We start from the raw sequence: 72,089 nt of genomic DNA on the forward strand, positions 1-72,089 counted from the left end.
TTAAAATTTTAAATAAAGGGTGCTATTCCCAATGCTTGATTATGTACACCATTTTTCCTCTAATTTTAAAATGATTTTTAATTTAAACATTTCTAGCTGGATTTATATCATATAAAAGTCCATGCCCATAGGTGTATCTTGTGTGTTTATATATGCCAAAACGTAGGATCTTCTACCTATTTTTCTTTTTTTCAAATATTAAAAATTGTCCGTAGGTCCCTGTACAAGCAAATTTGTCCCTTAAAAAAAGAGCAAGTAGTCCTTGCACTTTTTTATTGTGAGTAAATGACAACCGTTCATGGTTTGCATCAAATGACTCTAATTTTACACACAAATTTCGAGTCTTGAAAAATTTGAAATCAAATTTTATATGTAAACTTTGAAAAAGTATATTTTCTGAATAAATTTTTTACAATGAATATATACTTTCTGATTTGGTTTCGGTCCAATGGTTGTTTAGACTTAATGTTGGTTGTTTCAAGTGTCGTGGTGATTTACTCTTAAAATGAGTTTGGACCTCTTTTCTTCTGTTGAACCAGATCAAAAGGAGACTTTCTTCAGAAATATCTTTTGGCTTCCTCTCCTAAATAGAACTAGATTGGAAAACGACTTTTCTTCAGAACTGAAATTTCTTCAAGTTCTTTAGAAAATTTCTAGATTTCTTGAACTTATGAATGTGTAAAATGATTTGGAGATGACCCATTTTATAATATCAGTCACTTGAGTAAAGAGAGTTTTTGTAGAATTTAACTTATTCATTTATGTACTCTACAAGAATTAAACTCTTTTATTTATTATTTATCTATTATTAATTTAATTAACTAGAATTAAAATAATTTAATATGACCACTTAATTATTTTATTTTTAATTAGTGATATATAATTTTAAATTAATTAGAGAAAAATAAATATAACATTATGATGTTTTAAATTAATTAAGAGATAAATAATTTATAATTGATCCGAAAAATTCTTTATTTATATTGGTATCCAATTACTTATGTTTGAGGAGATAGATTAGAAAACTTCCACATGTTACTCGTACGTACGTTCAAGAGGCCCGGACTTGGGGATGTGAAGCAGGGTGGTGAGTCCCGGCCCTCGTATGTTCAGTTTTTCGGATACTTCAGTTGGGTCTTTGCATTCTCGATAGGTTTTAGGAATGTGATGAGTGAAGTGGTTTTTTTGAATTTTAGAATTTTAATTAAGCAAATTTTACTAAATTTTAATTTAGGTATTGGAATCCATTGGATGAACGAAACCAAAGTCTACTTATTTAATCATTAAAAATCAGATGAAACCTATTGATTAAAGTGATGTTTTAGAGAAGAAAAAAAGCTTAAGTGATAGGATTTAATATTTGACAAGTGGCACATGAATATTTAATGTATGAACTTTTTACGATTCTCATTAAATGCAATTTTGCTTTTTCAATATATATTATATTACTTTTACTTTTCAATCTCAAAGGTTATAAATCTAAAATTTTGTTTCTAACTCATATTAGGCAACAATATATGATCAATTGATAAATGATTAGTCATGAAATGCGTTTGAGAATCATATTCCTAATATCATAATTATGAGATGAGGTGAGCAATTAACACACCACACCACATCTCATGATTAATTTGACTATATATTTTTATTAGATAAGAAAATGCATATACAAATAGTAATGAAACAAGTATTAAAAAAGTTGGATTTAAAAGAATAACCTAATGTAATGTTATGATTGCTTTGTTGAATTAGGTTTTTTTTATCATTTATATTTATTAGGTATGATGATTTTTTTTTCTTTCAATTTTATAAAACGAGTTATTTTAGTTTTTTATTTAAATTTTCGTTTCTTTTAATCTTTAATCTTTAAACTTTATATTTGTTGTCAAATTATCCCAAAATGTATGGAAAAGTTAACAAACGTTTACTTTACCGATGTGGCATACACGTGGATTACTACGTAGATGACATGTCAGCTCTATCAATAACTGTTATTGCTGCTATCGACGATTTTTGCGTATTAGTCTTTTTGGATCAGTGGTTGACTCTATAGGTGTGCCCCTACTTTGAGTCATACACTGAAATCCACAAAGAAAAAGAAAGAAGTTAGCAAATTAAATGAATAAAAATAAAAGTACAAATAGTATCTATAATTTAAAATTTTCCAAATATCATATTAAATGCAAAAAATTAAAATCAACTCAGTGGCGTTGCCTCCCCAGCAATGGCACCAACAACTTGACCGTCTCCTAACATACTAACGTCAAAAGTGTGAATATTGCTACTAAGAATAGGAATTAAGGTGGTGTCCACAGGTATACGAGTCAGGTTGTAATATAGTTTACAATGAAGTATGGAAGTATTCTAAGGATCGTACCCTAGGGAGGTGAGACTAAACTAATATTAATTTTTAAGCTAATGGGTCTAATTAGTAATTTAATTAAACTATATTACGATTAATCATAGGATGATGAGAAAAACTATTATATATAAAAATAATAAAAACTATGGTGGAAACAGATTGCAAATTCTATCAGATTTAATGATGGAAGACTAACTTGTTTCAATGTTCATAATTAACTCCTATTTCGGGTTCTATCCAATCAACTAGCCATTAACCTAGTAGGGCCTCTCGGCCTTCCACTAGCCTAATGAGTTGACAAAAACTACTTATCTTTCGATGTCACAGTTTAGACCGGATTGGGGTAAGGTTTTCACAGATAGGTAATATTGATTTCGGGTTCATTCCCACCTATATAACTTCCTAGGATCGTCAAACCTAGGGTTTTAAGTTATTCCTATCCCAACCAGCTGATCCGCTAAGAATCCCTACATCGAAGTTAATCAATCCCACATCCACTCGTTAATCTCTCTTACCAGATTAGTTCCGTATAGATTTAATACATACAAAGTAATAGATAATAATGATAAACATTATAAAAGAAATCAAGAGCAGAGGTGAGAAAAAACTTGATAATATAATAATAGATGCGCGAACAATAATCCGTTGAAGAGTATTGCGATCTACAATCTAATCCCTATGAAGAACGAAATAAAAGGAAAACTAAACTAAAGAAAAATCTAAATTACAACTGAACTAAAAACAAACTTAATAAAAACTAAACCGAAAAACAATTATTCATAAAATGTTTAGATCCTTATATTTATAGGCCTAGGTTGGCTGTCGATCATTGACCTAATTCAGTTGACGTTTTTGCATTAAAGTTAATTGTACAGACAAAAACACCCTTGGCTCATTAATTCCTCACGACACCCTTTGGCTTGTGTCGCAAAACTGATGGCAATTTACGAGCTAGGGCTTGATTTTAAGGCTGTGTCACAACACCCTCTAGCAATGTCGCAACATCGAAGGCAGGCTGCTCCTTTTGAATACTCTGTCCTGTGTTGCAACATCAAAACCCCATGTTGCGACATTGCAAGCAGTCTCGTGTTCTTATGCCTCCTAATAGCGTCCTGCACACTCACCCAATATATTAGTCTACCTTTAGGCATACTTTAGCCCCCAAGGTCATATAAATATCTCAAATTGCTCTTTTTATTAACTCTGAACTAAAATCAAAAACTAAATGAAAACATAACTAAATTGCTTTCCTACAATGAATTGCAGCAGACCAGTGTCAAACGAAACCATTTTAATTTTTTCTTTTTTTTTATTCTTACAATATTTGTTCAGTATTTAATTAAAACCTGTATTTTTTTCGTGTTGCCTGACAATGTGATAGCACCACTTATAAATTAGTTTTTTATTTCACATGAAATGGTTTGGTGATGATGGGTTGCCTTTAGGGTTCGTGCTGCTTGACATATTGGTGACACTTAAATTTATTGTAGAAAACATACCATTTACATAAATAATCTACAACATGTCCCATTTTCGTAATTAATTTTTTTTTGTATTATCTATGTAAAAAAACCCAAAATAAAAAGTCATTTTTAAATTCGGATCAAGAACTTTAACAATAAATTTAAATTTTTGTTTTAATTTAATCTTATAAATGGTTTTAATATGTTACCATTTTAAGTAGAAAATAAGTATTTTGAATCTAAGTTGAATGAGTTCGGAGAAAATATTTAAAAATTCTCAAATCATGATTCATAAACACCTAAAGATTTTTATGGGCGAGACATTGAGACGCAATCTAATTCTTATAGATTATTTATATCGTTTTAACAATTAGAAATTAAATATACATATACATATGCATATGCATATAATCATTGAAATAAAAAAATTAAAAATTAACAAAAAAAGTAGACAACAACAAGAAAATTAAATTTGCTTGTAAAAACGTATAAAAGTAATCATCCTATATATGCTTCATTTGACCCAACATTGGACTACCCCACGAAGAGGCTCCTTCACTTTTGTCCTAATACACCCAATAAATTTTGGGGCTTTCTGCCCTTCAAAATTAAAACATTAGCCTTTTTATTTTCTTCTTTTCGTTTTTTCATAATATATCATGCAAATATTTTATTTATTTCTTTATTATTGTTATAACATGAAGAAAAATTAATATAAATATCATTAACCCACCTCATACCTAGATTAAGTGAGATTCGTAAATATATATATAATATATATTGTTGTCAATACTAGGTACCAACAATAAGGAGAAGGTGAAGGGGATAAGGTCTGGTCATATAAGGTAAAGAGCTAGGAATGGGAAAGAAAAAAGAAGGTGAGGAAGAATGAGAGAATGGCTTGGAGAGGATCCCCATTCTCTCATGTTTTGGGGATTATATAAGGAGTTTGTTTTTTGTCTTATAGTGCCACATGGCGAGCCCTATGGTTGTGTAGGCAAGTCAAAGGTCAATGGTTAGACCTCAAATGTCAAACGGGCACTACTATTATAGGTCAGTTATCTTTATGGTAGGTTTTGTGTGGTCTTTCTTGTGTCGGAGGTTGTCGTGTTTTCACATACATATCCCTTGGAGCATTAGATGACACGTAAGCCTTCTCGTCATTGGGCGAGAGGTCACAAGTAAGTTGGCTTAAGCGAGGGGTCATTTCGAGAGGTTTTATGTAAAGTGCTTGCGAGTCCTTCCACCACATATCTCTCTCTATTAGGGCATAACATTTGTCATCTTAATTGAGGTGAAGGTTATAAAGTGACATACCCCAAGATCTTCCAAAGGGTAAAAGGATGTGCAATTTGCCGGAGCTAAAATTACACTCGTGAGGGCTCGCGGAGGGGTTTCAAGGAGGTTTAGTGCTCCAATTATTTGTGGCATGTTTTGAAGTTGAAGAGGTAGTTTCTTGCATGTGAGAGTAATGCTAAGAAGAAAAGGTATCACGTTTTGAACATTTTGGACGAGCGCATTAATTGCCATGTGTTACAAGGCATCTTTGGGAAACAAATCTAGTAATTAACTATACGGTTAGGTCTTTTTATGTGCCATGTGTTGAAGGTTGAGTGGTTCATGAAGCATTGTGTTTACAACTATTTTAAATACCTCATTTGGTCAAGGGAGCTTTAGATGCCCCCAAATTTGAGCCTTAATTTTCACATGTTGTTTTCGAAAATTTAAAATTTTTTACACTTTTTTTTTATAAAAATTATTTTTGCCATCCTTTGTTGCTCTTTTTCATTCATTTTCTTTATTCATTCACCGGTCAAAGGGTTGCATGGGTGTTGGTGGTGTGATAATAGAGGATAAGTGAAAGTTGTTGTATTTTATTTATGTTTCTTTTTTTGTATTTTTAATGGATGGTGGCAATTGGAGAGGAGAGGTCAGTAGTAGCACTGGTGGCGAGGGTGGTCAAAAGGAAAAGAAAGCATCATACTTAGATATAAAGATAGTTGACGACTAATCTGTCATAATTTGATATGTCAAATTGGGCTCCTCAATATACTTAATGAGCTTATTCTTGAGTAATTTTCATGTCTTTTTAGTAGTTTTCATGTAATTTTTATTCTTTAACTTTAATAAGCTCTTCATGCATTTTATGCTTATTTTGTGTTATTTTAAGACCCAAATTGGTCAAGTGTGTCATTTGGACCTTAATGAGTGATTTAGTGTTGTAGAATCATGTTGGTAGCCCAAAATTGAGTAGAAACCATGCTATATGTAAAGGTATCGCGACATCAGAGCTTGGATATCGCAACACCTTCTTCAAATCTGAAATGAAGAAAAAGAAAAAAAAGCCATCTATAGTGGTATCGCGATACCCACCCTTGGGTATCGCGATATCCACCCCCAATGGCACCCCTTGAGTAGACTGATAAGGATATCACGATACCCTCCCATGGGTATTGCAGTACCCTCCCCTGAGTATCACGATACCCTTGTTGTATAGGCACAAAAAATGACATCAAGGGTAGTTTTTATCTATCAGAAGCACCAATCAACAATTAAACGCCCATAGGTATTTTGGTCTTAAAAATAGGGTTGTAATCAGTATTTAAAAGTCGTTTTTGGCTGAATAAAGAGAGAAACTCATTTTGCTTTGTTTTATATCATCTTTTCTTTAGTTTAGGTTAGGGTTTTTCTTTTTTTTTTTCTTTTCATTTTTAGTTTAGGTTTTCTCTTTCCTTTTTAGATTAGATTTTATTATTGTAGTTTTCTTTCTTCTTTCTTGTAAAAGACTTAGTAAATGAATATTGATGAAGCTTTTGGGTTCCATTGTTTCCACATTTAAATGAACATTTTTTATCATTATCTCTATATTGTGCTTATTAACTGTTTGATGAAATGTTTATTTGGATGTTAAGCTTTATTATGTGCTAAATTATTCGATGGTTGGTTGATTGGTTGTTTGTTAGCTTAAGTTAATGTATATTCTTGATTGATTGGTTGTTTGATTATATCGAAATGCTAAATACATTAGAATTGATACCTCTAGCTAAAAACCTATATAAACGAGACCGAGAGGAGAGTTTATCCTTAGATAGTTTAATATAATCGTACTGAGTAGTGAGATCGAGAGGTAATCTATATGCCTAGATGAGACAGAGAGATAATCTTAGGTGGTATCTTTTAGTCTAGGATGAGACTAGGATAAGATTCTTAACTAAGAGTGGCAACCAATATAATTGGTATAGGTTCATTAGTTTAATCAGCACTCAACTAATCAATTGACCATCATTTAATCATTTAAGTTATCTAAAACATTAGAAAGAAAGTTTAGCTTAGTTAGTTTAATTAATAGTTTAACTTTAGTTTATAAAAAAAATTTATTTGGACTTGCATTAATAATTTTTGACTCGATAAGGTTAGTAATTGCTTAACTTGTAATTAATTTGATAAACACATTTACCTATATGAAAATCCTTTGGGTTCAATCCTTGGGATACTCGAGTGCCTCATTAACACTACAAATATTACAATTGACACTATACGCTTACAGTTAAAACCGCACTTTTAAATTGTTTCAAAAATTTATTTGTTTTTCCACGCACAACCGCGTGCGGGTCAATGACACAGTGCTTGAGTGTAGAATAAGTGGGAATGAAATGCAAAAGTTGCTATTGTGTTGAGGGTTATAGCCAAAAAAACTACCAATGTGAGTTTAGCATCCCTTGCAACAAGTATCCACTGAGTTCAGTGAGCAAGCCTAACCAAGATGGAGAAAAGCTTGATTTCTACCTATTGTTGTATATTCTGGAGGTCCAGTTTCATCTACCTCCTTACCGCTTTATTTGCGAGGAATTAAACTTCTATAGGTAGCCATTTTTATACTTACGAGGTCTTCATGGTAGATAATAGCAGGGTTCTTAATCTTGTGTAGCGAACGTGCTAAGGTGCCACTGCTAAGGGTTTTTTGAGTATTTACATAACTTGACAAAACTAAACTAGACACAAAACCTCGAGTTGTTATGCTTCTCAAAACATCAAGAGGAGTCGTGGATAATCAGTTGTATAGAAAAGTTAGCAACTTGAGTTCTGATCAACACAAGTACATCATTGTGGAACTCAAGTTTAGAACTAATTTTGGCTTTCCCATTGTATAGAACATTCCTCCAAACAAGATTTATAATTTTAAACCATATTTGGACAGTGATGAGTTATTGGTACAGTTTAATGCTGTTTGTAAGAGGAATCTATTGGTTGTTTTTTGTATGATTCCCCTCTAGAAGGTGTGCTAACATTACTTGTTGGGGTGAGTCTAGATGGGTACCAAAAAAGTGACTTCATGAGGGATTTCATCAATAACAATGAGAAGGTTTACTATATTCAAGTGTGGCCTCGCAGTTATAATGACGAATTAGCTCAAATTTTGATAGGTTTGGCCTTTAATCCCTGGATATACATAGTTCTTTATAAGCTATTCTCATATCATAAGTAGGAGGTTTGGAGGAAGCTGAGCCGATACAACCTAGAGGGGTAGGGGAGAGTCTATGAGGTGCTAAAGGAATGGTGAAGATCAATGAGGATTCCGAAGAGGAAGTCAGGAAAAATTCTAAATCCTTTAAGGATGCTGACTACAAGAATACTAACACGGTTGTTAATCTTGATATAGAGCTTATATAATTGTCCACAGAGATTATCTCCTCCATTCCCATAGGTGAAAATGGCAAGCAGTCAATTAGTTTCTATCATCAAACTATCTTTAGAAAGGAAATGTCCTTCCTTTGGATGTAGCTATGGATGCACAAGCCCTTCGGAAACATTTTTTCTTGCAAAGGGAGTGGCTTGAGAATCTTAGGAAGGCTTATCTAATGAATACCTCACTCCGTAGTTATTGATTCAATATCTCTCCATGAATATTTGTCAGTACTTATTTATTTTAAGGTATCATGTGGAATCTAAACATTTCTTTCACATGTATAAGGACTTCAAGTAACATGCCAAGAGCCATGAATGTTAGTTTCATACACTTAATGTTGGGTAGCTCCAAAAAAAGGGTGAAACAAAAATATGTTGGCACTTCTACAAGTTCAAGGCAAAAGGAAGCTTGGGTTAAGGTTGCATCTGCCTATGTCCAAGACGTAACTACCATTGAAAGTGTTCCCCTTCATCCCTCGATAACTGCACCTTCAAAGAGTGAGCCTATGACCTTAACAAAAGATGTGTCCGGAGGGCATTTAGTGCTCACTTCTCTACTATAACTAGTGAGGTGTCCTTTAGAACTACCCCTCGAACCATCGCTGTGGTTCAATCGTGTCGAGTGGTCCATCGAGGGAAGAGTTTAGTAGATACTTATTATTATCATTGATGAATGTATATTCTTTATTCTTTGTGTTTTTTTATTAATTATGATTTGAAATATGTTAAATATTTGTTTTCATATTCACAAGTGAAGCTGAGCATCAGCCCCTCCCCTCAATAGCACAATTGTGAGAGGATGGGGCCTCTACTACTAGGCATGAGGATGATGATCCTTGTATTCTTGTCTACCAAAATATCAAGAAAGAGTTGGGTAATTTATCATTTTTCACACATCATCAAACTGTTACACGACCTAGCCACACAGTTGTGTAACCTTTCCGCACGGCCACGAGACCCTTACACGGCCATGTGACCCTTGCTTTACAATTTTGCCTAAAAATTTATGATATGTACAGTTTAGTCCTTGTATATTCCTTGAAATGTTTTTAGGGTTTTTTTAGCTCAATTGAGTCTCTGATATTGTGTTTATTCTAGAATCAGTGATTTAATGACTGAAATACTATTGCTATATTGCATAAGATGTGAATGTTACATGCCTACTGTCACTATGATATTGATAAACTGCGAGTGTTAATGCTACTATCGCCCTGCTGAGTACATGTTAAGCATGTCTACTGCTACTGTTGAACTGAATACATGTTGAGCATGTCTACTAGCAGTTTTTCTACAAATTAGTGATGGTTTATCCACAACCCGATGTGTATGGATGGCTGAGTTCTGGGAAACCTTACTGTGATGTGTAATGGAGTTGGGTAGAACCTTTTTTTATAAACTATAATTGCATTGCCATTCATAAGTAAATTCATGCAAAACTGTGAATTTTGAAATATTATACTGATGTGTTGATCTGTAAAATCATTACTCTGAATTGCTACACGATTATGATCATTCTAAGAATTGTTATTTTGTTTGCTTGCCTACTGTTTGCATTGATTTTCTTGTGATTAGACTCACACTAAGCTTCTTAAGCTCACCCCATTTTAATTTCCATCTTTACAGATTACCCACATGGTTAGGATGTAGATTCACCATCTAGAGGGCTCGGCTTGAATAGTTTATTTTATAAAAGTATTTTAGACACATTATTTATAATTTCTCTTATTTGGGAATTGTATTGCTTTATTTTGAACTTTTTCATAAGACTTTGGTTTGGGGTTTATTTTGGCATGCATGACATTGTAGTTGTTTAGATTTTTGAAACTAAGATAATAAATTTATGATACATGAAATATGGTTTTGAATTAAAACTATGTCGAATATCACTTTTCCACTGCGATATCATGCAAATGAGATTTTGAAAAGTAAATAAATTGAAAATCAACTTTTGCTAAGTAAACTTTAAAACCCAACCTTTTTGGAAAATTTTATATTTTAGTGAAAAGAAGATAACACACAAAGTTTTCATTCAAAAATAAGCAAATGTTTAAAACAACTATTTTATAAAATATGATAGTTCTGCTAGGTCATCTCAATGACCAATGTAATCTTCCAAATTCGATCGTAACATCTAGACCGGGTGGGGGGTTACATAAACTGTATCGTTCGATTTGGGGGAGCTCAACTATAAATAGAGGCCTTCCTCCTCATTTGTAATCACTCAGTTGTAATATTTCAAAGTAATAGAAACACTTTGAGAGCATTTACTCAAACACTTTGTATGCTTAGTTTTCTTGCGGCTTTTCTGTTCACTTTGAGTCTGCTTTTGCTTTATTTCGGTGCCTTAAAGAAGTTCGTTTGTGAATTTTAATCTTTCAAGAGTTAAGCTAACTTAGGCGAATTTGAAGCAAAGGAATCACCTAAAGCCACACAATTTGTCAAACTAAAATTCTAGTCTCGTAACACTTGCCCCTAATTAGTCAATAAAACTTTAATCAAAAATTTAAAAAAAAAAACATGTTAAGCTTTCAAATTGATATTGAATAAATTTGGAAAATAACATTTATCATATTTTTTTTCCATTTTCAAGTACAAGCCATGTTCTCATGTTTACATGAATTTTGGGCCTACTCATCTTCTCCCATCTCTTTTCCCTTGTTTAAGGTTTAAATGTGTTAAAGATCCTATATTCTTTTAAAATGTAAAATTTAGTTATTATATTTTAATTTTGAGATATTGAGCCTTTTAAATTTTTTAAAAAATCTTGATCCTTTCGTCTAACTTGACGTTAATGTTATTGACATGACAATTAATTTTTTTATCTCTCAATATTTACAATTTTGTTAATTTAATTTTTCCTTTAAAATTGCATAATTTTTTAAAAAAATCATATTTTAAACCAAAACATAAAAATTTAAAACTTATTATTGTTTTTAAAATTCAAAAATCATGAAAAACTCTTTAAAATTAAAAAATTAAAAAATCATTTAAAATATAAATTATATTTTAATCTTGGGCTGGACCGATTTGGCCCATTTTTAGTTTAAAATAATAAATATATATAAATATATATTGATATTAATTTTATAATTAAATTTAAAAATAAAATAATTTTTTATTATTTTTAAATAGTGAAATGCATTTGGGTAAAATGAACTCGAAGCTATTTTTTTTTTTTTGAAATTGGGCCTCAACCTGACCTTGCCCATGAACACTTCTAATGGTAATAAGGCTTCTCCAAAGTTTAAACAATTCATTTCCTACATATTTAATCATATTTGAAAAAATATTTTTTAAATTTAATTCAAAGCATTTATATATCAAATATCTTTTAGTTAAATTTCATTACAAATTATCAAGTATAAAAATATTAGTGTAAAATAATTTTAAATAATGATACAAACTTTAAATCCATTCAAATTAAATTTAAATATACTATGTAATTTTTTTCCAAAATATACTTTATAAAAATTCAAGACTTAATTTATTACTTTTTTTGTCAAAATGGGTCCTTTTTTATATAAAATTCTTTCAATATAGAGTATTTTGAAAAAAAATTATATTAAATTTAATCTTAACCGGTTAAGAGTCTGTATCATTTTTAAAATTAATTTATGCTAAAATTTTATATATTTTATAATTAAATTTACATAAAATATTTTATATATAATTAATTTGATTTAAAATAGAAATTTTTATACTTTTAGAAAACATTTTATTTTTTTATTTTTCACAATTTTATTGAAAATCTGAAAAAATAATTTGTTAATGTTTATGTACTAAGAGAAACGACCAAATTGAAAAAAAACAATAAATGTTGAGGTTTAAAAAGTTATTTTATTTTTTCCAACTACCATATCAGCAATTCTAACGGTAAAATTGACGAAGGAACCAAGATTTTAAATTAAAAAAAGTTATAAAGACCCAATGTCTCAAATTATAATATAGAGACCAAATTTTAAATTTCATAAAAGTATAGGAGCTTTGGCATAATTAAACCTTGCAATAATGATAAACTCTTTTTGTTTTGGTTAAAATACTCTTCAATCAATTAGAATTTAGTCCTTCATACTTTTATTTCAAGGAATTTAGTCTCTCTACTTTTCAAATTTAAAATACAAATCTAATTGTTAACATCGTTAAGTTTCTTCTATTAAATTCAAATTCATTACAATATCATATTTCTTATTGCATGGCTATCAAAGTAAGTATTTGTTTATTTCAAACTATTATGAGGTTAACCAATGGACCAGAATTTTGAAATCTAAAATGTAAAAGAACTAAATTTTTGAAGGTAAAAATAGGGAGACTAAATTTCAAATAAACGAACTTTGCTTTTGACCCAATATGATAAATATGAATTGAATTTCGTATATCTCAATATGGTGGATCTAAGATGAAGTGTCGTCATCTGTAATAAATGATATTATATATATATATAAGAAAAGATATATTGATGATCGATTACCCAGGGGCAAAGGTGTGACTATAGATAACGAATTTCAAAGACATGGAAACAATAATATATATGGCTATTTTAAAAATAAAATGAATAAAAGAAAATAAAAGGAAAAGAAGGAATAGTTAGCATGAAAGAAAAGTAAAATGATTAAGAGAGTCATTCATAAGTTGGTGGTTGGTCTTATAAGAATAATAGTATAAGTTAAAATTAATATGTATTTATTGGAAAAACTTTAATTTAAGTACTCTTAATTTTTTTTTCCAAATTAAATACTCCTATTAATAAAGATTAATGTCAAGTCTAATGTAATTTGAATCTATCTTGCATTTAAAAAAGGGTAAACTACATTCATGGTCACTTTTGTTTACCTTAGGTTACATTTTACTCACTTATGTTTGAAATGTTACGTTTTTGTCACTTATGTTATCGTGTTGTAACATTTTAGTCACTGAGCTATTAATTGTCGCTAATTGTGTAACGGTAAGTTGACGTGGCACGTTAAATCATCATTTCAAACAAAAATTTTAGGATAAATTATACAATCGATCCCCGTAGTTTTTATTTTGAGCAATTTAATTTTTTTTATGTTCTTTAATTTTTTTTCTTTATTTTCCACTATCTTATGTTTCTCCCTCTATTTTCTTACCTTCTCCATTTCTTTTAACATATCAAGAAGTCGAATTGGCAGTGAAGAAATAAGTAGGAAGTCGAAAACTATCATTGCCTATAACCAAAACCCATAAATCCATACCATGCTTTTTTCTTCACTGCCAATTCGACTTCCTGATATGTTGAAAGAAATGGAGAAGGTAGGAAAATAGAGGGAGAAGCAGAAGAGAATGGAAAATAATGAAAAAAGAAAGAAAGTTAAAAGAACATAAAAGAAAAAATTAAATTGCTCAAAATGGAAAAAATATAGGGACCAATTTTATAATTTAACTTAATTTTTTTGTTTGAAATGATGCTTTAATGCGCCACATTAGCTTACCGTTATACCGTTAACAACAATTAATGGCTCAATGAGTAAAATGTTACAACACGATAACATAAGTGACTAAAACGTAACATTTTAAACATAAGTGACTAAAACGTAACCTGAAGTAAACAAAAGTGACCATGGGTGTAAGATGACTTTGGAAAAGATATAGAAGAAGCCTGGGCCTGGTGTTCACTTGGCGGTAGTAGCCCAAAGCCAAAATCCGACCACCCACCGACTTGAAGCTAGAATGAACCCAAGGGCTAGGGGTAATGAGCCCCTGAAAATTGGGAGCCCACCCCACATTGTGTAAACATGTTGGCGAGAGACCAGCTTTGGTTGGACTGAAATGGATGCCTCATGCCAGCCAGACACCAACAATTGTGCTTGCATTTAGGCCTATTATTAGTGGGACAAATTCCATTTGTCCGTCACTTGGGGACCTACTACTAGGGTTTTACTCTCAAACTGAAGAAAAGGAGCTTCGTTCGTGGTTTGGGACGTGGGGCCAGAAACAGTCATTAGCATAGCGCGTATTCCGTGCCGCTTTTAATGTTTATGAATATCAGAAACTTGCAATGCAGAGTGTGCTATTATTTTTGGTGATTACTTTTTTTGTGTAAATTTTTATTATATTCTTTATTTGCCCCTTACTTTTTAATTATTTGTCTCATTTGGTTTCGGATTTTGGATTGTCATTTTTTTAATTCCTAAATTCAAAACGTTAATATTAATTGTTCTAAATATTGATGTAAATTAAGTTCTATAGTCCAATAACTATATTTTGCTTTTAAAGTAGAGATATAAGGCTCGGTTATTTTATTAGGTCCGTGTTTCTAATTAATTTTAATATTTCTTTTAAATGAAATGAGTATTTTAAGTCATAAAAATGGTGAAAATAAGACTCGAAATAAAAGGAGGTTTTTTTATTTACTTGATGGTATACATCAAAAGGACATAGATCAACAGTTTCAATCAGTTCTCTCGTTGATAACTTCGATTTAATAAAAAATCAAAGCTTGCAACTTAAAATGCCCAAATTTAAGAAATAGTATTTACTACATTTAAAGATATTGTACAAATGGATAAATTTTTAACAAAAGTAATCAATTTGCTCTTTTTTAGTAAATGGGGAAAAATTCAATTCAGATACTTTTGCAAATATATATATTTGGATATTTTTTATATTTTAAATGTTTTGAATTTTTAGAATCATGATCATATTGATAAAACATGTAAATATTAAGGGTTTAATTTGTTGATTTGTTTTTAAAATCAGAACTAAATTAACAAAATAGGTAAACCTTGAGGGATGCTTTTTGTTATACCAATAACAAAGAGCCACATCAACATTTCATTATGTGACCAAACATATTTTAATGGTGAAGTAACTAGAATTTAAAATTTATTTAATGGGAATAATGAAATTAAAAAAAAATTTAAGTACCTAAAAAAGGAGCAAACTAATACTTAAGCGACTATCCGAACAGTTTGCCCAATTATTAATTTGTAAAACTTCAATTTGCCTACAACCTTTGACGAAAAGCTTTAGTAGAGTTTATTGAAGAAATAGTGTTGAATTGGATCCACCTTCCATTCCATTATTCATCTTATTTTGTTTTCTTCAAATTCTAAATTTTCTTGATTATCGTTGAATTTTCAGAATTTGTCTCATAGCCAACATCAACAGCCTTCTTAGACTCCAAGAAACGCAAAATCCATTCGAACTAGGACTCCTCCTATTTGCCAATTGCTTCAATCTCTTTACCCATTCTTCTTCTTTTAATTCCTCTTTATTCATTGCTATACTGATTTTAATTTTGTTTCTTTGAATGATTCTTTCTTTAAGTCAGAATTTTGATTTCTCCCTAAGTTTCTTGCCAACTTGATTTTGTTGTGAGGAGTGTTCTCCATTTATTTAGACCTTGAATTTTCGGATTGTTGGTTCAAAGTCAATTTTGGATTTAAGTGGGCTTTCCAAGCCTACCATGCTAAGCACCTATATTGAAATGGCTAGATTTTGTAACATTTTTGAACTTGAGTGCGATGCTTCAGCTGTTGGAATTGATGCTTAAATGGTGCACAATTGAATTGTTCAACTTACGACAAAAAGTTTTTAGCTTTAGTTCATGCTGTGGAGGTATGACAACACTATTTATTTCCTAAGGAATTTGTGATTTATATTCATCATTAATTGAGTTGATTTATTTGAAACATTCCCATAGAAAGATAGAAAGATAATGTTTTTAGGAGATACACTTCGATTACAATCTTAAATGCTAGAATTTTAGGATTCGGGCATATCAAAGAATTGCATGTTAATTATGCTGATTTTGATTCGATCTATAATACATGTGGGAATGGCGCCATTGACAACTATTATATCGTTGATGAATTTTTGTTTAGCAATAATAGACCATGTTTGCCTAAATGTTCACTTGCGTAATTACTTACTTGTAAGGCACATAGCGGTGGATTGATGGGACACCTCAGTGTCACTAAAACTTTGGATGTTTCTCATGAACCTTTCTTTTGGTCACATGGGAAAAGATGTTGAATGTATTTGTGCTAGGTGTATTGCATGCAATTAGGCTAAACCTAACCTTGGATTGATTTATTATCTATATACTTTATTTTGTACTAAAAAGTATTTTTGTTGTTAATAAGTTTTAAAATCCTATGTTCATACAACCTATGATGCAACATACTAAAAAGGGCGCTCTCCATCACTTTTTGTTGTGTTGATAGGAAATTAATTTTCAAGGAAAAGATTCTAAATTTAACATACAAAATATTGAAATCATATTCTAATTAATTTAATTCTCTGAAAATAAACTTGCAAGACTTAAATCGAGCTGGTCATATTAGTAGATTCTAGTTTAACAATTATTAAATAAAAAATAAAAAATTTATGCAAGATAATCACCAAATTGACATTATGATAAAGTCTATATTAAATTGAAAATGAATAACTAAACTAAACTCACATGGGTGAAAGGAATTTTATATAAAATTATATTTATATATAAAATGTTGATGAAATTTAGGTTTCGAGATTTTCGTAATCTAAATTTATATTTTATCATTTATTGTTTATTTAAATTTATTTATTTTTATTTAAAGAACCCTATTAATTTACTATTTTGTATATTAAAGAGTTAATTGAGTTGATGTCAACTCAATTAGGAAATCTAAAATACTCCATTTTATAAAATAACAAATATTATTTTGAAGGTATTTATATCTTTTATATTTTGATAAGTCTAGAAAAATACATGCATATAAATGAAAATCATAACATTTCAACTCAAGACATAATATATATATATACACACACTGTAGTAATACGAGGCTACCAAAAAAAATAGTCATGTTCACATTACAAATTTTGACACATGAAGCACTTATTTACAATTTGGGTAAATTACTCATGCACTCCTTATCTTTTTTTTTAAAGTTATTCCATGCCTTTTGTGTAAAATGTTTCTTTATAATTTTTATATGTTAAATACAAATTTGATTTTAAATAAATTATCTCTTTGTTTCAAGATTTTACTTAATTGAATTGACTTTTAATGTTATAATATTAAAATTAATTAATATTAATTTGTTAAGTTTAAAATATAGTTTAAAAAAGACACATATTAATAAAATTTACCAAATTAAATTTATATTATTTTTAAAATATGAGTTAATTACATTCATTTATTAAAGTAGAACAAAAATAAATATAAAATAAAAAATTAAATTTTAACAATTTTAACATTAAAATAAATTAATTTAATAAAATATATAAAACAAATAGCCTATAAGAAATAATTAATATTAATATTCAAAATATGATGAATTTGGGTATTATTTAAATATTAAATATTTTAAAATTAAATAACATAATAACTTATTCTAAATTAGTTAAATATCTTTAAAAATATTTTGTAATTACATTATTTTTTTCAATTTATTAACAACATTTTGAAGAAATTCATTAAAATTTTAAACAAAATCTAATATTATAAAAATATTATAAATTTAATATACATAACCAACCCATACATTGCACGGAAATATAAACTAATTTTGAGGATCTCAATTTTACCATTCCAACCAAATCCACATTTGATTTTTATCAATTTTAAATAAATTTGTTACATAATTTTTCACCCACATTGTGGGTATGCTATAAGATATAGTATATATTAAGATGCTTTTTGTAGAAGTGTAAATTACATAATTAGTCACTAACCATCGATTAAAATTACGTTTTGATCATCCAACTTTAAAAAGCTGACTAATAGGCATTAACATTATCAGGTTGTTACATTTTGTTCACTTGTCCATTAACTTTCATTACCTCCTTAATGAAATGATGACATGACATGTTACGTCAATGGGTTAATAACTAATTTGACCCCTGAACTATAACGAAAATATCATTTTGACACTTATAGTTTTTCTTAACAATAAATTAAATATCAAAAAAATCTTAAAATTCATAATTTATTTTCTAAAATATAAAATATTTTTTGAAATTAAAATTATACTAATTTAAAAGAAATCATAAAATTCTAAAGAGAAGAAGTGGTGATGTTGCACTTTACAAGCAAGCTCATGCTGTCACTCAACACTCACCATTGGTCCTCTTTAGATATCAATCTGGCATGTTGTTGGGGACAACACAATAGTTATCATTTGTTTATCTATTATTTAACAATAAATGTATCATACTCTTGAAATTCTAAAAATGTTTAAAAATTTTGAAAGTTTTTCTAAAAATATCATGTTTTATATTATTATTTTCAAAATTATTAAAAACTATATATCCGAATGAATTTAGATAAATTGACGTTCATATTCATTTGAGTTTGGACATCTTTTGTCTAGATTTGTTTTGCAAGTGAAATTAAAAAAATAAGTTTCTTATATTATTACTTTTTGATATTATAAAATATAAAATTACTAAAAATGCATGTCAGATTGAAATTAAATAAACAAATGTCTACATTAATCTAAATTTGGACATCCAGTTGTCCAGATTCATTATGCACAAGCAATAAAATATATTAGTTTTTCTATATTATTATTTTTTGAAATTTTAAAAATAATAAAATTATTAAAATAAATGCACGTCTTAGTCAAATGGATATCTAGATTCATCTAAATTTACACATCTATTTGCCTAAGTTCAATTTGAACATGACATCTTTTCGAAAGAAAAATATCAAGTTATTATCTGTGTATGTATGTATGTATCTGTCTATCTATACGAAATTATAAAATACAAAATTACTAAAATTCACAACTATAATGAACTTAGACAAACAGACGTCAATATTCATATAAATCTAAATATTCATTTGTCTAGATTCATTATACACATGAAATGTTTTTTAAAACTATATTTTATATTATCCTAGGCAAAATAAAATAATATCAAAATACTTATAAGTAAATATTCCTAAACAATTAATAGTTTACAACATGTTTGGACTAGAAAAAAGAATTAGGGAAAGCTAAGTAAAGTGAGAGAAACTGGATTCCCTTTGTTTGGATAAGTTATTTTTATTAAGAAATGAAAAGTACTCCCTCACTTTCCTTAGTTTTACTCTATTTTTTTTCGATAGAAAAGTACAACATAAAGCGAAAACAATAATCAATTAAAGCATAGCCCAACATCGACACAACACGATAAACTATTAATAAGCTTTGAACCGCAGTCGGGGGATCTTCAAATATCTGCAGACTTGAACTTCCTCTTACAACGTATTTAGCCATTTGATCAACAACTCTATTACAAGTCCTCGATATATGGTAGATTCTTACTTTCAGCTTTCTTCTTAGGAGTTGATGCATAAAATGTAATTCGACCAAACCGCTACTATCTCCCCCACCAAATAGAAGTGAATCCACTAGTAAGCAATATCACGTTCAACCTCGACATGTCTAAATCCTTTTCCGCAAGCGATAAGAAGGCCTTCCAGAACCACTTTTTCCTCTACTTTAAAAATAAACTCCTTATCAAACATCATTGAAAATCCACAATGCCAATTAGCATTCGAGTCTCTAAGTACACCTCCAATAGATGCAATAGAACTAGTGGTTGAAACCACACCATTTATCCATCCCCTCTCCGGTCGAGACCAGTGCAACAATGTACGCATGGGACTGGGTTGAACCAATTTCAATGCTGGCTTAGCATAACTCCTCGCCCAAGAATAACTTGTATCCTTAATGGCTTGAACACAACTATGGCTTTTAGAAAAAACAAAGAGATTACGGTCCTTCCAAATCAACCAGCAAATTATTAAGAATAGAGTTTGCCAAACTGTGTCGTTGTTGCCATAGTTTCCTAAATTTTTCATGTTCCATAAGAACCACTCCTTGAAAGAAATATTGAAAAAAATACCCTACACTCGCCTTGTAACTACCGATGATAACCATATTGGTTTAGAGAATGTGCAATCCCAAATCACAAGTAAACTTGTTTCCATAACACAACTACATCTAGGACAACTGCCTTCGTTTGTCATGTGTCTCCTCACTCGTTCCCCATTAGTTAATAGTTTATCATGCCACAAAAGCCATAAAAGAAACTATATCCTCTTAGGTGTCTTCGCTTTCCAAATCATCTTCCACACATCAGAACCACCCCTATTGTCGAAGTGAAACATATTCCTATAAGTTTCAGCTGTGGAAAATACATCTTTCCTCATCCATTTCCATGTCAAACAACCCTAACTTGCATTAGAAGAATGAGGCAAGATAGATGCAATTTGTGTGATAATGTGATTCGGTACAAGACATCTCAGACGACACCAATCCCAACTTCCATTCTCTGTAACCAATTCACATACTCGTAAGGTATCATCCGGTTGTCCAGAACTTTTATAAAACATTCAAAGTGGCCCTACTTGTCGAATCCACACATCATTTCAAAAGTTCGTAAAACAACCATTCCTAATAGACCAGTAAACATTAGCTATAACTTCAGGCCAAACCTTCATCAACGATATCCAAATGAACAAACAATTGCTTTTGGAATTAGAATTTGGCAGTAGTCCTTGTACACTATATTTGTTTCTCAACACTTTAACCCACAAAGCATCAGTTTTAGATAGGAGCTGAAAACCAAACTTCAAAAGGAAAATTTTATTTCTAGTCAGCTAAACTCCTTAATCCAAATCCTCCAACATCAATAGGATGATAACAATTATCCCAAGATGCTAAAGTAGGTTTTCTAGAATCAGAACCAAATCCCCAAAGGAATTTTCTGGCAATCTGCTCGATCTCCCTGCATACAGAAACAGGAATACAAACCGTATACATTAAGTAGTTAGAAATAGCCAAAAGATCTGCTCTTACCAATGTTAAACAGCTTGCCAATGAAAGCCTCTTCGCCTCCCATCCTGACAACTTTTTTCTCACTTTATCTAGTACAAAAACAAAAGTCCTTGTCGTAACTCTATTATGGAACAATGGCATTCCAAGATAGATACCTAGATCATCTACACAGAAAAACCCCACATAATTACAAATAGCCTCAGCAAGATCTCTAAGCATATTAGAAGAGGAAAAAAAACTTGTGATTTACTTTTGTTCACCTTTTGACTCGGGAAGTAACAAAAGGTGTCCAAAATACTATTAACAACACCCACCTGAACTCTACTAGCCTCACAGAACAAAATAAGACCATTTGCAAAAAATAAGTGAGATAATGTCAAGCCTCTCCTTGATAGAAAAAGTAGTTTCCAAACACCCTGTTCAACTGACTCTCCAATTATATGCCCATGTCTTTCCATGCAAATAACGAAAAGATAAGGAGATAACAAATTGCTTTGTCTTAATCCACGAGAAGGCTGAAAAGAATCTATAATAGCACCATTCCAAAGAACATGAAATATCGATGTAAACACATTATTCAAAATCACAGTGACTAGTAATGAAGGAAAATCGACCTCCAATAGGGAAAAAGTCCCACCTGATTCTATCATATGCCTTCTCAAGATCAATTTTCAGCATCATCCCATACTTAGTACCTCGAAAGCCTTTCATTGAGTGCACTGCTTCTTGCGCAACCACTATATTACCAGTTATATATCTGCCCAGAATAAAGCTTGCTTGATTCTGACTAGACAGTTTCACCATTAGAGACCTCAACCTGTTAACTAAAGTCTTCGTAATAATTTTATACATCATCGTGCATAAGCTTATTGGTCTAAACTGAGAAATCCTTTCAGGACTTTGAGACTTGGGTAACAAAATTAGCAAAGTCCTGTTAAGTTTAGGATCCATATCTTGCCATGCCAACACCTACTTAACAAGATAACAAACTGAGGGCCCAACAACATCTCATTGGGACTAAAAAAATTTTGCCTGAAAATCATCCACCTCAAGGGATTTTAACAGAGCCATACCAAAAACCGCCCTTCTTACTTCATCATCAGAAACCGTCAATAATAAATTATCCAACTCAATAGAAGAGATTTGGGGAAATTTACCACGACATGGAAAGACACCAATAACCTAAGAGTCTATAGTGTAAAGATCTTTAAAAAAATCAACAACATGATTCTTCAACACCTCGTAATCGAAACACCAATCATTTTCAATCATAAGACCCTCGATTCTATTTTTTCTCCACCTAGTCAATGTTTGACTATGAAAATAGCTCGTATTTTTGTCACCATTCATAAGCCAGATCGACCGAGATTTCTGAAACCACAATAACTCATTGTGCTTTATAACTTCCTCTATTTTTTAACGAAGTGCCAATTCTCGACAACGGAGTCCAAAAGAACTTCTCCAATCCAAAATTCTTTGTACCCGACTTAACTCAAAAATCAGCTTTCGCTTATGCACAAAAATATTTCCATATACTTGTTTATTCCACTCCTGAACTACGTTCTGAAAATGCTCCAAATTTGTACTAATATCCCCTCATTACTCCAACTATCCCTTACCAGATGTCTAAAATTAGCATGTAACAACCAACTGGCAAGACAACGAAATGGCCTATGACTTTTGTTGAATGACAGTAATAAGGAGACTAGAATTGGCCTGTGATCAAATTTTTGTCTATGGAGGTTTCAAACAAAATAATCAGGTGCAAAGGAAAACCACTCTTCATTACAAATAGCTCTATCCAACCTCTGAGATAAATTTCCTCAACACCAAGTAAATTGATATCCGATGGCACCTAAATTTCGCAACCCATTATCAAACAAAAATTCATGGAACCTTACATCCAACCCTTAATAGAGTAGCACCACTTGTTCTTTCGGAACTATCAATGATCGAATTAAAATCCCTAGCTAAAATCCAAGGACTAAGCAACAAAAATTCCAAAGACTCTAAAAGTTGCCAAAGTTTTCGTCGCTTTGTTGGTTGTAGACTAGCATACACAGCTGAACAAAAGATATTATCTGAACCTTGTTTACTATTGACCTTCAGATGTATAACCTGTGAGTGAATATCCAACATGTCGACAAGAAAATTATCATTCCAACAAATCCAAATACCACCAGCAAACCCATTAGCTTCAACCTGAAACGAATTAGGATACCCAATTTTAGAAATAATACCATCCGCTCTAGCTCTACTAATGCGGGTTTCAAACAATCAAGCTATATCAGGAGAAAAGTCCTTTCTATATTTATTCACTACACTATGGAAACGAGGATGTTCGACTTCTTAATAGTTCCAACAAAAAATCTTTGCATCCATAAAATCAATAAAAATGGTAATAGAACAAACCCTACAAACAAGCAACTAACTCAACTGTTGACCTTGTCATAACAGTCGCTCTCGTCTTCTATAACCTCCTCTCCTGACAGTTTGTCACCCTCTGTTGGCTCTTTGTTCTAAATTACGAACTAAGTCCTCCATTGCCGTTGACAGTTCCACCACATCCTGAAAAAAGCCACCAAATCCATCATCTGGTGGTATCTCGTGACCTACCCCCTACATTATTAACCTCCAGAAACATATTCGAATTAGCCTTGCTTGATACCTCAAAATTAAAAATTCCATTCTCTTCCCTGTCAAGTGAGTCTGAACTTTGATTTTCAACTATTCTAACCATCTTGTGTTTCCTCTTGTCCATTTTAACCGAGACATTTATGGATTGAATAACAAAATTCTCCAAATTGTTGACTGCTAGTTTAAGCCCCATATTGTCCCCATCATCAGAGATTCCATTACTAGACATGGGCCTAAAACCTTTGTCATTGTCTGATGGTCTTAAAGGCCTAAACCTTTTTTTCAGCCCACTTTCCAAAATCACTTTTTTACCCTTAGCCCGTTGATTAGCCTTTCCCATATTAATTAACCCTAATGGCCTTTTAGAATCTAACATACCAGCAGCCCTTATCAACTTAACGTTACCATTTATCTGAACTCCATATTCTCCTCCATTGTTTCCACCAATTTTGGCTGAATCCTTTCTCTCAATCTCCACTAATTTTGAAAATCTAGAACCCCCACCATTTTCGCCTGAAACGTCGTTCTTTCCCGTCCCCGAAAATTGTCCTTTCCCTTTTTGCCTCCTCTCCACAAGCATCTATAGCTCGAACGGCTCGTCTTCAATCTTCCGATAAAGCCCTAATTTTTTTGTACTGGTTTAGGATGGTCTACTTCTTTTTCTGTCACCAGTGCTTCAGTCCCCGTACAAGCATTCAAACTATGTTCGAAACGGCCACACTTGAAGCAAATGTTCTATAGAGATTCATATTCCACAGGTTGTAACCTTCCATTGATTCGCACTTTTGACACCATAGGCTTCCTCAGATCTACACTCACTGCTAGCCACGCGAACCGTCCCCGACGAGCACTGACAATGTGGGCATCCAATTTGACCACTATTCTAATCGACTACCCAATTGCTCAAAGATGACAATCTGAATAATACCCTTTAGGTAAACCCGAAAGCCTAATTCCAAACGACTTGATAATCAGTTTCATTTTGAGCTGTTGAGAAATTCGATGACCATGGACGAACAACTAGGTAATGTCCATAAATTACCCACGGCCCCCCAACTAAAACCCTATTAAAATCTTCCTCATCTTAGAATTTGATCAGAAAGAAGTCATTTTCCAGATCCATCATTTGGATCGGATATTTAGGATTCCAGAATCCACAGTAGAGAAATCTTATTCAATAATGCGTTAAACCCTATTCTTCTGCCCAATAGCTTCACAATGATTTTCCTCACCATTTTATGAACAATATACTCTTGAACCCTATTTGAGAACGTTATCGACGAAACACCATCAACTACCTCCGTAACCACATCCCCGTCCAATTGTGCAAATTCCTCCTCCATGAAAAAATTCTTTGACGGAGTCAATAAGGCCCCTGTTAACATTGATTTATACGATACCTTAGTATTATCCGAATTTTGAACTTTCTGTCTATTCTTGTCCGTTGTTGGATCATACGTATCTGGCGAAAAATCCGATCTTGTACGAACTTTTTTAGTCGCCCGACCTACACCGCTGCTTGAGCCAAAAAGATTTGCACACACCACAAATTATTTAAAATACCATTTTTGTCATTCAAGTATTTTACAATTTAACTCTTTATTGCTTTAAGTTGTTAATTATTTAAATTTTGAAAATAAAAAAATTATCAATCTTTATTTTTTTGCTATATCATTATATTTTAGATTTTTATCACTTTATTTCTTTTGATTTCTAATAATCTTATTTTTAATTTCTATTTTTAGATTACTAGGAGTATTTAATTTTAAATTTGTTTGATAAATTTTTTAAGTATTAGATATTACTATATTATTAGATTGTTATTTGTTTATTTTTTAAATTTGTAGTAACCTTATTTTATTTTTTATTTTGTTACATTACTAGGAGTATAAGAACATTTTTTTAACTCGGTGAAATAAGCTTGTTTTAAACAAAGATATGATATGTTATTGGTTAAGACTTTAATTATGATTTTATGTAGGATATTGGTATTTTTTTATAACTTTTAATTTAATCTTATTTTTATTATAATTTATTTATGTAAAGATTAAAATTAGAAAATACATGTAAAATAATTAATTTCATTTTCTTTCCACATAATTTAATTAAACAAGAGAGGTTAGATTCTCTCCAAACAAGAAATATATCCGTCCTTTCTTTTTACCCTAAACCCTACTTTCTTTTCTTTTTCTTTAATTATATTTATCCAAACATAGATTTAAATTTATACTGCTAAAATTACAAATAAAAATTAGGAAACTAATATATTTTTCTCATACGTATTTAAATATATTAATATATTCTACTGTTAAATATTTTTTACATAAAACAAATTCGAACCCTACAAATAAAGTTCGTAAATCCTGAAAAATGCAAATATTACAAAAAAACATTGCTAGTGAAGTTTTAAAGAATACTACTGCACATGTATAAGGTGTTCAACCCTTGTACTTGTAAAGTCATGAATCAAAAATAATAGAAAACCCCATCTTAGGCCTCTCACAGCATTTCTATGTAACTTACCTACGAATTTTAAATAAGGGAGCCTTCAATATGAGAACCGAATGAAAATGAGAGCAAAGGGGAAATCCAATATTCTTGTCAAGAATTTCATATTCAAAAACATATAGAATTAACTATCACACAAGGATTTTACTAAAGGCAGCAAAATCCATAGACATCAATAAGCAAAAGTCGAAAACACCACCAAAGATCCACCATAACAACAATTATATTCGAAAATTCCTACACTACAAATTCATCCTCTGTCACTCCTCCCTACTTGCTATTTAAATACGAAAATTTTTTTAAAGATGATAGCACAGATCCAAATGGGAGTGAAAATGAAGCAGCAGCAGAAATTGTTGATAGCTCTCTGGCAAGGGAAACCCCTCTATTCAAATGCATCATCGTCATCATCTGGAAGGGGCTGACTGGCTGCCGCTGCAAGCTCAGCCTCATGCCTAACAACAAACCAATCAGTTTTTCAATAGAATGAGGGTGCAATTATAAGATAAATGCAAAATCAGTTTGCTGTGAGGATTATCTTACTGTTGCTGTGCAGCCAAGTCAATGTGTACTTCCGGAGGAGCAAGTGCAGGAGACTCCACGAAGTGGAGATTAGGATCACTAGAATCATCAAAACAACACCAATTTTAGACATTGATCGATGCATCAGAGCATTAAAACATTAATTGCACAACAAATGCAATGTTATATATTACCCTGCAAGCTTCCTGGCAAGGTACAAGAAAGGTTTCTCAAAATTGTAGTTACTCTTGGCCGAAATTTCATAGTATTGCAGATTCTTCTTCCTGTGGAATGTGACTTGCTTTGCCTTAACCTGCCTGTTCTTTACATCAACCTTGTTTCCACATAAAACAATAGGAATATTCTCACACACTCTGCATTACCAAAACAACATTGTTACACAAAGCTGTTACACAAAAACATCAATAATAGGTAAAGACCGTCATTTTTAACACACCTGCAAAGATCCCGATGCCATGTAGGAACATTCTTGTATGTCAACCGGGCAGTTACATCAAACATAATTATGGCACATTGCCCATGGATACTGCAACACATAAATATTAAAAAGTCAGAAAAACAATAAGTAAAGCAAAAACTTAATATGTTGTTTCCGCGATACCTGTCAAAAATAAAACAATAAACAAGAAGGAAAAATATGAATAATATTTGGTACACTGCAGTAGATTTTTTAAACTACAGAAGCAAGATCAAAGGGTTCACAAGCGTCTTACAAGAATATAGTAAAATATTAAAAAAGACACAGCAAATTTTTAAGAATGCTTGTGGAATAAAAAAAATACACTGCAAGTGCACCAAATACTAACACAAACAAGAATACACAGCTACAACATCTTAGGTTCATAAAAGAAAAGGACATGAAAAAGTTGAGGTATAAGCCACTGGGTACAAAGAATCGAAAATGCAACCCAAAGCCTTAGCTAAAATGAATTACTTCACCATGTTTATAGAAAAAGGTGCAAGTAAAAGAATCACTCACTAGTAACCATCTCTGAGACCACCGAACTTCTCCTGTCCAGCAGTATCCCAGCAGTAGAAACGGATTTTGCCACAGTTAGTGAAGAAGTCCAAGGGATGAACCTCCACACCAATGGTTGCTGTACAAAGATAAAAACACTTAAAGTAACCACTCAATCAAGCACCTCATGCATCAAACAGGACTAGCGCCAGAAAACAGTACTTGTTAAAACACTTACGCTCGTATTTCTTTTCAAACTCTCCAGTTAGATGCCTCTTCACGAAGGTAGTTTTGCCTGCAACCGTCACAGAAAGTTCAAGCAAAGTACAAAACAATGTGCTCACTCAAACAAAATAATTTTTTTTATAACTAAAACAAAAGCAAAAGGCCAAAACATATACATCTAAGAGATCACAAACCTCAGAAATGAAAACGTATTAAATACTCCTTTTTTACTTTATTTTTATAAAATTCAAATTATGAAATTATCAGCGTCAAATAATAACGATTTGAAGAGAACATAAAGTTCGAACTTCCGACAATTTCATAAACAATCAAAATCAAACGTATTGAATTAAAATCTTACAAATCGAATCTACGAGAAAAGAAAATGGAAACTACCAGTTCCACCATCGCCGACGATAACGAGCTTGAAGCTCGGATAATCAACTGTTTGCTGGTTCGGCAAAGCCTGCACCACGAATCAAGGGGAAAAAATAAAGATCTATCTTGACACTAAAACCCTAGATTATAGTTAAGATATAGAAAACAACCAAAAAAAAAAGAAGAGAAAGAGCGAGGGGCTCACCATTGATTCGGAGACGGAGATACAATAGAAATGAAACTACAAATCTTGCGTTTGTTTGGCGAAAGTAGAGCGAATCGGAGAAGCGTGATTTGGGAGACGGCGATAGCCAAAGGGTTTATAAGAGCGAGGGCTTTTGGGAGTCTAAGCTCGGCTTTAAAATGACGCAACTCTCTCTGCCGTTGGATTCGATTACTTACCCATCTTTCCTCATCTCGTATCGACCGTCGGATCATGTTTCCCTTGGGGTCCATTTCTAGTATGCCGCGTTAATGCCCTTTTCCGGTTTTTGAGGGAGTGGATGGTAATTTGGTAAATATCATGTAGTTTTCTTTTTTTTGGTTGAGAAGAAAACAAAAACAAATTACGTAGCAGTGCCCTCTAAAGGACACCCAGCTTCATCTCCATGCAGTAGCCGGCGAGGGAAATACTTGTAACCCAATTTCACGTCCTTTAAACATTGCTTCCATACCATCATCAGCGACACAGATACCTTCTCTATACTATATATATGTTGAATCTTCACCTCCCGGCCTCGTTTGAGTAAAGTCGCCAGCAATGGATGAACAGCATTATGATGCAATGCTTTACCATGGCCATTCAACAAATGCCTACAGTAACATTATGACGCTCCAAGATCACCCGTGTAGCACCCAACTCCAATGCAAGCGCTAAGCCATCATACACACGCCATAGTTCTGCCTCCACAACCCAACACATCCCGGTACTGCTCGAGAAGCCTATCACCCATCGGCCAAGACAGTCACGAATTACCCCTCCAGCCGCTGCATGTTATCCTCAATTCGGGACTGCTCTACCAGTATTCACCTTGCACCGTCTCACCGCTGGTCTTTCCCACATAACTGATCTTTGATTGTGTTGACAATAGGGATTTAAATTATGATTACGGTCGCATTTTCAGTCAAATCACGTTTATTGCGATTACGGACACACTACAGACTATCGCAAACATTGCGAGCATAGCGGTAGTTTTTTTTTTTTTCAAATCTCCATACCTTATTGTAAAAAGTAAACAATTTGTTATGAACTAAGAGAATTATAAATTGAACAAGAGAAGAATAAAAAAAATAAAGAAAGAATGTTCAATTTTCACCTTCTTCTTTTGGACATAGTAAGTTTGTACATACCTTTTATTTATAGTGCTTCGAGTGGACCACATTAAGGTACCATATAAATTATTTAGAGGTTACAAAATAATGAATTTAGAGGTTATGAATACTCATTCTTTAGTAGTTACAATATGATAAATTTGGGGGGTATGGACATCCTATTTATAGGGCTTCAAGTACCATAAGTTACAAAGCATTAAGGACCAACATTAAGATATCCTATAAATGATTTAAGGGTTACAAGATAATGAATTTAGGAGTTATGAATATTCATTCTTTAGGAGCTACAATATGATAATTTGGGGGGTATGGACATCCATTTATCAATGGATTTACAATACTCCCCCTTAGATGTCCATAATCTATTATTAAAAGTTATTTCGTTAAAAACCTTATTAGGAAAAACTCTATAGAATAAAAACCTAATGAAGGAAAAAGAGTACATAATCTATTATTACAAGTTATCTCGTTAAAAATCTTTACCAAGAAAATTCAATGGGACAAAACTTTAATTAAAGGAAAAGAGTGTAACGTGTTTTTTGACTCCCCCTACTGGTAACATCACATTACATCTTTGAGTTGATGCATTTCAATCTTGTGTAGTAGTCTTTCAAATATTGAAGTTAGCAATGCTTTGATAAAAGGATATGCTAAATTATCACTAGAACGAATTTGTTGAACTTCTGTATCATCTTTCTTCTCAAGATCATGAGTGAAGAGTAATTTTGGTGAAATATGTTTCGTTCTGTCACCTTTGATATTACCACCCTTTAATTGAGCTATACATGTGGCATTATCTTCGTATAAAATAGTTGACATATTTTTCTACAAAGGCAAATTACATATCTTTTGGATATGTTGGGTTAATAACCTTAGCCAAGCACACTCTCGACTTGCCTCATGCATTGCAGTTATTTTTGCATGATTTGAAGAAATGGCAGCTAATGTCTACTTTGTTGAACGTCATGATATGACAATACTTTCACATGTAAATAAATATCTCATTTGAGGTCAATCTTTATGTGGATCCGATAAATATCAACATAAGTATAGCCGACTAATAGAGATTTTGAACCATTTGAATAAAATAACTTCATATCAATGATCCGTCTAAAATAACTAAATACATGTTTAATTTCATTACAATGTCTACGTGTTAGAGAAGAACTAAATCTTGCTAGCAAGTTTACAACGAAAGCTATATTAGGTCTTGTGTAGTTTGTAAGATATATCAATGCCCCTATGGCAATTAGATATGGTACTTCAGGACTAAGAAACTCTTCATCATTCTCGCGAAGAGGATTATTCACATCTAATGGTCGTACAACAATCGGGGTACTCAATGGATGTGCTTTATCAATGTAAAATTTCTTTAAAATCTTTTCCATATAAGTTGATTGATGGACATGAATTTAATCTTTAATATGTTTGATTTGTAGGATGAGACAAAACTTTGTTTTTCCAAGATCTTTCATCTTAAAATCTTTCTTCAAATAATTTACTATATTTTGAAGCTCTTCAAAGTTCTTATAATATTTAAATCTTTAAGTTTTTCAAGCTTCCAACAATGGAAACTAAATCAAAGCTTCTTAATCAACAATTTTAACACTTGGGCTAGCTAAATTCAACATCCTTATAGCATAGTTTAAACAAAAATCAAAGGAGAAAACTTACAATGGCGATGGGTAAGAGTTCAAATAATTTTCTTTTACTGTTTCTCAATTCCAGTGGTGGAAGGTAGAAGATGAAAAGAATGGATAATGTAATTTTTAGCCCTTGAACTTGGCAAGCAAGTTGACATTGACCCTTTAGCTTATTTTTATCCACTTTGATCATTGAACTTGAAAACCATTAATCATTTAAGCCCAGTTTGTTAATGACCATGAAAAAAAAAGGATAATGTAATTTTTACCTCTAAAATTGACAATTAGGTTTACTTTAGTACTTGTACCTTTTTTTGGATACATTTTGATCCCTTAACTTGAAAATTTTAAAAGTTTGATGATGTGACACTCTAAGTTTGAAAAATAAATTTTTTTTAATAATGATGTGGTACAATCTTAGAGTGTCATATTCGGTGTTTTAATAATCGAACCATGGTTGAATAGGTTAGACCATCAATTTTCAATTCAACTAGTTCGATCGGTTTGACCATCAAACCAGCAATAATTAAAAATTCTTAAAAATCTAAAAAAAAAGTAAATAGAAAGATAAAACCGATTTTACTTGACTTTTTAGATTTTTATGAATATTTAATTATTTATTTAATTTTATTGATTCGATGGTTGAATAGAGAATTGGTTATCTAATATATTCAACCATTGGTTAAGTTATTAAAACACTAAATATGACATTTTGAGATTGTACCACATCAACATCTAAAAGTTCTTTATTTTATTTTTCAAGTGATGATGTAGCATAATCTCAAAACGTCACATCATCAAACTTTTAATTTTTTCAAATTCAGTGATCAAAATGAACCTAATTTTAAGCTCAAAATAGACTAAAAAATACATATACCAAAGTAGTTTAAATTAAGTTAATTTTATTTTGTTAAATTTTCAATTAAAAAATTAATATACTACTAGAAATCTTATCACATGATTTATGAAATTAAAAATAAAAATAATTTAACTTGTCAAGAAAAGAAAATTGGAGTAGGTAAATACATCATATTAATAATATTAAATGTACTCTAATTGTTTATCATGATATTGTCTTTTTCTATAGTACATCAAAAATTATCAAGTTAGTGAAAAAATTCAATATTAAAATTCAATATTTAAAAGAGATCCTATTATACACATATCCGTGTAGAAACCACAAATTTAAAATACAAATGTGTATTTAAAATAACATACAATAAATTACGAATGTTAACTTTGTTGATGTGTCATAACCACAAATTGCCAAGTAGATGACAATAATATTTTATAATATTAAAAATATTTTTATATAATATTTTATAATAATTTTAATGATTTTAATTTTAAAAATAGTTCTTATAATCTAATTAATTAAATGTCGATGTGTCATCCACGTGTATGCAATGTCAGTAAAGTTAAAAAATATTAATTTTTCATTTATTTTAGGGTGAATTGATAATAAAAAGCAAGTTTAATGGCTAGAAAAGACAAAAAAAAGTAAATAGAAGGCTAAAATGAATTCTTTGTAAAGTTAAAGGGCAAAAAATTATTATGTCAAATGAAAAGAATTAGATTAGACTATTTATTATGGTATTGTCATCAATCTTGAGTTAATGTCGAATTAATTTGTGACGCCAACTCAATCAAATACATTATTAATACTAGAAATGTTATTACACGCGTAAGTATATGGAAACCACAAATTTAGAATATAAATATATATTTAAAAAGATATAATAAATAATAAAACGTATGATTTAAAACTAATTAATTATAATAACACATGAAATATATATAATATTTAAAATAAAATAGATTAAATTGTGAGTAAAACGAACAACTAATAGATATAATACCTTGTGCATATTAAAATTAAAAAAATGTACAAAACATTTTAAAATAAAATTGTAAATGGGTAATAATTTAAAATTTTACTAATCCAATTAACATATGCATATTTTAATTAAATTTATTTTAAAATAAATTAAAATACTCTTAAATAATACAAGTGGTCCATTGAGCATCACACCGGATTAGTAAAATACTTAATAAATAGTATAAATGATAACTTATTATTTTAATATCGACATTTAAGTAGCAGAGAAGAAAAATAAAGACGAAAACGCCATACGTGAATTCATGGTAAAGAAGTTCAAGCCTGATACTTCAACAATTTTCGAGAAACTACGGAGAATTGCTTAACTGGATGTTCTAGTCGAAATACAGAGAAGTCGAAGATCGAACCTGCCTCAATCTAATTGATTGCCTATTACCAATCAACATCAAATATTGCTTCAATTAGTAATGAGACAATAGATTATAGGAACGGAAATGGGAAGATGAAGAACCGAATGAAAATGAGAGCAAAGGGGAATTCCAATATTCTCCTCAAGAATTTCATATTCAAAAACATATAGAGTAACTATCACATAAGGATTTCACTTAAGGCAGCAAAATCCATAACAACAAAAAGCAAAAGTCGAAAACACGACCAAAGATCCACCATAACAACAATTATATTCGTAAAATCCTACACTACAAATTCATCCTCCGTCACTCCTCCCTACTTGCAATTTAAATACGAAAATGAGAGAGCACACATTCAGACGGGAGTGAAAATGAAAAAGCAGCAGAAATTGTTGATGGCTCTCTGGCAACTCAAACCCCTCTCTATTCAAATGCATCATCATCGTCATCTGGAAGGGGCTGACTGGCTGCTGCCGCAAGCTCAGCCTCATGCCTAACAACAAACCAATCAGTTTTTCAATAGAATGCGGGTGAGAATAAATGATGGATACAAAATCAGTTTGCAGTGGGTTATCTTACTGTTGCTGTGCAGCCAAGTCAATGTGTACTTCAGGAGGAGCAAGTGCAGGAGACTCCACGAAGTGAAGATTAGGATCACTAGAATCATCAAAACAACACCAATTTTAGACATTGATCAAAGCATCGGCATTAAATCATCAATTGCACAACAAAAGCAATGTTCTATATTACCCCGCAAGCTTCCTGGCAAGGTACAAGAAAGGCTTCTCAAAATTGTAGTTGCTCTTGGCAGAAATTTCATAGTATTGCAGATTCTTCTTCCTGTGGAATGTGACTTGTTTTGCCTTAACCTGCCTGTTCTTTACATCAACCTTGTTCCCACATAGAACAATAGGAATATTCTCACACACTCTGCATTACCAAAACAACATTGTTACACAAAGCTGTTACACAAAATCATCAATGGGTAAAGACTGTCATTTCTAACACACCTGCAAAGATCCCGATGCCAAGTTGGAACATTCTTGTATGTCAACCGGGCAGTAACATCAAACATAATTATGGCGCATTGCCCATGGATGCTGCAACGCATAAACATTAAAAACGTCAGAAAAACACTCAACAAAGCAATAACTTGGTTTCTGGGTTGCCTGACAGATATAAAACGATAAGCAATAATAAATAGGTATAACATCTTAGGTTCATAAAAGAAAAGGTCATGAAAAAGCTGTGGCACAAGTAAAAAGAATTACTTCACCATGTCAATATAACGATAATTTAAAAAAAACATTCATCAGCATTACTCATCAATGACTATAGATAATTCAACAATTTATAGAAAAAAGTACAAGTAATAGCATCACTTACTAGTAACCATCTCTGAGACCACCAAACTTCTCCTGTCCAGCAGTATCCCAGCAGTAGAAACGGATTTTGCCACAGTTAGTGAAGAAGTCCAAGGGATGAACCTCCACACCAATGGTTGCTGTACATTCAAAAAGATAAAATCACTTACGTAACCACTTAATCAAATACCTCTTGCTTCAAACAGGACTAACGCCAGAACAGTGCTTGTTAAAACACTTACGCTCGTATTTCTTTTCAAACTCTCCAGTTAGATGCCTCTTCACGAAGGTAGTTTTTCCTGCAACCATAACAGAAAGTTCAAGCAAAGTCCAAAACAATGCGCTCACTTGAAACAAAATAACCTATTTTTTATAACTAAAACAAAAACAGAAGGTTAAAAAATATACATCTAAGAGATCACATACATATTCAGATCACAAACCTCGGAAATGAAAGCGTATTAAATACTCTTTTTTACTTTATTTTTATAAAATTCAAAATATGAAGTTATCAGCGTCAAATAATAACGATTTGAAGAGAAAATAAAACAAAAATTCGAATTTCCGACAATTTCATAAACAATCAAAATCAAACGTATTGAATTAAAACCTTACAAGTCGAATCTACGAGTAAAGAAAATGGAAATTACCAGTTCCTCCATCACCGACGATAACGAGCTTGAAGCTCGGATAATCAACAGTTTGCTGGTTCGGCAAAGCCTGCACCACGAATCAAGGAAAAAAATAAAGATCCATCTCGATACTAAAACCCTAGAATATAGTTAAGAAATCGAGAACAACAACAAAAAAAAAAGAAGAGAATGAGCAAGGGGCTCACCATTGATTCGGAGGCAGATAGACAAGGGAAATAAATCTACAAATCTCGCGTTTGTTTGGCGAAAGCAGAGCAAATCGGAGTAAAGTGATTTGGGAGACGGCGATAGCCAAAGGGTTTATAAGAGCGAGGGCTTTTGAGAGTCTAAGGTCTTTACTCTTAGACCCCCCGGCTTTAAATTGACGCAACTCTCTTTGCCGTTGGATTGGATTACTTCCCCACCTTTCCTCATCTCGTATCTACCGTCCAATCATGTTTCGCTTGGGGTCCACTTCAATTATGCCGCGCTACTGCCTTTTTCCGGTTTTTGAGGGAGTGGATGGTAATTTGGTAAATACCATAGGAAAGAAAGCAAGGGTTTTCTTTTTTAATTTCTTTTTCCTTTTTATATCTTAATTTCAAAGCAAATTCAAACCTTCTTTTCTTTTTCTTTTTTCAATTTTCCCATTTCAGAGTATTACACTCTCATCAACAAAATGTTTTAGATAATGGCAAGATATATTAAATTTTCAAATCCATATTTAAATTTACGATTTTAAAGTTAAATTACCAATTTTTAAAATGAACAAAATGGACATTAAAATATATAAAAAGGACAAATCTTTTAGTTTTAAAAAACATTTTAGTGAAAAATATAATAAATCACACCATTTTATTTTCATTTTCTAAAATATATATATTTTTAAAACTAAAACCTAAATCTAAAACATCTTTCCAAATAATAATATTCCAACTAAGATTTTAATATCCATGGGGTGTAGTTAGGGAGATTGGTAGGGCTCTTGGTTTCACTAAAATAATTTTTTTCATTTAATCCTTTTAAAGTTTTTAAAATTTTAAATTAGTAGAGGTAAAATTATATTTTAACCCTTTAAAATTGATAAAATTTTGATTCAATCTTTTAAAATTATAAAGATATAGGCTATTAAAATGGTGAAATTATATTTTACTATCATAAAATTATAATTTAATTTCAGTCCTTCTAAATTTATTTTTTAGTTTCTCCGCTACTCCTCTACAATTTTCCTTAAAAAGTAAACGGTTAACTCTGAAATAAACTTCATTCCCATGATATACATACAAAAATCTATTAATTGTTACTATAATATAATTTTTGTAAATAAAATTCAAGTTAAACAAGAGCCTTTCTAAAAATTCACTCATAACCCAATCTAAAATCTTTTTTAAAATAAAACTTGATGAAAACCAAAGAACAAAAAGCCTTACCAATGAGATTGGGGGACATTCATCGGAAGTAGTAGAAGAAACATCAAAATTTAAAATTGCATGAAGAGATAAAAAAGGGGGATAATCCCATTAAAAACAAGTTGCATGAGATAAAGTGGCTCCAACTAGATAATTAACCACAAGACAAATATTAAAATTGTGATTTCAACCACAAGCAATCTTGGATTAAAATATCAAACTCGAAAGTGTTCCACCTAAGCATAATCAATGCATTTATAACCTCATAGTCAACATTCAAAGATCATAGCCATAACTTCCATCAGATGGGGATCCAGAACAGTATGATAGAAACCTAGTGTAACCTTTCACAAAGCTACCAGTATTGTCTCTAATGATTGCTCCATCGACATTGCAGTTTACCCTCTCCGCAGACAGTTTCTCCCAGACCACAAGAGCTGCTATGTGCATTGTACACGAATACTGCACCCGCTGAAAATTCCCGAGTGGCTTTCCAATCTTGCGGAAATTGTTCAGCAAACGATATTATTTTAGAAGATAAAACTTGTATGAATTTCCAGGACAGGAGGTTCCTATGGAACCGTAAGCTCTATGCAATAACCAGTACTCAATCTCTGCAATTAGCGTCTGCACTAGATGTAAACGAAAAATTTATGCCAGCAATATTCCACACTTGGACAGCTTTAGGACACTAGAGAATAACACGATCGAGACTCTCTATTGCACCACATCTCGTATAACTAGGATCGATATTACAACCCTTGTCCATTAATCAACTTTTACATGGAACAAATTGGCATAAACATCGCCACACAAAATCTTTCACTTCCGGAGGTAGCTTTAAATTCTAGATTTGCTACCAAGGACATTCGATAATATGTTTCAAAGTATTAGTAGTCGTTTGCAAAGCTAGAGTAACCCTTTTTTACTGAAATGTCATACCAGAATTTTAAATATTCGTTGACCATCACACGACGCCATTATTCCTTCAATTAAAGATTTATCCTAAGTCGGGCTATCCTCTTGAAAAGAGCTCACTAACTATAATAAATTCCATACCCATTAAAGGAGCCGGTTCCATGAAAAATTTAGCATCATCAGGCAACCATGGATCGTTATATACTTGGATATCAGTACCGTTCTCCAATCTCCATCCGATTCCTTTCACAAGCAAATTCTTGGCAGCAAGAATACTCTTCCATATAAGCGAAGGATTGTTGCCAATTGCTTCTTTATCACTTCCTTAGGCCCTTGTTGCAAGAAGTATCCTCATTTCTCCCTCAAATCTGCTTTTCTTTCAAAACCCCAAAAAATCCAATTTTCTTTTGCCTTGAAAGCCACCAAAAAGAGGTTATTTTCCCATAGTCTTGATGAGCATGAAAGTAGGCATTGGAGTAATGGACACAAAGCTTGGCATGCTGATGAGTTAATTTCAAATTGATGGCGTAGTTGTTTCAGTCATTGTTGTTGGTTCTAGAGAAGGAAAGTCTGGAGTAGTTTATGTGTGGCTTTTTTGAGTCAGGTTACGATTAAATCTATCAAATGATAGAAAGGGCAAAATAATTTGTTTTAATCATTGAAAGTTCAATTGTATACATTTTCTTCGTAAGAGATGAACTGAGATTTTTTTATTGTTTTTTCTTTACTTACATTGATTTTAATCATTTATGCAATTGTGTCTATCTATATAACATAGATGATTAGACAAAGGGTTAGTACATATAGAGATATCTGAACTTGTATCTATTTAGTAATTAAACTTTTTTATCTGATTAATCTTTAAACTTAAAAATTACAAGTTAATTTATATATTTTTAAGTACCTAACTAATATTATTAAAATATGTACTATTGGTCGATAATACTATTTCAGCACTATATAAATATTTTATCAACAAAAAATAACCAAATGAGTTAAGAATTTCTAAGTAAGGTTAGATATGATTTAGGTTAGAAAGAAAAAATAGTTACAAAGTATATGTTAACTCTGTATATATTAATTTACAAGAAAAGATTGTGATTCTACGTTGTTTCTATCCATATACCTTTCCAATAAAAGAATAACAAATTAGATTTTTTCTTAATTTTCAAAAATTAAAAGAAAAAATTTAATTTATCATTTTTCTATTAAAAATAAATAAAAATGACATGGAATTTCAATATCGTACAAGCCCTTCTCTTAAACCACACAAAAGTAAAAAAAACCTAAAACAGCCTCCTAAAACGGTGGGCGACTCCAAACAAGAAAAAGTCATAAGCAAGACTTACGATACGATACGCTACTCTAATTTCTTTCATCCAGATCAGATCATCGCCAAACCCGCCATCTTCAGTTCCCGCAGAACTAAATCTCCTCCCAAACCTCTTAAAATTTACTTTTATTCAAACCCCTCCATGGCCTCCCCTTCCGATCACTCTAATTCGTAAGTCTTTTCGAAAATTCTCCATTTTTCTTAAATTTCCCCCCATATGTTTGTTAACCATCTTTCGTTTTCTTCTTTTCTGATTCTCGCCACTACGTTTTAATATTACTTTTTCAATATCTATTCATAGGGAAGTTGTTTATAGGAGGCAGAACAAAGGACCCCCTTTCAAGTTCCTAGTCCCTTTAGTCTATGCCCCTGTTCTCCCTTTAAGTAAGTCTACAATCTCTCTTGTTCTCCCCTTTTTGGGTGATTTTGATACCTCGCTTTTGTTTTTCAGATATTAGTCTTTTATGGGTTCTTAATTCTTTTTGCCTTTGTCAGTTCGACTTTCTTTGAGGAAGAACCCAGTTTTAAGGGACCGACTGTTTACTATTGTGTTGGCTGGGGCTTTTATTCATGGTTCTTATTTGGTGTATCCTTATTATTTTTACCTTATTTTGCTTTAATTACTGTACCTGATTGTTGGTTCTCTGTTTCTCCCCCTTCCTCTTAATCATTCGTGCTTAAATTGTTGAGTGGCTGCTACTGCATATTCTTTTATGTGCTCCTAGTCTTTATGTAAATTGGAGAATCTTGTTCCATTTTCTATGATCTGAACGCTGTATGCTCTACACTTACATCAGTATTCCCAGTTTTGACTGTTTACAAGTATTGAGTTCAATGATGGCATGTGTGTTGTCTAATAAAATTGGTTCAATGGCATGTGTGTTGTCTAATAAAATTGGTTCAACGTTAATGTATTGATAAATCACGGACCTGGGTATTTGGCTGAATGATAGGTGCATGTATATTCCAGCTTTAAAAAGTTGGCTTTCCACATATCTTGCAATGATGTCTACATGTGACTTATTATCAATAGGAGGTCATTTGTTTTCAACAATACATGTGTCTCTACAATGCATCATGCAGGTGTTGCCTTTGAGAGATTAATTCATTGGATTGTAAAGAATGGGGATGCATATAAGCAAGATTGGGCTTTCTATTTGGATTCTTTATGCCTTTGAAGAATTTGTTTGGTGAGGAAAAATAAGGAAAAGCATTAAATCATCAGTATATTGGTTTCTCAAATGTTTTAAACTGAAAATTTATTCCCGTGAACTCCAATTCGTTTCATTGATTGTTAAGAGTGCCATTGCTTCTGGTTATATAGGGATTTTTTTAAAGAATTTTTTATAAGGGGGTAGATGTGTGGTGCAAGAGCCAAGAAATATTAAAAGATCATATTTTCTCACCAGTAGTAATGAAAATAGCCACAAGTAATCTAAATGTTAAAATTTATACCTTATGCTTATGCTGTCAGCTAAAATAATGCTGTATAACCAAGCAGACGATGATTGATTTCTATCTTATGAATCTAATATGCCTTCATTGATGTTCTGTCCTTGGGAAGCAGTGCATTCTATTTTTAAAAGTCATGCTACAACCTATCTCACGTCACTTTAAGGTGCAAACTTATAATAATCACATTTGTAAAAGCAATGCCTTTGTGTTCCCGATTATTTAGTGGTGAGGCATCTCTCCAAGAGAAGGAAAAGGTTTAATTGTACGGTGTTATCCTCGTCTTACTTATTAAAATGTGTTTCAAGGGAATGTTTCTCTTCCTTTTCACTTGAACAACAAACAAGAAACGTAAAATGCATTTCAATATAGTTGTGTGAGAACTGTGCAAGAGAGAGACATGCATTGAGAATTACAATATTGACTCTCTTAATTGTTCAATTTATTTGACATTTAACTTACAGCCTTGTTTTGCTTAATATTAATTGTATGCTGAACATTTTCTCATATAGAACTTGTTCACTCTGCCTCCTAATAAAATTGCATACTTACATGCTACATGAGATGGAAAATTTACCAGTCATCTTTCTTTTTTTCCTTCTGTTGGGGATTGGGTGGTGGGAGGAGGCAATCGGGAAATCTATGATATGCCTTTTAAAAACATGACACTCATATAATAATTCATGGTTTTACAACAAGCTAGGAAATCTGGAGTCAGTTTATAATTGAGTTCTGTATTGTTCCATTAAATACATCTGCATTAGTTAACTTTGTCATTTAGTTATGCTCCTTGTTCTCTGCTTTTCCTCTTCTGGTTTCTTTTCCTTAATAAATTTGCAGTTCGGATCTATATGATGCTGAGAGCAAGTGAACATTGCAGAGTCTGGCTTGAGGAACTGATTACCCCTCTAATAATTATTCTTCTATTATGCCTTAGAACAAGTTTGAATTGTATTCTTCTCATTCCTTTCATTGTGGGATGATAATTTGTATCTCACAGTTATAATTAAGTTAGGCGTAAGATTTAAAGCTTCATATTACGGAATTAGTTTCAATTTTAAAGAGAAATAAGATTGAGTGAGTTGCTTTTTTGTTAAACTGTAATTTCTTTATCGAATGTGATAGATGTGCAGGTCACGTCTATGCATTAGAAGCCAGAACTACAATGCTGTGAACTCTGCCTGGTATTACAAGGTGAAATCGTTAGGTTTTAACGTTTTTAAAGAGGAAAAAACAAACAAACTACCATCCATACATTATTCATTGCTGATATGCGTCATTATCAAGCAAGTAGTTATGTGGTATCATATACATGAATTGCTTTGCATCTAACTTTTGGGTGTGTAGGTTGGGTTTGAAGAGGAAAGGGAAAACAAGTGGGTGGGTAGTTGTGTGGTGGTGCAGTGTTAAAAGTGGCCTTGGCGTGATTCTTGCTTTCATTGTCACGCAATTTTCATGCTTGGGAAATTTGCAAGTAGTACGTGGATCTTTTAAAGAGAAACCCTTGACGATGCCAAAGGGGTGTTCTTTGACAACCCTTTTTGTTTTTTTTTTACCTCTGGTGCTTAAAGGCAAAGCTTAACCATAAAAACTTCGAATGGACAAAGAAAGAGATGCATTATTTGCCTTTGAATTTAACGTGAAAAACGAAAGCGACTTTATAATTACATGATGAATCATATGTTATTTGACATGTTGGATTTTGAGATGATATTTTTCCGCTCTCCTCTTGTTTTTATCCCATCCCTACGAGGCAGCCAAATATAATGGGAACAATTGAAAGAGAACTTAGCATATTCCTATTTTCTTTTTGGGTACGAAGCATATACCTATTTTTGATACTTGAATGGGTCTTAGTTAGCGTATTTGGAGAATCTTTGACGGCTTATCGACAACTACCGTGGGTCTGGGATCCCGATTCCCGAACAACAATAAAGCAATGCAACATCTTAACACCATTTTGAATCCTTCATTTCTTCGCTGTTTAAGAGCAATTGAAATCTGCAGATTAGGTCGTGACATATATGAATCAAATTCACAATTTACAAACTATTCATATCAGATATTCAGTAATTACACATCATCATCCTGGAATATTCATTATCTAACAAAAAAATTTCCGTCCTTTGATAAGAATAATGAAAAATGGACATACAACCGTAAAGAAGAAAATAAATAATAGGTACAAATTTTAGCGGTGAATGGCGGAAGAGTGTCATAGAGCCTAGCGATCCTTGAAATCGGAAGCGAGTCGAGAAGCGATGGCTGAATGGTACATAATGTCGTGAAATGAGGAGGTGGTGGTAGTCATCATACGGAGCTGCCTGGCCTTATCTTCCGTGAAGCGAGCCGGGGAAAACTTTGTTCTGGCCCATTTTTGTCCCACGTCCGTTAGCGATTCGCCTTGGCGTCTTTGCTTCAGCTCAGTTTTGTTATCGGAATCAATGTAGTCGGGGTCGGACGGTAATCCAAACAGCGGTGCCCACCAGTTGGTCGGGGTAGATAACGTAGTAGTCCTCCGGCGGTCGGAGTCCGGCTTAAGGTGAGCAGGAATAGCAGAGGCGTGGATTCTGGCGGGACGGAAAGTGAAAAGATGGGTAGCCATCAACAAGCGGGGGCTAATGGGAATAGCGAGAAATTGGAAGAGAGTGAAAAGTGAAACATGAGAATGAAGATGTTATATACAAAAAAGATGGCGGAGGTCCTCGGATGTTATATGATTGCGTTGACTATTTTACCCTCTTTGTTTCCCATTTTTTGATATAGGAATAAGATTACCATTTATTTATTTAGCATTTTTTTTCTTTTCTTTATTTAATTAGTTTGCATAAGATTTTTTTTCTAAAAAAAAATATAGAAGACTTCAATAGTGACTTTGGACCACTTTTGACCAGCTTGCACCGCTCATCCGCTGTTTATGGGTTATGGTTTAGCCTATTCTATTCAACATCAAACATGTCTTGTGAGATATCTTAAGTTTAGAATATACACTAGATTACTTCATTTTCCTTTACATTGTCTGCTTTACCTTAGCGAATTTATGAGTGTGAAGGAAGCATTAGATAATTAGGCCAAGGAGAGACCAAATAAATTTAAAATTTTAATTAAAACTTTTATCGTACATTCTTTTGACACGGGTTTAAATTGTGTTATCCCATCTCACCTTTAATAAATATTGTATAAAAATAATTTAAAAATCCAATCGCTTGATTCGTCGAGTGGGGGTTGCGATGAGGGATGAACGGAACTGCAGTTCTCCTAGAGATTGTGATGGGCTTCTGATTTGACAAGTACAGGAAGTCTCGGGTAACGAACTGAGAGGTGAACGGCTTGATTGAAGCTTAGGAACTAACATCATGTTTGGTTGGCTGTAATAGTCATTCCATTACTGATCAATTCAGTGATAAATAGTGATTCCTCCGTTTGGTTCACCAAATCATTCATTCTACGGAATCATCATTTATCTTTTTTTAACAATTTCTCCCATAATAAGCATTCCTCACCATACCCAAAGAATAGCCAAGAAATAAAGAAAAAAACTAATATGCCATTGTTTTTGTTTTTGTTAAGCAAGGTAATAAGTACCGTACTGGTGAGTATATTGTTTTTGTTTTGGTACTAGTGTCACGGGCCGCAGTTCAAAGCCCGTGACCAGCGCACCAAATGCATCCAATGGAGGTCTGTTGCTCAGATGGGGATCATTTGGCCCACAAGAACTGGCCCGATTCAAAGAGATATTGAGAAGCTGTCGATTAAAGCTGGTTGGCCGATAGCGAAGAGATAGCAACTTAGGCTAATATGGTAACTAATCTTAGAAGATAGAGGGAATCATATCTTGTAAAGATTAGATTAGATTTGATAAGGCTTATCTTGTAAATCCCTAAAATTAAGGGATATGGTTAAATCTCAACCGTCGATGTAATTGTATCTTGACCGTCGGTTTTGGGGGAGCTCAACTATAAATAGAGAGCCTCCCCCTCATTTGTACTCACTTTGGGTGTAAAGGCTGACTTAGGCGAGTTTGGAGCAAACGGATCGCTTAAGGCCGCACGGTTTGCGAGACGAAAGGTCTAGCCCCGTGACACTAGTACGTACCAGTATCTGCATGTTTTGGTATACCGTTTTAGATTTATTGATATCTTTAAATATTTTTCGCATATACATATTTATAATATAAATTTTAATTTCTTGATAAATTATATATACATCTAAATTTTAGTTTCTATTTTGATTAAAAATAAATTATATATTAGGATACCCACTGCGATTGCGATGATATCTAGAACATTAGGGAGTTTGGCAGGTGATACAGTGCACGTAGGGAGAATATGTGGGTAATATAATGGGAAGTGTGTTGAGATAGGACACGGTTGGAGGGTACAACACTGTTGGACTGATGGGAAGCTACCTGTTGAATTACGAAGATCCTCTAATAGGTAGGCTTAGGAGTATAGCATCTATTACCACCCTGCCAAGGGATCTTTACATAAGTTCTGATGGCAATGTGCTGAAATCATGTTTTGGCCCAAATGATTATGGCGATTTCTGGGCTTCGGCCCAACACCTATTATTTATATATTAAATTATGATACATTACGACTAGATGAAAATATTTATATAATAAAATTATAAAAAATTAAAGGTGGTTTTTATTTAAATGGTAAAGTTAAATTAACGAAGAATATTATGTTTTGGGTTCAAATACTTTAATTTTTTAAGTTTATCAAAATATAAAAGCCGATTCCCTCAAAATAATATTTTTTGTTTTGTAAAAGAAATAGGCTTTTAGTAATTTCCTGATTGAGTTAGGACCCATTTGATAGATGACACCATATCAATCACCCTTTTAATGTGTAATATAGAAACTAGATTAATAGTATATTCATGGTATGAGTGAATTTTTTTAACAAATATTTTTTTTAAAAACTCACATAAAAATCAATTCATGCTTTAGCTACAACAATAAAGTTAATTATTTATGGCATAATGTCAAATTTAACTCTCAATGTTTACATATTGTCAATTGAGCCCTTCTTATTTTGAGCTAAATTTAGCCCTCCACTTTCCAAAGAGAGTCGAATTAAACCATTTACCTTCCACAAAAGGTTGAATTGTTGTTTTTTAACGGAATTACTGACTAAAGCATTAAATTTTTAAACATGGCAGCCTGCATGGCAATCCACATGTACTTCATGTTATTATTATTATTTTTTAAAAATTATGAACACATTATAATTTTTTTGAATTTTGAATTTTTATATTTTTTTAAATTACTTGTTGACGTGACATATAAAACAAATAGTGTCATGCCAACATGAAGTGCACATGCCATATCAACATTGTTAAAAAATTAATATTTTGTCAACATTTCTTTAAAAATGTGATTTAAAAGATTAATGATCAAATTTATCTCAAAAAAGAATAAGGACCAGACTAAAAAATGCAAACAATGAGGGCTAAAATTATTATTACGCCATTATTTATCGTTCATGGTGTTTGAGTTCAAATTTTGATTAATTTATTATATAAAAATCATAAAATATAACTTAATATATAAAAAATATTTTAATAAATCCATATCTAAAATAATATCCAATTAATCCGTAACACTTAAAATAACTACAAACGCATTATTTGCTTCCACAAAATATACATGCCTCTAAACCCATGTGATAAGCCAATAATAAATGCTTTGTGAAAACTAATAATTCACATCTTAACCCAAATTCAGTGTCTCAGTTACATTGGGGATGAAATTTAAAATACTACAAATAACATTAAATAGGTCATTTATAATAAAATAATAAAGAGAAAATATTTAGTTTATTATCAATGAAGCTTTTAAACTCTACACATAAAATCATGAAATTGACAGTTCATTATAGCATGTGGCATTGCTTTCTCTTTTAATGTGAAAAACATGAATTAAATTAGGTGACTTAAAACATTGTTTATTAATGACTAAACTCACATTTAATGAATTTTATGAGGTCAAGCTCGAAACATATTGTCTAATTCGACACAAAAGACGACACTTTAATTTTAATAATTATTCAGACTTTGTATTTATTTCTAATTTGACCACAAGTCATTACGTATGGGCATATTTGACTTTTGGTATGAATTATATTACACTTGTCAATTTAATTTTTAATGACAATGAATGGTAATAGTAAAATATGAGGTTTCACATTTAAATTTAGGGTTTAAATCGAGTGGGAAGTGTTATATTCATCCTACATTTAATAAAATTTAAACTTTGAGACAAGACGTCATGTAACTTAAAAAACAGAAATTGGTAAGCCAATTTTAACATTCACTGAATCAGACAAATTCATGCAATTGTGGAGCAGGCAATTTCGCACGATTTGGCTTCCCTGTCTTAATATTGGATTGGTGGAGAAGAATCTATCAAGGAAAACACATGTTTTCCAAACGTTTCCAATATGTTGGTTCATGTCGTCTTTGTTTTCTTTTATATAAATTTAATTTACTCTAATCCTTTTCAACTTTTTCTTTTATATAATGTTAGGGCTAAAAATGGGATAATACAGTTTGAATACGTATCAAACAAATGTCTCAAGAGATATTTAATCACCATTTCATTCAAGTTAAAAGACCCAACTTTTAAAATCGAAAGACATATAATCTTTTAAACTTTTAAAATTAAAAGACATTATGTATTTAAATATGTTCGAATTTATAATTTTTTAAGTTTTTTTTTTGTTGAGAAAGGGAACGATAATTAAATTAAACTAAATAAGAGTTTGATACATAGGTACCCTTGAGCATCATCTATAAGTAAATGGGCTAAACAAACGAGTGAGGTAGAACACAAACAAAAATAGTCATTCACAACAAGAATATCCGAGGGAGACACTACAGCAGAACAGGTTTTTAGCGGCGTTTTATTAGGTCTTTAGCGGCGCTTTTTAACGCCACTAACTCCATCTCCGACGCTTCTACGAGCGCCACAAAAAATGCCGCTAACGACAACGTCGCTAACTTTTGCGGCGCTTACATAAAGAAACGCCGTTAAAGATCATGTTCTTTAGCGACGCTTAGAAAAAAAGCCGCTGAAGATCATGTTCTTTAGCGGCGCTTAGAAAAAAACGCCGCTAAAGATCATGTTCTTTAGCGGCGTTTAGAAAAAAAACGCCCCTAAAGATCATGTTCTTTAGCGGCTCTTAGAAGACAAACGCCGCTAAAGATCATGTTCTTCAGCGGCGCTTAAAAAAAACGCCACTAAAGCTCATGTTCTTTTGCGGCGCTTTGGAAGAAAACGCCTTTAAAAGTAATGTTCTATAGCGGCGCTTCTTCAAAAACGCCGCTAAAAGTGGTGTTCTTTAGCGGCGCTTATTTCACAAACGCCACTGTTTTGATATGACTTTTAGCGGCGCTTTTTTAAAAAACGCCACTAAAGATCATGTTCTTTAGCGGCGCTTAAAAAAACGCCACTAAAGCTCATGTTCTTTTGCGGCGCTTTGGAAGAAAACGCCTCTAAAAGTAATGTTCTATAGCGCTTCTTCAAAAATGCCGCTAAAAGTGGTGTTCTTTAGCGGCGCTTATTTCACAAACGCCATTGTTTTGATATGACTTTTAGCGCGCTTTTTAAAAACGCCACTAATTTTGGGATTTTTTAAAATTAAATTTTTATTTTTTCACCCTTTCGCAACAAACAAATCAAAAGCAACCAAATCTAAACTAACCAAAACAATAAATTTATATAATATTTCAAATTAAATGACTAAAATAATATTAATTGATAAATAAAAGTGAATTCATACTTTTCTTTACAAAAGCGTTAAAAGTATTTATGCAACATACACTATGATGGCGGAAGTTATGATCTTTGAAACATCTTCATCATAATCAAGTCTGCTTTGTTGAAGTTCGTCAGTACTTTTTGCTCTCTTCTCGCTTCTCTCGATGCCGCATCTTTTGAAGTCGTAGCTGTAGTTCTTCATATTTCTTTTGAACCTCTGCTTCTCTCGCTGCTTCTCTCGCTGCGACATCTGCTTCTCTCGCTGTAGCCTCTGCTTTAAGTTGCTGCTGAAGTTCTTCATATTTCCTTTGAACCTCAAATGTGGTCGCTTGCATCCGAGCCATCTGGTCTTTTAACCTCGAACTTCACTTGAGATTGACTCCCGAAGCCATGTATTGGTGCGAAATGGATCCAAAATATTGGGTTAATGATAAAGATCCTTGAAATCGAACCCGACCATACTTTTCGGGACCCAAAACTTCAAGAATAATTCGGTTATCGATGTCTTCAAGATGAACAGAACTATCACTAGAAGCAATCGCCAGACTCAATTTTTTTCCTTTAGTTTTCCTAATAAATAAATCACATAGTTAGGAACGCAATATATAGTAAAAAAAACAAATGCAATATAACAATAGTCGCATTACATGCAATGAATTAAACCATTAGATAAAAACACTATAAATAACTAAAACAAGTGAAATCGTATTAAGTAAACGTACCATAATTTCACCAGCTTCAGGAGTCATAGCAGATCCATCTTTCTTCTTATGTGTAATTTCAAAAAGTTGTAGGCGTCCAACTTTTTGACCGGACGACCGTTCCTATAATATAGTAGTAAAAATATTATTTAATAGAAAGTTATACATATTTGAAAATATTAAAAAAGTAAAAATACCTCCGCCTCAGCTACACATGCAAAACTTCTCGACCCGGCTGTGTGAGTGAATTTTTGTTGTCACGTAATGCTTTTTCCAACTCGTTCACGATCCTACATTATAAAATTTTTAGTACGTAAATAGTAAATAGTAAATACTATAAACCAAAATAATTACAATAGTTTGGAAGTACGTCGTACCTCGCCTTTCTGAGAATGCCAAAATCTAACCGCATCTTCCCATTGGTACCTCAACATACCCGTGGGACATTTTGCAATTTCTCATCGAGGTGGTTTTGTCTTATAATAATTTTTCTTCAAAGTACTTTTATTGTCTCTCCATCTTTTCCCAATGCCTTCTTTACATAAGCATCGGAGACTTCTAAAGCAAACCTCGCCTACAAAAACACAAGTTAATAAACTAAATATAAATGAAACTATTTCCCATAATTGTTTATGACATTAACATTTTGTTACCTTAATATTATCGAGGGCTTGGTTTTTGTTGCTATCGGGCATTTGACGCCATGACTCGTAGTTGATAGGCAACATATTCGGATTTCGTGCTAAAATGCCCATGTATCCTCGCTAAAAGTCGAGCTTCGATCCAACAGTGACCAAAAGCTGTTTACGCATACCTTGACACGCTCGATTGGATCTAACTCGTATAACTCTCTAAGTATCGACGTCCTCGACCTCTACGCGTCCCACCATTTTCAGCTACAAATGGTATATTATAATATAAGAATTTGAAAAATAAATCAATTATAAGTCAACATGCATGGAATTAATGTAAGTTACTTTGAACTTAGTAGGATCCTCGTGTGTAATCGGAACATTCAAGATCCAATTTCATCTCGTTGTTCAAGACTATTTGTTTCATCGATTTTGGATCATTTTGAACAATGCTTTCCTTATAATTTTTCTTCTAGGCATTTTATCGCAATACACATAAAATGTAATTAAACTTAATAACTAATTACAACAATAACAGCACATATAAAATAGTTGAGTTATATAATAAGACCAAGATTTAATACTAATGTAAGTTACATATAATTAAACAATTGTAAAATCTTCCTACATCATTATTCGTAAATATCTTCATCCGTATCCTGACGAACCCATTGAAATTGTGCACTAGTACTAGGGATATTATCGTTTAAGTTTTGTTCTGAAAATGGCAAAGTTTCTGATCTGTCGTCGATGTTATCTCTACTTCCACTGCCCATGTCAAACAAGTCTCTAGGGATGTTACGGAGGACAACATACCAACCCCCATTAGTTGGATCTTTTGAGTAAAAAACTTGTTTGACTTGACTTGAGAATACATACGGCTCATCTATCAGTTGTTGTCCTGTGTGAATCAATCGGTCAAAGTTCACCATTGTAAAACCAAATTAATCTTGCTTGATTCCACGAGCTGTATTAACATCGGCCCAATCAGCTCGAAATAAGACAAGTTTCCATTTGCCGTAGTAATCCAACTCAATTATGTCGAAGAAGTCGTCCAAATATTCCACATTTCCTCGATGTGATTATTGTCCCTAGCGCTAGCATAACTTGTAATTGCAGAATTAACAACTATTCCACAATTTTGCGTTCTCCTCAACCTCTCGCGATATTTTGTATGAAATCAGAATCCGTTGATGAGGAACGCACTATATCTTTTAACCACTCGATTTGGACCTTGGGAGAGCCATTTAACTTCGTCGTTTACGCTCTTCCCATTCCAAACCTATTGAATGGAAAGTAAACTAAGCAATTAAAAATGTTATGAGAAAGCATTATAATTTGTAAGCGAAAGCTCCAACCACATACCGTTTGGCTTAACCATTCATAAAAAGATTCTGTAAACAACTTATTGATATCTCGATGTTGTGTTCTTCAGGAGCGCGCACGAGATCTCAATATTTGTTTGTACTCACTATGTTAAAAAAATGTGATCTTTGTTAGAAGATAAACAATTTTAGTTTGATAAATATTTATAAAATTTGTAGAACTTACTTAGTAAAGGTTCCAATGATTCGTGGTGAAACATAACATATCGATGTGCTTGTACCCACGATAAATTATCTAATTCGCAATTTCAACTTTACCGATTGGTTGTCCAAAACTTTGGAACAAATAAGTATCGGCTAAGTCATAGTCCGTGAGTCCAAGATTCCTATTTGGTCATTCAACCTTGTTTCGACATCTTCCAAATATCTCGAGCGAAGGTCATACATTCCTCGCTAAGTAGCCTTCAAAGAATCGATCCTTCGGATATCGCTTGTTGCGGCAGTAAGACTTTAATTTGGATAGGAACCTAAACACAATATACAACATTATCAAAAGTTGTAACTAAAGGCATTGAGGTGAATGAAGGAAAATTTTTAAAATAATTCTTTAAGACCTTACTATGGGATACATCCATCGATAGAAAATGGGTCCGCCAAGAATTACTTCGTACGGGAGATGAATTATCAAGTGAACCATAATGGTGAAGAAGGAAGGTGAGAAGATTTTCTCCATGTTGCATAAAGTCAAAGCGGCTCGATCCTGTACCTTCTGAAGTTCTTGAACATCCAAAACTTTGCCACAAATGGCTTTCATTATGTTGGATAGTTCAATGATACAAGACGTCACTTTCTTAGACATACAACATCGTAGAGCAACTGGCATTAAATCTTGCATCAAGATGTGATAGTCATGTGATTTTAGCGAATATAATCTTCGATCTTTAACACTAACACATCGAGATATATTTGATGCATATGCATCCGGAACCTTTATACCCTTCAACACCATGCAAAACAGTTCTTTCTCCGTTTTTGACATTGAGAAAATAGAAGGCGGCAACAGATATTTCCCATTCGGAAGTGGATTGGGATGAAGATCAGGCCGAATTCCCATTTGGACTAAATCAAGTCGACTCTGAAGATTGTCTTTTGATTTTCCGTCGACGTTCAAAATTGTACTCACAATGTTCTCGCAGACATTTTTCTCAATGTGCATAACATCAAGAATGTGTCGTAAAAGGTGATGCTCCCAATAAGGCAACTAAAAAAAATACTTCTTTTTTTCCACAAGTCCGCCTCATTAGGATCGTCCTCTTCGTTGGAGCTTTCATCGGCTTCATCATTTGATCTTCTGTTTCTCTGCGTGTTTGGCGGTTGGTTCATCTTCCCATAAATAAAATTCATATCTTCCAACATGAACAAGATTTCAGATCCACTGGTCTGGGAAGGAGCTTCTCTGAACTCTTCAGTGCCGTCAAATACAGAACTCTGAAATCTAAATCTATGATTTTCCGGTAACCACCGACGATGCCCCATGTAACAGAACTTCTTCCCATTGTACAATCATTGCGAGCATGTTTGTGCAGCACAACAAGGACACGCATAACGACCCTTAGTACTCCAACCGGATAAATTGGCATAAGCGGGAAAGTCATTTATGGTCCACATCAACGCTGTACGTAAATTAAAGTTCTCATTTCTCAGCACATCGTATGTCTCGACACCAGCCCATAATTGTTTTAACTCTTCAATAAGTGGCTGTAAATAAATGTCGATATCATTCCCGGGCCCTTTCTCTCCAGGGATAATCATAGATAAGATAAGGGAAGATTGTTTCATGCAAATCCACGGAGGCAGATTGTAAGGAACAAGCACTACTGGCCAAGTACTGTAGGCAGTGCTCATGATCTTGAAAGGATTAAATCCATCAGATGCTAGCCCAAGCCTCACACTCCTAGGATCGCTTGCAAAGTTTGGAAATTTATTGTCAAATGCTTTCCAAGCTAAAGAATCTGCCGGATGCCTTAGTAATCCATCATCGGTTCGTCCATCATGGTGCCACGTCATTGACTCCGCTGTCTTCGATGACATGAAAAGCCTTTGAAGCCTTGGTATCAACGGAAAATACCGCAAAATCTTAACTGGCTTCTTCCTCGACTGTGCATCATTTTCATCGTCATTCCCGTCTTCTGTGTTTCTATTTATCCAACGGGATTGGCCGCATACATGACATCACTGTTGGTTTTTCCGATCGCCCCAATACAACATGCAGTCATTTGGGCAGCTATGGATTTTGTTGTACCCAAGGCCTAAATCTTTTATCATTTTCTTCATATCCTTGCATGGTGAGGATTTTTGCAACGGAAACATCTCTCTCAAAAACTCTAATAGCATTGTCAACGAGTTTCGGTCCACCTCCCAAACATTTTAACGAAAAAGACGAACACGAAGGCCATTTTAAAAATTTTGATCCTCATACGTTCTTCGTTCATGTCATTAAGTAGAGCGTAGAACTTTGCCGCTTCTCCATTTGGCTCTTCATGAGGTACACTACTTCCGGTTCGGTAGAAGCAGTTCCACCAATATTACAATCATCAGATGCCATAAAATCCACTGGGAACGATTGCACACCATGATTGTGCATATTAAATGCATCCCGCAACATACCTTCCATGTTATCTCCTCTATCGATCGATGGTAAGCGATGCAGGATAAGATACCTCCATCGTTGAAGAGGAAGTACTTCTAGGGCATTCTCCATGAAAAAGCCATTGCTTATAACCCTTAACAAACCCATCAACAATTAGATGCTCGTATACAACCTCACGATAATGCCAGTTTATGTTGCCACACTTCTTACATGGGCAAAGAATCATGTTCTCTTGGCTTGCATATTGAAATGCAAAATTTAGAAAACTCTGCACCCCATTTCGATAACCGTTGCTAACCCTTGACAAATTCATCCAAGACCGGTCCATTTCTTAATTCTTGAAGTCTGACGTTGACGTAAATTTGCACGGGTTAGTCAAAACGCCAGTTATAACTATAAATGAGTTATGTAAGTTATGTACTAAGTTATGTATTAAACAATAATGTAAGTGAGGAAGGTTATGTATTCTATAAGTTATGTAAGTTATGTAAGTTATGTAAGTTTATATAAAAAAATTATAAGTTATGTATTAAGTAAGTTTATATTAAAATTTTTATGAGTTATGTATTATCTTCATCATAAAAGTAATGTATTATGTAAGTTTACATATATGTAAACTTGCTTAAATTTTAGTAAGTAATAATTTTAAGTAACATACTTAAATTTTACATATAAGTAAACTTACTTAAATTTTTCATATAAGTAAACTTACTTAAAATTTAGTAAGTAATAATTTTAAGTAACATACTTAAATTTTACATATAAGTAAACTTACTTAAATTTTACATATAAGTAAACTTACTTAAAATTTAGTAAGTAATAATTTTAAGTAACATACTTAAATTTTACATATAAGTAAACTTACTTAAAATTTAGTAAGTAATAATTTTAAGTAACATACTTAAATTTTACAGATAAGTAAACTTACTTAAATTTTACATATAAGTAAACTTACTTAATTTTTAGTAAGTAATGTATTTAAGTAACATACTTAAATTTTACATATAAGTAAACTTACTTATGTAAGTTATGTAAGTAATGTATTTAAGTAACATATTTGAGTAATAAATTTAATATATATATTAGTAATAAGTTAAATGAAATTGTAAAATATATTAAAATATAATAAATTTGAATTTTAACTTTAATTTATGTATGTTATGTGAATTTTAACTTCAAAACAAATAAAAATAACTTTGAATTAACTTATATATGTTATGTTAGTTTTAACTAAATTTTTGTAAGTTATCTAAAATTAAACTTAAAAAATTTGAAAGTTTGAAAATTTTTTCCATGATTCAAATTAAATAAAAGAAAACAAAACAAAGTAAATTTCCGTGATTAAAATAACAACTAAAGGAAAAACCAAAATTTTGGAGGAAAACATATAAATATTTGCAAACTATATACAAGCTTTTAACCAAATGTTTATATTATTTAGACATAAATAACCTTCATTTTCAAATAATTTAGTTGCGATATGGAATAATATGTATACAACAAATAAGCATATTTGATATCAATGAAACTTAAATGTGAAAAGAAAGTGGATTAATTTGTTTTTAATGTAACGTATAGTTAAGAAATTTGAATAATTTTAAAATAAACAAATTTAATCCAATTCCCAATACAATTTATTAAATTGTTCCTTAATTGCTCAACATATATAGCAATCGTTGATGGATGATAACAGAAAACATAAGTCAGAAAAGTACATGGCAAAAGTAAAATAAGTAAAATGAAACATAAGCTAAAGGAAAACATCCAAAACCAATTACATATATACAAAACAAGAGCCCCAAAAGAAACATTTTTCCCTAAACATCTGATTTAAGTTATGAACTAAAACATACCTTAATATTTCACTCAACTTTGTCTACTTCACTCTCACCAGCAAATAGAGACTGCAGTGAGAATTATTTATTTTGTTAACTGATTTGGGAGAATGCATATAAATAAGGGAAAAACTGTCAAATTTTAACATGTACCTACCCAAACAATAGTTTAGCCAAAACACAGGCAGCAAACCAGATGTCAATGGTCAGATATGTATTAAGTTGCACCAAATATTAATTCTGCCTACAATAGATGAACCATGATCAGTTAGCAGCAAATATTTTTTCATTTTAGCTATCAAATATGTAAAAGTTTATCGATATCACAACCAAATATTACTTGGAAACATTAAATGGCAGCTTAAAACTTTACCAATTTTAAAAAAAATTCAAATACTTAGAAAATATTGGGTTCCATCCATCGCAAAGATTCTTACATTTTCATATTTTACCGATATCTACAAAGATTCTTACATTTTCATATTTTACCATTCCTATTGGTAGAGATATTGCTTTATAACTAAAATTTATTATTGCAAACATTCTTACATTTTCATATTTTACCATCTACAAATTTAAAAAATTATTACGTAAACATATCTAAATTTGTATTATAATATTTAGGTAGATGATAAATTGAAATTGAGCAGAATGGTTATTGGATTAGATATTGATATTTATTAATAAAATTTAATATTTAAATAAACTTGTTATTATTGTTATTACTTGAAATACATTATATAGTACTATAAAAAGAATGTTTAAAAACTATTTCCTCAACGTTAAATTAAAAAATATTAAAAAGATATTAAAAATTTATTTTGCAATTTAACATGCGGGACGAGAACTGAACCAAACAATGGATTGGCAATCACCATTTTCATGTCTACTGTATAAACAATGGATTGGCTTCAACTCAACCAAACAAGTATTAAATCACTGACAGTCACCGGACCAAATAAGTGGATTCAAAACAGTAGCTTTATACCTTGGAAAGTGTATCGGCCAAAACTGAAGATGGAGTCCGAAAAGCTTCTGGGAAGGTTGAAGCTTCAAATCGTCGGTAGCTGAAAGAAAGGAGCCGCTTTAGCCTTCACTGGAAGCGGGACGAGAGGAAAGGGAAAAATAAAAATAAAAACAGTTAGTTGCTTAAAAGGACGAACTTACCGATGGTTGCGGCACCGGAGACGGACGGAGAATGTGATGCAGCACAGGAGACGGCAGAGTAGCAGGTGGTCGGGTTTGGGGAGCTGTTAGGGATTAGGGGAGATTTTAGGGATTTGGGGGGAGAAAGAATTTTGGGGGAAATCTGGGGGAGAAAGAATTTTGGGATAACAGATGAAAAAAAACGATCGGGTTCCAATTTTGGTCAGAATGATGGAAAAAAACGACGCCGTTTTCATCTAAAAAATTAACCATTTGCGGCGTTTATATTAAGCGCCACTAACTATAAGTCGAAACGCAGTCGTTTCATCAACAAATAGCGCACACCTGTGGCGTTTTTGAATAAACGCCACTAATAATATAGCGAAACGACCTCGTATCGATAAATGTTAAAACATTTTTGTGGCGTTTTAAATAAAGCGCCACTAAATATAAATCAAAACACAGTCACTTCATCAATACTTACCTCAAACTCGTGGCGTTAAAAAAAATCGCCACTAATAACATTTAAAAAACGACAGCGTTTTTATAAATGTTAGAATAATGTTGCGGCGTTTTAAGCAAAGCGCCACTAAATATAAGATCAAACGATGTCGTTTCCCCAACATTTAACTCAATCTTGTGGCGTTTCCAAACAAACGCCACTAATACCATTGACAAAACGACAACACTTCGGTAAACATAAATACAATTTTGCGGCGTTTCATGTAAAGCGCCACTAAATATAAGATCAAACGATGTCGTTTCCCCAAAATTTAACTCAAGCTTGTGGCGTTTCCAAACAAACGCCACTAATACCATTGACAAAACGACAACATTTCGTTAAACATAAATACAATTTTGCAGTGTTTAATGTAAAGCGCCACTAAATATAAGATAAAACGATATCGTTTCCCCAACATTTAACGCAAACTTGTGGCATTTCCAAACAAACGCCACTAAAATAAAACATATAAAACGTAACGTTCTGCAGTATCAGGCACAAATTTTGCGGCGCGTTTTAGAAAACGCCACTAATTTCTAACATTTTGCGGCGTGCGGTTGAAAACGCCACTGAGGACACTGATCAAAACGCAACGTTTTGCCATTTCTGAAACAAAGTTGCGGCGTTTTTATATAAACGCCACCATGAAAACAGAGTAAAACGGCATCGTTTTTCATACTAATCCATATTTGTGGCATTTTTTACTAAAACGCCACTAATGCATAAACACTAAAATAAATTTAATTTCTATCCTTTTTTATTAACCTTAAACCCTTAGAACCATAAACAGTAAGACATTAACTATAAAAAACTAAAACCTAAACCGTAAACCCGAAATCTAAATAAAAAACATTAACCACTGACGGGGCAACACTAAACCCTAAACTGTAATATACCCTATAACACCCTAAACTTAATTTAAACCATAAATATATATTATAAGTTACAATTAAAAGTAATTAAAAAGAATCGTATATTGCTTGTTTAAACCCTAAAAAATAACTTTTCTTTATATTTTTTATCAAAATCCCTAACCCTACTTAAACCCTAATACCAATAACCTAACCCTTAAACCATAATTAAACACTAAGACTCTGACTATAAAAACTAAACTCCAAACAATAAACTTTAAAACACTAAATATCCCAAACCCAATATAACATGCCGACCTAAACCTTAACCTACAATATATTAATATAGTACTAAACATTAAACCTTAAACCCTAAACCCCTTAAACTATAGCCCTTAAACCCTCTTAAACCCTAAACCCCAAAATTTTTAATCAATATTAATTATCGCTTCCATAATTCTTTATAAACATATATGACCTTTTACATTAATATATATCTATATGTGTATATACATGTACATCAATATCCACATGAATTTTTTAGGGGTTTAGGATTTTAAAGATTATATTTTTAGAGTTTAAGGGTTTTGAGAAAGCAATATGGCCGGCATCGATTTTAACAGCTTAATGGTAACTTAAATGAAAACTTCTAATTATAATTAATATAAATAAATCAATTAAATAACAAATAGAAAAATAATTATTCTGCGGCGCTTATCAATAAACGCCGCTAAATCACCCAAATACTAAGGAAAACGACCGCGTTGGGCTTATGTTATTGGCGGCGCTTACACAAAACGCTGCTAAAACCCCGAATACTCAGAGAACCATGTCGTTCGGCTTATATTTATTTGCGGCGCTTTAGTAGAAACGCCGCTAGGTTACCGAATGCTCAGAAAACGGCGTCGTTGGTCTTAGGTTTTTTTGCGGCGATTTATCAAAAACGCCGCTAAATCCCCGAATGCCTGGAAAACGAAGTCGTTGTGCCGAGGTTTTGCGGCGTTTTATATAAATCGCCGCTAATGCTTTTTCTTCAGCGGCGTTTTACGTTAAGCGCCGCTAATGATTGATCTGGAGCGGCATTTGTTATTCAAACGCCGCTAGAAACGCCGCTAAAATCCTGTTTTGGTGTAGTGAGAGGAAGGTTGAAAATTACTCCACAAACAAGCAAGTGCATCTGCACATTTGTTCCCTTCACGAAAGACATGCATTAATGAGTTAGAACTCATAGAATGGAGGACATCCTGCAACGAGTTATCAGAGGAGAAAACAAAATATTAGTAACAAAGCTACTTTTCATAAAGTGTATATCTGTGGTAGCATCCACTTCTATCAGTAATTAAAGACCATCTCGAATGGTTCATAATTTCACTTCAACACTGGTTGCTCTCGAGATAAAAAGATAGGATCCGAAAATCCAATTCCTAAGAAGGTCATGAATGAGGGTCCCTACTCCGGCCCTCCTTGGAGTACCAAGGGATGAGCCATTCGTGTTCAATTTAAACTAGTCGTCAACTAAAGGTTTCCAAGAAACAGGGAAAAGCTTAGGAGGGATGATAAGTGCTAAAAGTAATATGTTTTAATCTTGTTCTTAATACGTTTCTGGGTGATTATTCGATGTAAATTGTGAATTTTATGCTCCAAATCCTTTAAATTCATGTTTTTATACTTAAGAGAGCATTTGGGAGCAAAAGGAGCAAAAAACAAGTGAAAATCGAAAAATTGGAGTGAGTTACAGGAGCCACACGGGTTGGACCATTCCACACATACTGGATACACAGGTTGTCACACGACCATGTGCCAGACCACGTGAAAATCGTGAATCGCACTCCAAACTTGCGGGAAAGTGCATTTTTAGGTTTTTCGAGCATTTTAAGACCTATTTATGAAAAAAATAAGAAGATATGAGGGATCCGTCATAGAATATTCTCTTTTGATTTCTTTGGAGATTATCATGAGTTTCTTTATTTCTTGTGGTTATACTGTGTTTTGGATGTTTTTATTTGCTAGCCTGAACTAATTTTCTAAATATCTAGGGGAGATGAATCCTTTGATGAATTCTGTTATTTGATTTTTATTTTTACACAATAAATACTTGGATCTTGTCTCCAATTATGCGTGCTTAATTCTTGGTTTAATATTTCTAGGCTATTAATCCATGTTTGATGTGCTTAAATCAGAGGAGGATAAACCCTGTTTAAGAGTAGATCTAGCGTAATTGAGTGGAGTTGCATGCAATCTTAGAAATATGACGATATAAATCTACCGGATTAGATTCAAATATATTAGGGGGATCCATAGATTGAGTTAATGCGAAAATAGGGGTTTTAATTATAAAGAAATTTCAATTAATCAAATTAGAGTCAGTTGCTCTTAGTCTTGAAGAGAGATATTAGCATAATTTAGGGATTTCTACGGATCAAGATACTAAGATAAGAAATTCTGTAATATAGATTGATAATGACAGATGAAGTCTAGGTGGATTCTTTCCTAGGTATTGTCTTGCTTTTTGGTTGTTAATCGATTATTTTCTCGATTTGTTATTTGTCGTGTTCTTTAGTTAATTAATTTAGTTAATTTTAGTTTTAATCAAACACTCCAATTTGTCGGTTAAATAATAGAAAGACGGTAATTACTAGTAATTTTAGTCTTCATGGGAGTAATATCTGTGCTCGTTATAGCTATACTATTAATTGGTAGGTGCATTTACCTTAGTCAGATTTATAGTTGGTTTCCTACATCAAGGGCCTTGGATTTTGATTGGAGAAGATAGTGCAATGAATTCACCAACACTCGCAACAACTCTCTGAACAAATCCTTTAAAGAGTCCAGATTGACCAAAAACTAGAGCATTTCGACATAGCCAAATTTTCCATAAGGAAAAGGTTAATACAATGGGCCAAGGGACTTGGGGGCTTCAAACCTAGTTATTGGAGGAGATATTAGATCGAATCCAGTCATCCCAAGTATCAAAACAAAGAAGGGTGAAATTAAAGTGAGCAAAAACAGAATCTCATAATTGCTTTGAGCGTTGGCAGTCTTGGAGGAGACGTTGAATACTCTCCAGGGCACATTCGCAAGGAGGGCACACCACGCTGAGCAATGAACTGTTTCGTTGGGAGAGCTTGGTTAAAACTTCAAATTGAGGGGGAGCTTAGCTTCCCATAAAGAAGACCACAAGTGATTGCAGTTACGAGGAGAAATTGAAATCCGGTTGGCATTAAAACGATCTAGAAATTGAAATCCAATAGCTGTATTTTTTTAGATTTTATATATATAAAATATTCATAATTCATAAAAAGAATAGTTTTTATTGACGAGTTATATAAATTCAATCAAATACTTAAAAAATAATATTTTAAAATTATTATATATATAGAATGAGAAGAAAAATTACCATGTAATGATCACACCAGCCGACCTTCTTAATATAGGGAAAAAAAGGGGCCTTCTTTGTATTCGTAAAGTATAAATGAATGAATAATACATTAGTCCACTAATGTGTTTACATGTCATGAATTCACATCTACATGTTACTTGTAATATTTTGTGAAATTCCTTTTCAGGAAGGAAATAGTCAACTCTTTTTTGGCCTTTCGACTTAGAAAATTGGACAGCTTGAGAGGGCATGAGTCATATAGCCACGCTTGACCTTAATATTATTAATAATTTCAAGAAATGCCAAGTGAATATATTCTAAATTCTAAAAATTTGTCTAAAAGGGAGGTGACAAATTACATATCAGTTCCTAACACTTACCATATATGGAAACAACAGTGATAAAAAAAAGTTTCTCGCATAAGTTTTTAAATTATTATTCCACTGACAGGTTTTTCAAGAATCATTACAATTGGTTTGGATTTAAAAGAGTCACACACTGCTGTAGTCTAGTTTTATTAATTCAATACTGTTGAATCGTGAAACTGAATCCTTTGAATTGATTATTCATTATAAATAGTAAGTAGATATGATTTGATAATAATACCAAACTGAGTCAGAAAACAAGGCTTATAAATAATCTAGAGATTTAAAACATTATAGGAAAGGGCCACAAGTGAGTGCGTCTTTGAAGGAGAAGAAGGTGGGGGTGAGAGAGAGAGAAGACTTCAACTATGGATAGTCTGATTAGGAACAAAGGCGTATTTCGGGTGTCAGTGTGTGGACAAGATGAGGTTGAACATCTCTCTAGAGAGAGTAGCCATTACAGTCTATCCACCGGCATACTTCCTTCGCTTGGTGCCCGAAGTAACCGTAGGGTCAAGCTCAGGAGTTCCATCGTTTCTCCTTATGATCGCCGTTACAGGTCCATATAACAAAACCTTCGTTTTTTTCTTCTGTTGTTTGTAATTCTGGGTTTTTTTTTCTTTTTTTGATTGATGAGCTAATCACCTTCTCTAAAAGTTTTAGAACTCTGGGTTCTTCTTTTTAAAAAAAAAAAAATCTCTTAATGTTGACTTAAGGGGTCTGTTATGGGGGGATTACGATCATCATGCGTATAATAAATTCCTTTTTTGTTTTCGGGAAAATCACGGCATTGAATCTCGTAAAACTTGTTTTGGAAAATACAAAGTAAAACAAATCCATCTTATTTGCTGAGTTGTTCAATGTTATTTACGTCTTGCTTACACTTGTTCTTTGCGAGAAAAGCAAAGAGAGTATTCTGTTCACAATATTCCATGCGACTATGAGGCTGATTTTTACATTAACGCCATTCTTTGGAATCTCGGCTTACAAAAGTTTGTTCCTTTTTATTTATTTTTCTTTCGGTCCTTGACTTTTTTGCCTTTTGTTTTCTTGTTTGCCATCTGTTTTCTTCCTTATTCTTATCCTTGATATCGTTTATTTTATTTTATTTTGTTGTTGTTATTAGTACTATTATGGTTTTATTATACTTGTTGTTGGGGGGTATATATGAAAAAGGACTAGTCTGACATCAGAATCTCTAATGGTGCTGTGGTTAAATGATTGAACATATTACTGATACTACTTTGTTATGTTAATTTGTTTCTTTGGTTTGAAAGGTAATAAGCAAATTCAAAGTCCATAAAAAGGATTAAATGATGACTGGAATTTATATAATTATATTGACTCTTGCAGGGTATGGGAGACTTTTTTGATTATTCTGGTAGTCTACACAGCTTGGGTATCACCCTTTGAATTTGGATTCATTAGAAAACCAGAAGCACCACTCTCCATTATTGATAACGTTGTTAATGGATTCTTTGCCTTGGATATTGTCCTTACCTTCTTTGTTGCATACCTTGATAAAGCTACCTATCTACTCATTGATGATCCAAAGAAGATTGCTTGGAAATATGCTAGTTCCTGGTTGGCTTTTGATATTATATCCACAATACCATCTGAATTAGCTCAAAAGTTCTTCCCTAGGCGACTGCACTCTTATGGCTTATTTAATATGCTTCGCCTTTGGCGTCTCCGTAGAGTTAGTGCCTTGTTTTCCAGGTATCACCTAACTCTCTAACTTCAATAATTGTGAGAGTTCTGTTTATTGTTCTCCACTTGTTTGATTGTGGCATGTCTTATTGCTGCTTTTTCAATAGATTGGAGAAGGACAAGAACTACAACTACTTTTGGGTTCGATGTGCTAAACTTGTTTGTGTGAGTACAACAAAAAAGATACGAGACAATTAACCCTGAATTTTATTTCTATTACTGCAGCATTCATGAGGCTCTGGATGGTTCTTTTGCAGGTTACACTTTTTGCCGTTCATTGTGCCGGATGCTTCTATTATCTTATAGCTGCACAGTATCATGATCCGGAAAGAACATGGATTGGAGCATCTCTGGGAGAAAATTTCCACGAACAGAGCTTGTCTATTCGATATGTGACATCGATGTACTGGTCCATCACTACACTGACTACTGTTGGCTATGGGGATTTGCATCCTGTGAATACTAGGGAGATGATATTTGACATTTTCTACATGCTTTTCAACCTCGGATTGACAGCATATTTGATTGGTAACATGACAAACTTGGTTGTCCATGGAACCAGTCGAACTAGAAGATTTGTGAGTGACATCTTTATAGTTTATCTAGCTAATCAACTAGCTTCGAGTTATTTTTTCTTTTCGATGTGGGTGTGTTAACTTTTGAGTTACCTTAATTCTGCTATTTTGTTCTCGCCGATACTGGATTTTCTTCGATAGTCTTGTTTGTGTTTTTGGCTCTCAGAGGGATACCATTCAAGCTGCCACAAGTTTTGCTCAAAGAAATCAATTGCCTCCCCGCCTACAAGATCAGATGCTTGCACATTTATGTCTGAAGTTCAGGACAGATTCGGAGGGGCTGCAGCAGCAAGAGACTCTCGACGCCCTTCCCAAAGCCATCCGATCAAGCATTTCACATTATCTTTTCTACTCTCTTATGGATAAGGTGTACTTGTTTCGTGGCGTTTCTAATGACTTACTTTTTCAGCTGGTAATACAGTGGAAACAATGCTTATGCTTTTGTACTGAAATTCTCTTCTTTAGTTTTCTTCTTTTCAACATCTTTATCCATCTTTATGAATAAATGTCTTAAGGTATCAGAGATGAAAGCTGAATATTTTCCTCCAAAAGAAGACATTATCCTGCAGAATGAAGCACCTACAGATTTCTACATCCTTGTCACCGGTGCTGTGGTAAAAAGCCTTGTTTCTTGTTCAAATTTCTGGTTATTCCGTTTTAGGATTTATGATATCGTATTGAAACTTAATTTTGTTTCTCAAAGTAGTCACTGATGTTTTGTATTGCTCCCCAGGATCTAGTGATTCTAAAAAATGGAGTAGAACAGGCAAGTTGCATTGCTCAAACATTAGCCTTATCGATCAGTAATCGATTAATGGATGCCAACTGAATCAAATGCCAATTGGTTTCAGGTTGTTGGAGAGGCAAATACAGGTGATATCTGTGGTGAGATAGGTGTACTTTGTTATAGACCGCAGCTCTTCACGATACGCACAAAACGATTGTGCCAACTACTACGTCTAAACCGTACTACATTCCTTAATATCATTCAGGCCAATGTTGGAGATGGGACCATAATCATGAATAATCTCCTTCAGGTATACCTCATGTACTTAATGACATAACCTGACTAAAATTATCCAATAAATTGCTTTAACCTTAATGTCATTGAACAATGTAAGCAGTAAATTATCAAAGATTGTTCCATTATGATGGAATGGGGAAGGCCCCATGAAGAAAAAGCTTTTTACATGTTCTGAACTATTGAAATTCTTTTTTGGGCAGCATTTGAAAGACATGAATGATCCAATTATGCAAGGAGTCTTAATTGAAACGGAAAACATGCTAGCTCGTGGGAGAATGGATCTACCTCTCAATCTTTGCTTCGCGGCACTCCGGGGAGATGATCTGTTGTTGCATCAGCTATTGAAAAGGGGGCTTGACCCTAATGAGTCAGACAACAGCGGAAGAACAGCTCTGGTTTGTTACACTCTTCAGCTATTGATTTGGTCATCTCCTCAATTCTTTAGTACTGCAGCAGCGCTAATCTTATTTTATTTTCTATAAAATTAGCATATAGCAGCATCGAAAGGAAGTGAGAACTGTGTTCTTCTTTTGCTGGATTATGGTGCAGATCCTAACAGCAAAGGTACTCTCCAGTCTGTCTTGTTGAATTTTGTTTTCCTCTAAGGCAATTCTTGCGGTTCTTAGTTCATTACTCTCACAGGTACCCTTGATAGCTAATGTGGAAATTCTTAACAAATATTAAATCATTGCATGCACATCAGTTACTTGTCAATTCATTTTAACATTTATTTATTTGTATAATTTAGATGAATAATGGTGTTATGTGTTGACTTCTGCACATGCTATGGGGAAAATAATCATATTACCTATCCAAATAAAAAAACAAACCCCATATGTTGATTTATTAACCCACATTACACCTCCAAAACTGAAAAGCTCTTCTACTTTGAAGCCGGTTTCCTAAAATAACTAAGGAGTTAAAAGAAATGTTTTACTTTGCTTTATAATGTCTGGTACAAATACCTTTTGGGTTTTTTCTTCTTCTTTTGTACAAATGGAACTGCAACTTGAGATAGGGGAAGAGCTGCACTTGCAGATGTTGGGATTTGAACCCCAAACCTGTTGGATGTCACCTTTCAAAGACAATTCTATAAACCAATTGAGCTAAGCTCCGAATTCTGCTCTTTAGGTTTTAATATTGCCCAACAACTGTTTGATGTCATCCTCATTTTTTTAAGTCAGTTATTGTCCTAACATGAAGTCATATATATATATATATATATATATATATATATATATATATATATATATATAAACAAAGAGCCCAAAAATGTCAAACAAGATTATCTTGTCAAGTGTTTTTATAGTTGACTTTTCTGTTTTATAACATGTCACTGTTTATGAATCTATGGGTGTAGGAATTCATGTTTGTTACTTCATGCTATAAATTTGCACTCGCCATTAGATAGAACAGCCAAAATACTTATTTGGTTTGAACCTTTCAAGATACTCCGTCAACCGTTTCTTCGAGCAATAGGAAATGCTTTGAGTTTTACTTTATGATTCCACTGATTTGTTTGATTTTTATGCAGATTCGGAAGGAAGTGTCCCACTATGGGAAGCAATGTTAGCTGGCCATGATAAAGTGGCCCAACTGCTGAAGGATAACGGGGGGAACATCAATGCTGGAGATGTAGGCCACTTTGCGTGCACTGCTGCCGAGCAGAATAACTTATACTTGCTCAAGGAAATTGTTCGTTATGGGGGCGACGTCACATGCCCGAGGAACAATGGTTACACAGCTCTTCATGTTGCTGTTTGTGAAGACAACATTGAAATAGTCAAGTTCCTTTTGGAACAAGGTGCTGACATCGACCAACCTGATGTTCATCATTGGACCCCAAGGGATTTAGCTGAGCAACAAGGACATGAAGAAATAAAGATGATATTTGAATCAAGTAAAGAAAAGAAACCCCAATCTGTCATGCCGGTTCCAGAGAAGCAGCAAACACGTTATCTTGGGAGGTTTACTAGCGAGCCGGTCATTCTGCCTGCAGAAACCACGGAAACAGATGGATCCTGGAGCCAATCCCGTCCGAGGCGTAGGACTAGTAACTTCCACAACTCTCTGTTTGGGGTAATGTCATCTGCACGCAACGTGGAGAGTGATTTACTGCTGTCAGTTAATCAACCCAAGGCTGTGAAGCATTCTGTTGTTAACTCTGCTAGAGTGGTAATTAGTTGCCCGGAAAAGGGAGAAACCACCGGAAAACTCATTCTACTTCCGGGGAGCTTTCAGGAGCTACTTGACATTGGTGCTAAGAAATTTGGGATCTTTGGTGCTAAAATTATGTGCTATGGAGCTGAAATTGATGATGTTGAGGTGATTACAGATGGTGATCATCTTGTTTTTGTTAGTGATGGTGAAATGCTACAAGAGACCAACAACCAAAGCTCCTAATACGATGCGTTTTCATAGACCATAGCTGCACTTTCTTCTTCCAAATTCCATCTTATATTATCCTGGTTGGGTTTGAGTACCGGACATAGATTTGTCCAACAGAGGTATATTCAAAATTTTGCATGTTCTTTTCATATATTCAAAGGATTATCCTCTCAACCATGTCCTAACATGTATAAAATAATCCAAGTGAGGGATACAAATACTTGGGGGGAAAAAATGAAAAATTCAGGAAACATGGGGTTCCACTGGGCGGAGCTTGAGCGCTACTTTGCAATAATATTTATAAACATTTTACATTTTTCAAATTTAGAATCTGAAGAATCTGAGCTTATCCTTGGTGCGTGCATTGGATAAGGTTTTTTAATTTGTGAACATATCCATGCTATGTAAAGATGTGTAGCTTGGTTCAGCCTCCATTACATTATTTGAACAATTATATTACATTTTCAGGTTGTACCTTCTTGGATGCTAATGCTAATGCTAATCCAGAAGCTTTTTATATATATTTTCCTTGTACACTGAATTATTTAAAAGGTTCAAATGTCTCTCACAACTTTCACTTTGTTATATCCGTGCTCTAGCTTGGATACATGGCAACATGAAGAATGACCCATCACCTTGTATCTTTAGTAGTGACCATCCAGTTGGCCCTCGGTGATGACTGGCCGATTGGTCATACATGAATAGCGACTCACTTTTGGTCTCCAATAAGTCGCTTTTATCCTTCAAAGGGACCATTGAAGGACCACCAATACATAACAATCTCGTACTACTATAACAAGAAGAATGTCAAAACGGGACCATATAGTACTACCCTTGACGACAACTGACATGTAATGGACCTGCCACCTAGTCGATCACACAAGTAACCTATCATTTGTATTGTCGGTGACATGTCACTACTAGACAAGGGGACCCCTTATATACACCCCTACACACAAGATATCAAGGATCTTCATCCAAGCATTCCCACCTAATAACTCAGTGTTCTTCAATCTTCCCCACTCCTTTCTCCTTTCTCATCCTCCTCCCTTCTTAGTTCTCTCCTCTGGCTCTTTGCTTGTCAGAAGTGAACCAACCTCATTACAACCTCCATTTTCTCCTCATTGTTCCACTTATAATTCACTTTATATACAATTGGTACGATAAACATGGACCGAAAACCATGGCTCATTCTTCAGCTAATACACTTGTTAGTCTAAAAAACCTTAACCCAGAGCTTCTTTCATTCCAAGCGCAAGCTCAACCACCTACGCAAATCACCCAACAACCACCTTTCAACCCTAACTAAATGCCCAACACCACTCTCAACCTTTACCAAGAACCCCCTCCACTCTCCCTAGAGATATTTACTGTTATCCACCCTACTAACCAGTTTCCTTTTTCACTTTGGTGGTACACTCAACCTCTTTAAGGCAATTCCACCACCACTTCTGTGGACCAAACCTCTCAACACCCTAACTTCAATTCTCAACAACAGTTCACTAAGATGCAAGAGGAGAAGTAGTGCCCTGAGGCTTATCTATTTGAGTAGCAATGCCTATATCAAGAATAACAGGAGCGTCAACACCTATTGGACTTGAAAAATGCTTAGAATGGGCAGCTAATTAAAGAGTTTAATGTAGGTAGGGACCCATCCAGACATGACAACCAACCTTAAGAGGAAGAAACTACCTAATTCATTCTCTACAGACAACAGGGTCAAAGGTAACTCGATGACCCTCTGATGACAATGTTTGCCTGACAGGTTCCTAAGGCAGAGGTTTCTGTGATAATGGCACTCCTTTGGAAGAGCAAATGCAAGCATTGAAGAGAGAACTATTATAAGAATTCTGGGGGGATAATATTTGGAAATGTGCCTGTATTGTAGTAAACGTTTAATTATTTTCTATATATTTGAACGATGAATGAATAGATAAAGTTAATTTCACATTTCACTATTATGTCTTTTGTATTTCTGTCTTTCATGTTTTGCATGCATAGCAAAATTGTGACAAACAAATATTAGCTCATTGATTGTCTAAATTCAAACTTATGATAAGTGGCACTGTAAGAACGTTTACATTACGAGAAAGACAACTTATTTCAGTAGATAATCTAAATGAGTCTGTAATGCCGTAAAAGAATCAAAGTGAACATTTGATTCAAATACGTAGAAAGATTATTATGTTGTCTATAGTTCTAATTGGGGATATGACTAATCTTGGTTAGCGGAGTAGTTGACTCCACGGGTAGAGACATAGATGTATTCATTAGAAGAATGATACATTGGACTAGACCTAAGATGAATTAATTCTGAATCCATTTGTAAATTAATTCACTTGTGAAGTTCATAGTGTGATTTACCTGAATCCTGAATTAGTCACTGATCATGTGTATGTAACTCATGTGCTTTGATATAAGTGGAAGCTTATGCTTTAAAGATGATTGAGGCCATAGCCGGTATGTAACATCCCGAGATAGGGCCTGGAAGTTTTGGCCTCACTAGTAAGAGTTCGCTAGTGTTTCGACGAACTAAGAGTTCACCAAACGAATACCAACAAAAAGTTTGCCAGTGTTTTGGTGAACTGATGCCTGTCAGAAGGATCAGTAAGAAGTTTTCCAAAAGATTTTTAATAAGGATCAGTAAGCAATATATGCTAAAAGATACGATAAGGGGGTTTTTCCAAATTCATTGAAATCATATTCGCTAGTTTGTTTGGCGAGCTAGAGTTTGCTAGTTTGTTTGGCGAACTAGGGTTCGCCAAGTAAGTTGCGAACTGAGGGTTCGCTAGTCAAAGTTGAAGTTAGAATCAAATTAGGAAATAAAGATATGGTGTATCTAGGAATACTTTTCGTGCAAGTAACACCTTTCCCAAGTCAAGTAGGGCATCTTAAGATTTCTAAGAGACTTAATGCCTATAAATACGACCCTTATTCCATGATAATTCTCTCATTGATATTATTTTGTCAAGTCTCTGTTTCGAATCAAGTTCGTAGCAACCAAGGTAAGCCTTTGTTCTGTTAGGGTTGATTGTCTAGAAAACTAGGCTCACCTGCATATGTGAATTCTGTAAGCTTTGCCTGTTTAAGTATTTGTGTGTTTATGTGTGTTGCGAACCAGTCAAACCATCAGTCAGCAATAATAAAGGCAAAGCTAAACTCGTTTAAATTCTCAAGCTTTTTTTTTCACTGAGTGGTTTAGAATTACCATGTGTGTGCAAACTATTATATTTTTTTGAAAATTTTAAGGTTTCTAAACTAAGCTCCAAGAACAAGTTTTTCTGAAACTTTGTTTTTAAGTTCTGACACTTTGTTTTCAAAATATGTTTTCAAGTCATATTTTTAAAGCTATGTTTTACAAAAAAGTTTTACGTGTGCTCCTATAAGAGCGTATGTTTTAAGATGTATTTTTAACGTGTAGTTTTATAAATTGTGTTTTTACTCAATTTGGTGCGAGCTCTATGAGCAAGTGTTTTCAAGCAAGCTCCCTATGCGAGCTCTATGTGATAAGATTTTGTGCGTGCTCCTTTTCAAGCCCTTATGTTGGATATAATGGCATGCCATAGGATTGAGAGTACTCACCATAAGTTTTCTATGATTTGGGCATTGAGACCCTAGGACTTGTGAATAGATAAAGGAATGTCGAGCTATGCTCCATTCAATGAGACATGTTGGCGTACAGGAGAGTGTTTAGCTGATGCTACACTTATGAGACATGTTAAAAACTTTTTGAGTCATTTTGAGGTGTTATAAGAAGATCCAAATTATCTAACAGATTCTGATAAGATAAGTGTAGGCAATGACATATCTTATGTTCCTCTGTCATTCTGATAAGACAAGTATGTGAGCATATTTCATGCTATACAAGATTACTTTTCAAACAAGCTATGTTTTCAAGTATGATTTTCTACAAGCACAAATGAAACTATTTTCACAGACTTATATGTTTTTCTAACAAGCAGGCAAAATGGCAAACTGGGTCTCGCAACTTTACAGCGAACCCAGCTTGTGACATGATTTTCAGACTAAGTCCTCTTTCTATTTTAAACTCTGTGTTTTAAGCATACTCTACTGATTCCTAATTATTCACTGAGTTCGCAATGAACTTACTCACTCCTCTCTTATTTTGTAAGTAAGTAGGTCGCGGATGGCAATGGCGAGGTAGATGACTTGGTGAGACTCATACCTAAATAGATATCGACGAACCCCAGAAAATAGGCGATGGGGTTTTATTTATATGAGTTTAGACTTATTATGATTTAATTCAATTAATGGAACAATTTCTTTAAATTCTTTAAGTTTATTTTGCTTTTGCGAACCATGTCTTAAATTATTTAATTATCTTTTCATTATGAATAAAGTTGATGTTTTT

At 33.0% G+C, this 72,089-nt stretch overlaps 5 protein-coding genes and 1 long non-coding RNA gene across 6 annotated transcripts; 2 read left to right on the plus strand and 4 right to left on the minus strand.

Moving 5' to 3' along the window:
* Window positions 1–19,280: 19,280 nt before the first annotated feature.
* Window positions 19,281–24,472, minus strand: LOC128041796 (uncharacterized). Its single transcript, XR_008196647.1, has 2 exons — window positions 23,732–24,472; window positions 19,281–23,489 (listed from the first exon to the last, which is right to left on the minus strand). It is a non-coding gene; the product is annotated as an uncharacterized LOC128041796 (long non-coding RNA).
* A 2,023-nt stretch (window positions 24,473–26,495) lies between these two features.
* LOC105772918 (GTP-binding nuclear protein Ran-3) lies at window positions 26,496–28,902 on the minus strand. The gene is made up of 8 exons (XM_012594417.2): window positions 28,742–28,902; window positions 28,555–28,624; window positions 28,172–28,228; window positions 27,955–28,072; window positions 27,412–27,501; window positions 27,149–27,328; window positions 26,976–27,053; window positions 26,496–26,887 (listed from the first exon to the last, which is right to left on the minus strand). Exons 1-8 carry the CDS (start codon window positions 28,742–28,744, stop codon window positions 26,818–26,820), a joined length of 666 nt encoding a protein of 221 aa, XP_012449871.1. The 5' UTR covers window positions 28,745–28,902; the 3' UTR covers window positions 26,496–26,817.
* Window positions 28,903–33,872: 4,970 nt separating this feature from the next.
* On the minus strand, window positions 33,873–36,126 carry LOC105772917 (GTP-binding nuclear protein Ran-3). Its single transcript, XM_012594416.2, has 8 exons — window positions 35,964–36,126; window positions 35,776–35,845; window positions 35,368–35,424; window positions 35,148–35,265; window positions 34,772–34,861; window positions 34,512–34,691; window positions 34,341–34,418; window positions 33,873–34,254 (listed from the first exon to the last, which is right to left on the minus strand). Exons 1-8 carry the CDS (start codon window positions 35,964–35,966, stop codon window positions 34,185–34,187), a joined length of 666 nt encoding a protein of 221 aa, XP_012449870.1. The 5' UTR covers window positions 35,967–36,126; the 3' UTR covers window positions 33,873–34,184.
* A 3,245-nt stretch (window positions 36,127–39,371) lies between these two features.
* LOC105773751 (uncharacterized) lies at window positions 39,372–41,967 on the plus strand. Its single transcript, XM_012595848.2, has 4 exons — window positions 39,372–39,588; window positions 39,719–39,801; window positions 39,913–40,003; window positions 41,710–41,967. Exons 1-4 carry the CDS (start codon window positions 39,560–39,562, stop codon window positions 41,738–41,740), a joined length of 234 nt encoding a protein of 77 aa, XP_012451302.1. The 5' UTR covers window positions 39,372–39,559; the 3' UTR covers window positions 41,741–41,967.
* Window positions 41,968–43,093: 1,126 nt separating this feature from the next.
* On the minus strand, window positions 43,094–43,474 carry LOC105773750 (uncharacterized). Its single transcript, XM_052631966.1, has one exon. The coding sequence runs from the start codon at window positions 43,472–43,474 to the stop codon at window positions 43,094–43,096; it is 381 nt and encodes a 126-aa protein (XP_052487926.1).
* Window positions 43,475–62,296: 18,822 nt separating this feature from the next.
* LOC105774202 (potassium channel AKT1) lies at window positions 62,297–68,238 on the plus strand. Its single transcript, XM_012596601.2, has 11 exons — window positions 62,297–62,579; window positions 63,374–63,739; window positions 63,838–63,895; window positions 63,988–64,308; window positions 64,472–64,717; window positions 64,821–64,919; window positions 65,039–65,071; window positions 65,157–65,342; window positions 65,530–65,724; window positions 65,818–65,893; window positions 66,864–68,238. Exons 1-11 carry the CDS (start codon window positions 62,389–62,391, stop codon window positions 67,730–67,732), a joined length of 2,640 nt encoding a protein of 879 aa, XP_012452055.1. The 5' UTR covers window positions 62,297–62,388; the 3' UTR covers window positions 67,733–68,238.
* Window positions 68,239–72,089: the final 3,851 nt, after the last annotated feature.

Source organism: Gossypium raimondii, chromosome 6 (assembly GCF_025698545.1).
Source record: "Gossypium raimondii isolate GPD5lz chromosome 6, ASM2569854v1, whole genome shotgun sequence".
In the NCBI taxonomy this organism is placed as follows: Eukaryota; Viridiplantae; Streptophyta; class Magnoliopsida; order Malvales; family Malvaceae; genus Gossypium; species Gossypium raimondii.

What these genes read in the sequence shown, in the direction of transcription:
- LOC105772918 (XM_012594417.2), bottom strand. An exon ending in CGTCGGCGATGGTGGAACTG is followed by an intron (nt 28,229 to 28,554) that starts GTAGTTTCCATT and finishes TGACGGTTGCAG; the next exon opens with GCAAAACTACCTTCGTGAAG. An exon ending in GGTCTCAGAGATGGTTACTA is followed by an intron (nt 27,502 to 27,954) that starts GTGAGTGATTCT and finishes TATGTGTTGCAG; the next exon opens with TATCCATGGGCAATGTGCCA.
- LOC105772917 (XM_012594416.2), bottom strand. An exon ending in GTTTGAAAAGAAATACGAGC is followed by an intron (nt 35,266 to 35,367) that starts GTAAGTGTTTTA and finishes TTGAATGTACAG; the next exon opens with CAACCATTGGTGTGGAGGTT. An exon ending in GGTCTCAGAGATGGTTACTA is followed by an intron (nt 34,862 to 35,147) that starts GTAAGTGATGCT and finishes TATGCGTTGCAG; the next exon opens with CATCCATGGGCAATGCGCCA.
- LOC105773751 (XM_012595848.2), top strand. Translation starts at nt 39,560, where the DNA reads ATGGCCTCCCCTTCCGATCACTCTAATTC. An exon ending in CCTTCCGATCACTCTAATTC is followed by an intron (nt 39,589 to 39,718) that starts GTAAGTCTTTTC and finishes ATCTATTCATAG; the next exon opens with GGAAGTTGTTTATAGGAGGC. An exon ending in ATTCATGGTTCTTATTTGGT is followed by an intron (nt 40,004 to 41,709) that starts GTATCCTTATTA and finishes ATAAATTTGCAG; the next exon opens with TTCGGATCTATATGATGCTG.
- LOC105773750 (XM_052631966.1), bottom strand. Translation starts at nt 43,474, where the DNA reads ATGGCTACCCATCTTTTCACTTTCCGTCCCGCCAGAATCCACGCCTCT.
- LOC105774202 (XM_012596601.2), top strand. Translation starts at nt 62,389, where the DNA reads ATGGATAGTCTGATTAGGAACAAAGGCGTATTTCGGGTGTCAGTGTGT. An exon ending in GTTAGTGCCTTGTTTTCCAG is followed by an intron (nt 63,740 to 63,837) that starts GTATCACCTAAC and finishes CTTTTTCAATAG; the next exon opens with ATTGGAGAAGGACAAGAACT. An exon ending in TCCTTGTCACCGGTGCTGTG is followed by an intron (nt 64,920 to 65,038) that starts GTAAAAAGCCTT and finishes ATTGCTCCCCAG; the next exon opens with GATCTAGTGATTCTAAAAAA.